The 60,041-nt window shown below is 43.4% G+C and overlaps 1 protein-coding gene across 1 annotated transcript; it reads right to left on the reverse strand.

Annotated features, from left to right (window-relative positions):
• Positions 1 to 19,738: 19,738 nt before the first annotated feature.
• LOC110086192 (acyl-CoA (8-3)-desaturase) lies at positions 19,739 to 52,605 on the reverse strand. The gene is made up of 12 exons (XM_020806984.3): positions 52,258 to 52,605; positions 41,709 to 41,819; positions 40,622 to 40,819; positions 39,976 to 40,077; positions 39,507 to 39,635; positions 33,210 to 33,270; positions 30,954 to 31,030; positions 29,155 to 29,252; positions 26,519 to 26,615; positions 25,223 to 25,302; positions 24,040 to 24,165; positions 19,739 to 23,221 (listed from the first exon to the last, which is right to left on the reverse strand). Exons 1-12 carry the CDS (start codon positions 52,459 to 52,461, stop codon positions 23,170 to 23,172), a joined length of 1,335 nt encoding a protein of 444 aa, XP_020662643.3. The 5' UTR covers positions 52,462 to 52,605; the 3' UTR covers positions 19,739 to 23,169.
• Positions 52,606 to 60,041: the final 7,436 nt, after the last annotated feature.

Here is a 60,041-nt window from a genome sequence, read left to right on the forward strand (position 1 = left end):
CCACTAAATGCTCTCAGACAGCCGATCCCACTGATGAAATGGGGAAAATAGCGGCTTACTTCATAGGGATATTTGGACAGTGAATGTAATAGTAACAGGGGAACAATCACTTATTTTTAATTGTTCTTACCAGGAGAGGATTGCATGCAAATATTATTTCTGGGATTTGCCTCAGAGGGCAAATCATAGTATGGTAGCAGGTCATCCTCTGACATTAACATTTGAACCCTACTACCCATGTATAAATGTATATAATTTGAATATGGCATCATCAACCCCGCATTGATCAGAGAAAGTGGGGTGGACATGGCCAAGACTGAAGTTGCTAAGAAAGAACATGTGAGAGGCCCCTTTCCTGGAGCTCCTGATTGTCTTTGACAAGGTCATCTCAGAGGGAAAGGAAGTGGCAGCCCTTCCATTGTGTTTAGATCCACCTTCATAACCTGCTGAATCCCTGCTTGCAGATGTGATAAGCTTTGGAGGGCAGACTGATAAAAGCCATTTTACAGCCTAAATGTAAGACTCCATACTGTACGACTGACTAGGAAAACTGCAGAGGTGGGTGAGGTCTCCATATAGAGTTTACATGCATTGAACAGATGTGGAGAAGCAACTTGCTGGCAAATTATAGTCTGCTACTTCTGTTTTCATTACTACCATCATTTTGTTAATCATTGATGGGCAGCTTTATTAGCAATCATTACATGTTTGTTTGTTTTTTAAATGATATCATTGTTTTGTTTTGTTTTATGATATATTGTCACCAAGCATAGGAGTGTAGAAAATACAGAAAGTTAGAGCATACTGTTAATAAAAACAAATAAAGTGTTTTACAAGAAGTTCAAATTCATTTTTAAAAGGTCTTTTACACACACACGCACACACACAAAGTCATCAACACTGGAGAATATTCAATAAAGTTGTACTTAAATTTAGATCTCAAATTACTCTGGTACCAGCACTTCACAATCCCCTTTATAAGGGCCAGGAGCTTCTGCTACATGGGAAGTCTTGCCAGTATAAGGACACAGACTTGTGCCACATCTGCAAACTCAGCTGTTGTGTAAGTGGTGATCTCCATAGGAAAACCTGTTCTTCACATGCCAATGACCGTCCTTGTACAAGCTGCAGATTTCACATTAGTATACTCTCTGCTAGATCTAAAGCTTAGCAAATGTTCAGTGAGATATTGAGCACGCATGCAAATGAAGAGCTGAGTGGGCAAAGGGGGGTGGTGATCTGTTTCTGGGTTGCACCTACCTAGTCAGTGCTGCCCAAGCTGAAGGCTGATGTGTGGTGCAGTCCTACAACATGTGGTTGGCAACACATTCCCTACCCTTGCTTAACAGCCTTGCAAAGGCAGCAATTCTTTGCTCAGCATTCATATATGTATGTACACGTGGGTAACAGTACCCAGACCAAAGGCATCTCTAATATCGTGATGGGATTACTTTTTAAACAATTTGAATTGCAAAGAAGTCACATTTTCTTCTCCTGTGCTTGACTCAGAAAGCTTTAAAATCAGTTTCTTCTAAGTTCAGCATCCCAGTTTCTCCTGTGCTTCATGAATGCAAGATTTTGAAAACAAATCTTTACTTGCAGCTGAATGTTAATTATTGTTAGTTTATATCACAAAGTGGCCAAATCAGCATCTTCTGATTTATATTTACTTAACAATTGTGGGAAAAGATTGTGTTGCTTTAGAGTTGTTGCTTTGCCCCATTGCACAATTTCTTAATACTGTATGTCCAAACATGGGGAACTGAAGGCTGAAATTACTTTCTTTTCAGAGGTATTTCTTCCAAACTTCACAAAAATCAAAACTCTGACACCCCTATTTTAATTAATGCCTTTATATGTTTACAACATGTTCAGCCTTCCTTTCTTGGTGTACTGCCTACACAGTTGGTATACAAAATGGAAAAAACTGTGACCATAAAATTATAATTAAATAGGCACAACAGTAGCATCAGAAGATTTTTATGCATTAAATACAGACTGGAATAAATACAGTGGTGCCTCGCTAGACAATGATAATCCGTTCCACTGAAATGGCTGTTTAGCGAAATCATTGTCTAGCAAAAAGCATTTCTCCATTGGAATGCATTGAAACCTGTTTGATGCGTTCCAGTGGGGAAGAATCGTCGTTGTCTAGCGAAGATGGGCCATAGGAAAGCCACTTTGCGAACCGCCGATCAGCTGTTTAAATAGCTGTCTTGCGAAACTTAGGTCCCGAAAACACCTGTTTTGGGAGCGCGGAGGAAGCTGTCAAAATCATCATCTAGCAAAAATCAGTTTGCAAAGCAGGGACCAAACATTGTCCAGCGAAATTCCCCCATAGGTATCACTGTTTTGCGAATCACTATAGCAATCGCAAAAAGCCAATGTCTAGCGAAAAAACTGTCATGGAGGGTAACTGTCTAGCGTGGCACCACTGTATGTCTCGAATACTTTTTTGAAAACAACATGGTAACACCATAGAGGTCTCCTGAAGGAGGGGGTTCAGAAGATGTGGGACCACCATCAAGAAAGCCTATGCCCTGAATTTCAACCCATAACCTGCCACCTGGCTTTTGCCTCTTTCAACAGTTCTTAGTTGTGTATTCAATATTTGCAGCTGCTGTTGTTTGTTTCCAACTCTGTGATTAGGATCAACACCTCCGAGGCTGGGATGGAAAAGCTCAGTTTGTGGCTGGTCTGATGTAGGATTTTCATAGGTCAGCAATCCCATAACAAAGAATTTCTATTTTAAAAAAGGCAGCTCAGCAGTGACAATGTTAAGTGCATGGCTGCAGAATCACTGCGTTAACTTCAGGGTTTCCTAGGTAGAGAATACTCAGAAGCGGTTTACCCTCCCCTTCTTCTGGGAGCATCCTGGGACTGTGCAGCTTGCCCGAGGCCATAGAGTCATAGAGTGAAATTGATATGTGGAAATTGAAGTGTGAAATCGATATGTAGAAATTCATTCACAGATTTATAGGCACTGGGAGTGGCTAGATCATGAGTGAGATTCATTACTTCATTGCTTCTTGTATTATGAAATTATGAAACTGTTCCAACATGATCCCACACTAATCACTGAGTACAGAGTGCCAATTGTGCTCAGGTTCCTTCTTGGCTTTGCTAGTTGAAAGGGCATTTGGTCACCTCCATTCCAACTCTTATGTCTGATGAAGCCGACTCGCCCACGAAAGCTCAAATTAGAATATAGCAGTTAGTCTTTTTTTATTATTTTCCTTTGGGTTTTGCCTGATACGCCCATGGCAACTAGATCTCTTCCTGCTTTGGCTTTACCTCCTTTTCATTTGTGGTCTCCCTTGCATTGGGTTGCAACTGTTTTGCTTGCTTTGGCTTTCCCTTCTCACCATTAATTCCTCTCTTGTATAAATCTTTACTCGGTAAGATTATCACAACATGCCTCTGACGGAGATGTCTTTGTCCCGTGAATGGTTGCTGGCCACAGTATACTGTAAGGGTGTTGTCTACCTGAGGTGCCTCTCTAGACAGCAGAAGCTGGTCTGTTTGGACATGTGTGTTACTGCCTCCCTCCCCAGAGTTAGAAAAGGAGAGCAGGAGTCACACTTAATTTTTGTTACTAACAGAAAATTAAATATGATAGCATGGAGGCCTATTGAACCAACCAGGCTTCAGTTCAGTTAGACATTACACCTTAAGGCATTGAACTGTAGAGCCCTGCCCTTCATCACATTATTGCATAATGCAAAAAATGCATTAAAAAAACTCACTATGTAAAAACCTTTAGAGTGATGCACCACTTAAGTCTGTAACCAGCAAGAAATAATTGGGGAGTTCCAAAGCCCCAAAGTAATTTTTGTGTATGTGACATGCCCTGTATTTTATGCGAAACAACCATGAAAGTACCCTCCAAACTGGGTGAAATTAAATAAGCCAGTTAGAACAAAATAATCAGACTCCTCCAAGGGCCTTCAAAGTGATTTTTCACCTATGGCTCTGTGGTGGAACCCTTATCTGTTTTGCCCAGACTTAGGGCTGGCAGAAGGAGAATCAATCCAGAGAAGAAATATAAAAGAGAAAGCTGGAGAGGACGGAGAGGAGAAGCTGTGCCAAAGAAAAGGAGTTTGGGTTTCAAGCAGGCTGTACAGTATAACACCTTGTAACAGGGAGAGCTGGGTCTGGTGTAGAAAATTTGACGCTTATAGTTCATGTAACCTCAAGCTTAAGAATGTGCAGTTTACAAGTTGCTATGCTTCAATAAAAAAAGTTATTTTTATATTTCACTTTAAAAACCACTTGGACTCTTATGATTTGGGCTTAAGGTAAGCCCAGGGAAAATAAAGGATAATTTAAAGGTGATTAGCAGGTTAGGGACGTGGTGGCGCTGTGGGCTAAACCGCAGAAGCCTGTGCTGCAGGGTCAGAAGACCAAGCAGTCGTAAGATCGAATCCACGCGACAGAGTGAGCGCCCGTCGCTTGTCCCAGTTCCCGCCAACCTAGCAGTTCGAAAGCATGCAAATGCAAGTAGAATAAATAGGGACCACCTCGGTGGGAAGGTAACAGCGTTCCGTGTCTAAGTCACACTGGCCATGTGACCACGGAAGATTGTCTTCAGACAAACGCTGGTTCTATGGCTTGGAAACGGGGATGAGCACCGCCCCCCAGAGTCGAACACGACTGGACAAAAATTGTCAAGGGGAACCTTTACCTTTACCTTTATCTTAGCAGGTTAGGGCTGGTCACAGGCTCACAGGCTCCATTTCATGTTATCTGAAACCTATACTCTGAATTTGATGAAAGTCCTGCCAGCCCTTTTCTCACAATCTTGTAGTAAATGGGCAGACAGAGACCTAAGGTCATTAGGAAAGTGCTTCCTGTCCCATGGTGGTAGTGGGAGGGGGGCCGAGAAAGGGGGAAGAGATTGGGTTTTGTTTTAAAAGTGTACCAAAGTAGGAGAGGACTAGCATTTCCAGGTGTCATGGTGCTGGCCAAAGTCCCCAGGACGAATTGTCATGATTCTCTGGGTCTCCAGGTGGGGACACAAAAAATTAGGAATGAACAGCAGTGCTGGAGGAGGAGAAGATTTGTCCAGACACACGTGGAATTGCTCCCTGATGTTGAACGAGCCAAGGAAAGACAGAACTCATTGCCTGCTTCACAAGCTCTTCAAGCTAATTTCACAACTTGATGCTTGTTTGAAAATGCTTCTTTTATTATTCTATTATTTTATACTTCTGATTGTTTATATGTACTGTACTTGGATGCCAAATACTATTTAATCTATCTATCTATCTATCTATCTATCTATCTATCTATCTATCTATCTATCTATCTATCTATCTATCTATCTATCTATCTATCTATCTATCTATCTATCTATCTATCTATCTAATATATATGCTGCCCACTCTACCCAGAGGTCTCTGGGCGGCTTACAATAATTAAAATTCAATACAATAAAAATAAAATGATTAAAATACAATTAAAATACAGTTAAAATACAATTAAAATTGCCATCATCAGGACCCACAGTTGATGTGTTTAATTTCTGTTTAATTTCTGCTTATGCATACAGTCCTATTAGCTATGAAGCAATAAAATATTCATATTCATATTTCTATCTCTATGTACATCATCTATTTTTATTGCTCCTGGCTTTGGGTTCCATCTTCCCCACATTAGCTGGGTTTCACTCAGATTTAGGACCCATTTACTTGGATTTGCTTCATGCCTCTCACCCCAATCAACTGGCCCCAGATGTCTTTTCATCCCTGCAACCCTTCCTTGCTCCTCCTCAGTGGCATTACAAGGTCCTGTCTCCTTGTCTCCATTTTAGGCCCTGAAGTTCAAGAAGACTGATGCTACTGACCTGCCAACCCTTGTGGGAACTATAAAACCTGTAGCTTCTAATTCAGCACTTGGGAACGACATAGTAGCCACCAATGAAAACACTTTACAAATAACCTTCTACTCAATTTACTAGCGTTACAAGCTAGTAAATCCAGTCTTTCAAATAAGATAATTATAGCTTCTGCCAGTGTCACTAATTTAGGCATAATCCTCCACAGAGTAGGCCCCATTTCACCAGGTGTGTGCGTGCCTATACGCATACCTGAGTGCCTATCTTCAAAATCTATCCATGTCTTCAGGATAGCTAGGAAGCACTCGTAGGTAGGCCGACAAATCGGTTTACATAACTCCCATTTTCCAACCAGTAAAATGCAACGGTCCAGTAATAAAGATAGTGTAAATATGAAATAATACCACACACACAATTATTTATGCAAGAAGTAATGATAAACCTGTCACATAAACTGGCAAAACAGATTAGGTTGCTCAAAACTGTCTTTCTTGCTAGGTAATTCAACATCTAAATGTACAGCTCATTGCATAACTTCCATGTAGGCCTATTTAGCAAGTTGATGTTACTGTATTTTTCCGTATATAGGACAATACTTTTTCCTAAAATAGAGTAAAAATTGAGGGTTTTTTATACATGGAAATAAGGGGGAAGGGATCAAAGGGCTGCAGGATCACAGCCCATTGATCGTGCAGCCCTTTCATGGCTGCTTTACCCGAAGTAGGAACAAAGTAGATGACCCCCACTTTTCTTATTTGGAGTTGGGAAAGTGGGGGTCTTATACATCGGGGGTCATCTTATACACGGAAAAATACGACAATTGATTAAGTTTGCCACAGGCTTTTTAAAATGTTAGAATGGATCCTGGCAGGAAAACAATTACTGTTTTAATAGTACAATGATTCTTAACTTAAGATTGTTACTCTTAAAAGTTTCCAAAAATATGCCATACATTTCTCTCCCTCCCTCCCTCTCTCCCTCCCTCCCTCCCTCTCTCTCTCTCTCTCTCTCTCTCACACACACACACACAGACACACAGACACACAGACACACACACACACACACACACATTTATATTTGTAAAAGTTTTGTCTCATCTTGCTCCAACTTTAAAAACATCCTCAGGAGAACTGTGTTTAAAAAGTGTGGTGGTTGTTCTGAAGGTTGTTCTTTACCCAGCATGTTGTTAGTCTGTGGAACTCTTTGCCACAGGGTGTGATAATGGCATTTGGCCTAGATGCCTTTAGAAGGGGATTGGACAGATTATTGGAGGAAAAAGTCTATTGCAGGTTACAAGCCATGGTGGGGACGTATAATCTCCAGTCTTAGAAGGAAGGTACCTTCAAATGCCAGATGCATGGGAGGGGTACCAGCATCCTGAATCATGACAGCAAATGCCTCCACCAACATCTAAACATATGAAAATTCACAGCTGAGAATGCCCATGGAGCAGATAAAACTAAGAATTCTGGCCAGCATGGCTCTTTTTCTCCATGAACGGCTAGATTCTAAAGATCCAATTTCTTTGTAAAGCAGTTTGGAAGCATCATTAGGTCACTGTACAGTTTACAAGGTCTTGGTCTTGCATATAATAATAGAATAATTAAGTTAGAAGGGGCCTATAAGGCCATCAAGTCCAGCCCCCTGTTCAATGTAGGACTCCAAATCAAAGCAATTCTGACAAAGGTGGTTATCCAATTTTCTCTCAAATGCCTCCAGTGCTGGAATGCTCACAACCGTTTGAGGTAATTGGTTCTATTGTTGTACTGCTCTAACAGTTAAGAAGTTTTCCCTGATATTCAGCCTAAATATGGCTTCCTGTAGTTTGAGCCCATTATTGTGTGTCCTGCACTCTGGGATAATTGAAAACACAATCAGATTATTACCTTTGAGTAGTTGAAAAGTGCTATCACACCTTGCCTCAGTCTTCTTTTCTGGGGGGGGAGTTTGAGGAGTCTGATGGAGGCATGTTTCTAACACAGGACAGAAGAGGCTTAGAAAAGAGGCAGATAGGTGGGAAGAAGACTGTGAGAAAAGACATCCTTAATATCCAGACTAAAGAAGCAACCCATGGTGAATGACAAATTTTGTGCTGCAATTTAGCTTCTGGTGGCAGGGGCAACACTCCAAGGCCAGATGTTTTTAAGTGCTGGCTCTGAGGGGGGTCAGCCTCTGGTGAAAGGCATGCAATGTGATGTTGCCTCTTCTTCCTCTTGCATTTGGGGTGCTTCTGATGCCTCTACACCGCAGCCCATGTGCCCCGTCCCCATTCTCCCCTTCCCCCCAGGCAAGTGGGGGCTGTAGCACCAGTGCCATGCCTTTCCCTTTCCCATTTTCTTCTCCTCTTTCAGCAGAAGGTGTGTGGGAGTGGATAGCTAGCTGGTTGGAGTGCCTGCACGGAAAAACTCCCCTGTGTGATGAGGTCAGCCCTTGCTTCTTGCTTCAGGCGGCGGGAGAGCTTTGGCCACCCCTGAGTGCCCAAATGCAAGTCTCAGTCATGTCTTGAGTTCAACTAGCTTAGGAGTTCTCCCAGCTGAGGTCAACTGGGACGGCAGAATCATAAGCAGCATCATGACGGTCAAATTTGGAAAAGTGACCTTTTGAGACAACATCTCTCCCTTTCCCCAACTGCAGTCAACAGTACAAAAAGAGTAACTTTTCCAGGTATTCCATAACCACAAGGAGCCACCTTGTTATCTAAAACAGTTACTCTCAAATGTCCAATCAGCATGTCATCAAAGTGTCTACATGCCTTCCCTATCAGGAGAAGAAATCAAAAGGCCAAACTGTGAACTGTTTCATTCACAGCTAGGGGAATTAAGTGAATGATATGCTTCCTCTTCCATTACTTGCTTAGAAATATACTTATGACTGGTGGGCTTCCATATAGCAAAAATCTTCATCCTAGAGCTAAATCCAGTTGTGGTCCCAACTCGATTAGATCTATTGATATCAAGGAATCTTAACATTAGTGTTGATGAATAGGTCCCATTCATCTCAATGGTTTTTCCCAAGTTGAAATTAAAACTAGGTTCAGCTCATGGTCTTGCATTACTGGTCTCTAAGAAAATTATTTGGAAAAGTTCTTGCAGAAACGTTCCTGTGTAAATAGGTGTACAACTGTTGTATCAGCTGCAACTGCAAGCGAATAAGACAAGTCTCCCGTAAATGAAAATTTGGGAGCATTTCCATGTTAGTAATGGAACACAGCACCCTCCAGCCTCTGGAGAACTGATTCGGTTTTGAGCTGCACCTCATTATGATTTTGCACACCAATTCAAATTATGATGCAACACAAACTCTGAAAAATGAAAAAGCAAGACATGAGTAGGCGTGGGAAACTATGGCTGTTGGCATGGTTTCTTTGGATGCTGGCTATCAGGGTGTAGCTTGGACTACGTGCTTTTTGCAAGGATTTATTCTGTGTGGGGAGTCTGGTGTTGACATGTTCAGAATAGATGCCACTTAGCAGAGCGGTTTAGGTCTGGGGAGGAGATCCTGAGCCCTTTCTGCTCTTGTTGAGTGCAACTCCCATTAACCCCAAGCTAATGCAAACACTATACGGACTTCTATGTGTCAATATGAATGTGCTGGATGAGGGGGCAGGATCCTAGCAGTAGATCCTACTCCTTGCCTTTACAATGTTCACGTTACATTGGCTACAGAATGTAATGTACAGTAAATTGTTTGGGTTTTTCTTTTTAGAAGGGAGTTGTAGCCATCCAGGTGTTAGTGAGTTGGCTCTTCTCTACCATTCCTGACCACTAGCCAACTTTGGTGGGGTGGTAAGAATCTAACACTGACTGGACTTCAGCCAAATTCAAGTCTGTTGCTTCCCTCAGGGAGTCAACCCATCTCTTTTCCTGCTACCTTCCACTTTTCCCAGCATTATTGTCTTTACCAGAGAATCCTGCCTTCTCATGGTGTGCCCAAAGTAGGACAACCTCAGCTTCAACATTTTTGCCTCCAGAGATAGTTCAGGCTTGATTTGCTCTAGGAACTGCTTGCATGTCTTTCTGGCAGTCCAGATTATCCACAAAGCTCTCTTCCTGCACCACAGTTCACATGAATCAATTTTTCCCCGTCAGCTTTCTTCACTCTCCAGATTTCACACCCATACATGGTGAAGTATGATTGTTGTCCTGCTTAGTGTTGTCCTGCTTAGTGTTTGGCCTGCTTAGTGTTGTCCTGCGTAGTGGGTTAACTAGAGAGAGTGAATGGCCAGGGTGACCTAGCAAACCATTTATGGGTGGTGGTTGAGAAATGAGTCTGTGTCCGCTTAGTGTGAATGAAGTATCCCAGTAGAAAGAGGGCTAAGCAGAGATAAAGCAGTGTTTCTGTTTATTGACGTGAATTGTTGCCAGAAAATTGCTTGACTCGTTGGGAATAAATTTGAACTGCTTCTCTTATACAAACTGTTTTCATATGTTGACATTGGCACTGGTTTATCAGTGAAATTAGAACTGCAGAGTACGTACATGGATTTGTGATATGCTGACTGTCCCTCCTACTTGCTTTTGATAAGGAGGAAGCAAATGCCCAATCAGAGCTGTGTAGGGATGCCTCAAGAGGAGGAGGCAAGCCTGAAGATACCATTTCTTATCCAGCCACCATTAAAAAAAATTAGAGACAGAATAGGAAAACTCAGAACCCAGAAAGGGAGAAACTTGAATGTTGGGGGGGGGGGGGCAGCTGGAGATGCTGAGCAGTCAGAGAGGTCAAATTGTGTTCAGTCCCATTGGACAGCAATGTTATCTCCGTGCAAAGAGAAAGGGGTGTAGGTATGCCCTGCTCTGTCAAGCGGGACCTGGATCTTGTGTTGTTTGTTCTTACTATGAAGTGCTTGCCCATGAGCAGGAGGGAGAAGTGGTGTAAGGTAAGAGGAATTGCCCAAAGCTCCAACCTAAGAATGCTGTCTAAGGCCTGTGACGGGGACCACGTTTTCTGCCCTGTGTGATCCAGGTGGATGGCCCCTCCGCCAAGCCTGTGAAGCTGCATCTGAAGTGACCCATATTTCCTCTCAGATTACAAAAGGAAAACCTTTGTTGAGAAAAAAGCCTTGTCCACAATGCTGTAAGTGGCTCTAGCCCTCAACATTAGTGAAAGTAAGGGGGGGGGGGAGAACCTTGTTTTTTAGGACAAGATGTATTAAAAATATTCCCAAAGAACCATCTAATGTAAAAATATTGAAATATTAATTTATATATGAACAAGTAACCACAGACTTTACCCTTTTTTCTTGTGATACAAGGTAGAAAAGACAATATGGGTACCCTGTTGTTTGCAGTTTTTGTTGTGCTACTTGCTAACCTCTTAACATAGACCTCAACAACATCCATATGACAAACGAGAAAACACAGACACTGTAACAAAGGACAGAGTCAGACACAGGAGCTAATGATTTGATAATCACTCCCAATGAAAGATGGGAGGAAGGATATATATTTGAAAAGAATGAAATATATCACTGTGGCTGTGGGAGAGTAACTGGGCATCTGATTTTCCATTTATACGATCAGATTTTGGCTCCACCTGTCATCCTCAACAGTTTTCAGGGACGTCCTCAGAAACAGCAGAAGCTTCTGTTACAGCATCATGATAAGAAACCAGACGGCAAGTTTCTGTATAATCATTGGCAACTGGACAGTCCAACACAGCAGCTTTGAAGGATTGTGTCTCTGATGGAGACTACAATTAAATCAGAATGAATCCACAACATTTGTAGGGGGAAAAGTTCAAGAACCTTTTCAGCCACAGGGGAATTAGAATAGTGGCCCCGATTGACTGTGGTCATAAGAGTACTGATGTATTTTGTTGCCAGGAAAGCATTCATTGAACTTCTGCATATCAAATTAAAGGTAACGCAAGTCCACAATTTACATAAATGAATTGTTCTTGGCAGATACGAGATCCCTGAAACCTGACAAATGCTAGTCTCATGTTCGAAATGGAGGTAAAAAGCACATGGCAACTGCCAACCAGTAAGATAACAGGAAAGGTATCAGAATAGATCACTCTTTTCTATTTCTATTATAATTCAGCTACAAATTCTCTATAAAGAGAACACTGCCCTTTAATAGCACAAACCAAAGAAATTAGTGACAATTCCCTGAGGAGCCAGGAGTCCTACTATGCCTTGTGGAAGAGTTAGGCTGTTTAGCCTTAGGCAAGCTACTATCTCATGATGCTTTACAGGTTCAGATGGAGCTTTAAAAGTTCCAATCATGGGGGTTACCTAACTATTAATGTCTACTGCTGCAGACCTTGTCAGCTTATTGAGGAGCAGATGTACTAAACTCCGTTTAGATTTTTTGACTAAAGCTTCCAGAATTCCAGCTGGCCTAGTTCCCAACATAGTGCTCTACAGAGGTTTGCATTAAGACTCCCATAGTTCCCCCAAACTGCCTCGGGCCTGTTCTAACTGTAGCCTCAAACATGAAAGAGGCATCAGGTTTCTTATCTGAGCCATAGGGCCTTATGGAGTATTACCAGCACTAGGCAACATATGGAAGATCAGATGCCCAGTTACACCGATGGGTCCCTTGAAAAGGTTTGTCCCCCAGTTTCTCATTAAAGCTGCAGCCCTATTGCCTCCCATGAACTGATGTGGCTTAGCAACCTTGGGAATGGCAAGCCCACACCGGGTAACAATACCTTGACCACACTCTGTGATGTCACTTTTTGTCAACTTTATAAAGTCTCCAGCAGAGACATTAGGTAGAGTCATCATGTCCTCAACAGAGGAAAGCAGCTTAGCAATAACTCCTGAAAACCAAAAAGTGGAAAAGACAGAAGACCTTTCCTCTAACAAAACAACTGGGGTGAGGAAGTCAAATCTATTTCACTGGACTGAGCAAGATGCTTCCGACATAGAGGTGGTTGAGGACGGTTTTCTTCCAGGTACTCCTTTTAAAAATCTGCTTGTAGGTTTCCTGAAACATCCTATTGGGCATCCTAAACTATACCTTTGTTTTTTGGGTCTTAAAGGGCTGCTTTAACAGCCTGATTTCATTGCAGAAGTACCAAAAACTTCTGCAATGAAGTGGTAACTTCTGAAAACCAAAAAGTGCAAAAAGCAGAAGAGCTTTTCTCTAACAAAACATCAGGTGAAGTATTCTAACAGTTTGGAGACTGAAATAGGTGGCGGGGAAGGATCACCAGTGACCACAAGTTACAATGACTCTGAAGAAGATATGAAATGGGAGGCACCATCATCAGAAATGGAAGATGAAAGGCAGCTTCATCCAGCACTTTGTCAGCGGCTTGTGCTTAGGAAAGGAAAACTCTGACTTCAAACCCCCACTGAGGCGCTGCCATCGTCCTCCATGCCATGAGGAAACAGGTGGGGTAGGTGGGACTCATTAGTCTGGGAAGGCAGCCCATCTAGGAGAAGGAAAACTCTGACTTCAAACCTCCACTGCCTTGTGGCTATATCCACTTATGGAAAAGGCTTCAGGAGTTAACCTCGAGGCAAAATCTAGAGCTGGAGTCCCGGAGGCAGTTTGTGTCATTCTGTCAACTCCTGTGACGTTGCTGAAACAAGTTGTGTTAGTTCTTGCCTTTCCATTGGACTATTTCGGTGACGTGGAGAGGGGGGAATTTGCTGCTTGGGTAACAGCCTATCCTCCATATTATTTTACACAGGCTTTGTGCCCTGGAGAGGACACTCCAGCTTTGCGTACAGCGTCAAAACACTAGATGCACTAGTACTCCATACAGAGCACGTTACCATAGTCTCTCGAGACTGAAGGATGCCTATGAATGACATGGTGATCATGAATATGACGATGTATAAGATCCTGGCTTGGTCTCCAGTGACACAGACTTACACTTGATGATCTTTTCCAGTTCCTTAATTTAGCATTGAAGGAGTCTCAATTCAAGTCTCAGTCCTCTTCTGATTTCTTGGTTATAGTCTCTATTTGGATTCATGAATGAACCAGGGTATACTATGACTATTCCATTTTTTTCATTGCCAAAGTTTTGTAGTTCTATGGTCATGATTTTGATCTTAGTGTTTTTCTGAAGTCCTGCTTTGGAACTTCCTTCCTTCACTTTCACTAAAAGTCATTTCAAGTCATTGTTGCTTTCTGCCAGTAAGATGGTGTTACCTGCATATCTTAAATTATTAATGGTTCTTCCACCAATTTGCACTCCTCCATCTGAAGCTAGTCTAGCTTTCCATATGATATGTTCTGCATACAGATTGAACAGATACAGGTAAGGGGATAAAATGCACCCTTGTCTGACACCTTGGCTTACAGGAAACCATTCTGGCTCTCCATATTCTGTCCTAATGGCAGCTTCTTTTCCACAATACAAATTACACACCATGACAATCAAATGCTAAGGCATATCCATTTCTTTCAGAACAACCTATAGTTTCTCATTATCTACACAGTCAAAAACTTTACTGTAGTCTATAAAGCATAAAGTAGCTGGCTGGATAAACCAGTGGTTTAGGTATTTGGCTGTGGAGCCAGATGTTTGGAGTTCAATTCCCCATTGTGCCTCCTGTGAAAAGAGCCAGCCTGTGTAGTCATGTGTAAGTTGCACAGTCCCAGGGTGCCCCCAGAAGGAGGGAATGGAAAATGACTTCTGAATAATGTTCTACCTAGAAAACCCTGAAAATAATCACCAAGTCAGAATTGACTTAACAGCACGCATGAACACGCATGCACACACAAACACAAAGAGCATAGATTGATAGATAGATCTTCTTCCAAAACTGGGTGGGGTTTCATCGTGGCGAGAACCGGTTGGATTACAGGCAGGTCCCTGAAACTGACCAGGTCCCCTTGGTTCCAGCCCCCCCCCCCTGACTGGGCAGCGGGGAGGACACCATTAGAAGTGGCATCTGAAGCAGCACAGATGACAAAAGGGGGGAATAGAATCAGCAATGGCTGGTTGCATCTGAGTGCACAGACTGAGGAGAAAGCCATGTTGGCAAAGAGCTGGGAAGACCCCAAGCAGAGAGTGAGAGAGCACAAAAGGATGTTGGAAATATCTCACTCAGAGACTCTTAAGTTAAAATATTTGTTCATGTAAGGAAAATCTCCATGGACCCAAATAACTACACAGAGATACATATAAAGAGTCAGGAAAATGGACTTTACCTTTTAAAAAATCTTACTGTCATGGTAGAAGTGAGCCCCCACCCACCCAGCTTGGATTGGGAGAACAATAGGAGGGAAGAGAAAAAGGAAGAGCTGGGGAAAACTACCTCATCACTAAAGGAGATCAACCTAAGACAAAAGTCTTGCTCCCATAGCTATCTGAAATATTCATATCAAATCCTATTTACTTCAAAACATTGTGGATCCTTTAAATTTTTATTGTTGTGAGCTGGTGACTGTGAGAACTTTCAACCCTGAGGGAAACACCACCACCCCTCTTGGATCTGATATGGAAATAAGACTGAGAAAGAAAAGTAAGGTTACAGTGACATCTGCTGACAGAAGACTTAAACAGCATGCCTTAAAGAAAAAAAAATCTGCTGACAGAAGGCTTGAATAGCACCTCTTATTCACTTAATTTAAGAAGGGAGGGAATCAATATGGCGACAAAAGGTGGAAAAGAGAGAACTCAAAGAGGCTCACCAGTACAAGAACATAATCTCAGTGGGTTATTGGGGCAAGAGTCATTTAAGGGCTGTCAACAGAGTATTCAAGAGATGATATCTACAGAGCTACAGCAATCACAAGGAGGGATGGCTTAGCTATGTGTACAAATGAAACATTTATGGATACAAATAACTGATATTAAAAATCAAATTACAGAAAATAAAAAAGAAATAGTCAGAATAACTGGAAATTTAAAAAAAGCAGAAGAAAGAATGCTGATCATGAATACAGAGATGGAAGAACTAAAATGGGAAAGAAAGCAAGAGAAAATCACTCTGTTAAATCTACAAATAGAAAGAGCCAACATCACATTTAGATTCCAGAATCTACCAGAACAAAAAGAAGAATATACAGAGCAAGTGATTACTACTGATTTAGCATCGCTCATGGAGATGTGACCAGAGAACGTTCAACAAAATATAAACACAGCATGAATAATTAATACAGCATCAACCAGGAATAAAAATCGCCCCAGAGAAATTCATGTTAAATTTATGAGAAAGATATTTTGAGATAAAGTTTTAAGAAATATACAAGGTATGGAGCCTAATAGAAAAGATAAAGAAGTTAAGATCTTGAAACATATTCGATGGCAAATAAGACAGAAAAGGAGACATTATGCGGAGTTGACATCCCCCTTGATAACAAACTCAATTATGTATAAATGCTTGGTGCCTGAAGGTGTCCTCCTTGAATTCCAGGAGCAGAGTTATTATATTAACTAAAAAATTAAGGCAGGTTTTATGAAAATGTAGATAAGATGTTTTATAGATGATATATTATTGACTGATGGTACACAATACCAACAAAGTTTTTTTAAAGGTACAAAAAAGTATTTAAATAGTGTGGAAAACATAAACACAGGTGGACTTTTATCATGGTTGATGGATATATAGGGAATTACTGTAGGTTTGAAAAATATTCTATTCTGCACGACAACATTTAAACCTAATTTGTTCTTTTTATTGAATATTAGATCTGAGAAGTTAGAGAAATGAAATATTTGATAATGCATGTAATTTCTACAGTTATTAGATGGAAAATACTAGAATAAAACAGATATCTTTGACTTAGAAGAGCTGACAGAAAAGATATAGAAAGTCATGGAGTTGGAAGAAACAGAAGTAATAAACAAAGACTACCTTTAAAAAGATGTAAAAATAGAGAATAATTTTATAATTAGATTTGAAAGATAGCTTGGAAAGCATAGATTAAAGAAGAATATGAAGGTCCAATTAGGGACTAAATAGATTAGTAACTATAGTAATATTGGGAAAATTGGCTGTGTTTCTTTTTATCTCTCTTTGTAGTATAATTGTACAAGTTGATGTAAATGTACTATCTCACTCTCTGGAACGTTACCCTTTATCTATCCATACCTACCCCCCCAACCCTACATTCCCTTCCCAATAATCCTACCTCCATTGAAAAGAATTAAAAAAAATTAGAACTGATCTTCTTCTGAATACCCAGCAGATATCTGCAATGTGATTTTCAGTGCTTCTTTCTTTTCAAAATCCAGCTTGACCATCAGGCATTTCTCACTCCATATAAGGTAAAAGCCTTTTTTTTTTTTTTGCAACACCTTGAGCATCATTGTGCTTGCATGGGAAATTAAAACAATGGTCCTGAAGTTACTGCATTCCTTGGCATCTCCTTACCTGGAATGTATAGTGAGTGTTCCCAGTCTGTTTCGTTTTCCATATTTATTGACATATTCTTCTTAGGATTTTGACAGATTCAATTTCTAGGGCTTGAGTTTTATTGGTATCCCATCTACCCCTTGTGATTTTTCTTTCTAGTACTTTCAGAACAGCTTTCACTTTCTAGAACTGCAGATTCTTCATCAAAGCTTTCTCTTCAACAGGAGTCCTATCACCCCTTTATCTCTTCTGTTTCCACCTTTGCTTCATTTTCTCCTCATCAGATAGTGTGCTTCCTTGTTGACCATTCAGCATCCCTAGTCCAGGCTTAAATTTCCCTTTGATTTATTGGACCTTTTGGAAGAGATCTCTTGGTTTTCTCCTTTTGTTGTTCTTTCTGTCTTTGCATTGGTTAGTTGTGGTTCTCTTTGTCTATATGTGATAGCTCCTTAAAAAAACTGCATTCAGGGTTCAAACCATATTTCTGTCACCTTTTACTTTTGCTTCTCATCTGTCCTTTGCAATTTTACATGTTTCTTCTGTTGTCCATCTAGTTTTTTCTTTTCTTTTTACTATAGGAATTCATAATATATCTGGTTTTGATCTACAGTTTCTCTGGCTCACAGTTGATTAAGTAATGCAAATCTGTTCCTTATGTTGACTTTGAATCCATCAGGAATGCTGTTTGAATTGCATTTAGCACTACAATTCTTTTAGTGTTCTTTTCCAGCTTTACTCTAATGTTGGATATTAACAGTTCATCAGTACCATAACCTGCTTTTGGTCATGTTTTGGCTGAGCGAATGCAGTTTCTCCATCTCCTCTTTTCAATTAATTTATTTGATTTCTGTTGGCCATTTGGTGATGTCCAAGTGTACAGTTATCTGTTTGGTTGCTCAAACCATGTATTTGCAATTTTTTTTTTTTTTTTGGCTTAGCAGAACTCTGGATCATTCTCTTGCTTTTTTCCCCCTGCCTCCTAGGTCAAATTTTCCAACTACATTTGGTTCTGCTTTGTTCCCTACTTTTGCATTCAAGTCAATCTTTATTGGAATATTTATTTAGGCAGTCCTTCAGAAATTAACATCCTCAGACCAGAAGATCTTAGTTAGTATGCTGATTTTCTCTTTTTGAAAGAGTATGAGTTTTTAGTGAAAAAATGTAAAAGTATTCTAATTTTAAATGTATTTCAATAATATAATGCATTTGTTTCACTCACTGGTACAGTGAAGCATAAGTATTCCTTCCTTCTTCAACAAATTTTTTTGCTGAGCAAATCTGAGTAATATTTCATAGTCCCTGAGTACGGGAACTGTGTGAGCTTCGCCTGCACAATATTTGATAGCACTGAGTTTTACCTTCCCATCCAAGACCAGAGTTCTTTATTTTCCCCATCTTTTTGTGTGTGCGTGTACGTGCGTACGTGTGTTTCAGCACCCAACCCATACCAATAACTACGGATACCATTGAATACATGAATATAAATTGAAGCAGCTGGGCTACAAATCAACTCAAAGCAATTCAGTTGCTGTTTGTAAGAAAAATGATTGACTCACAGTGGATGGTATTCACACTCCCCTACATGGAATACTGTGTAGAGTTCGTTACTACATCTGAAAACTGATATGGAAGAGGTGGGGAAATGGCCACAATGGAGAGTGAGATATTATTTTGCAAAGCCATCACCTAATATTTTGTAACATGAGTTCCAACTATTAAAGTTCCCAATATTCTTGATGCTACATCTATGTCCAAGTGCTTATAATTTGCTTATTGTGGTTTGCCTTGCAAATCAAGACATCAGCCTTGAGAAATAGATTACTCAATTCATTTGGCTTCCTACTCAAAGAAACCTTTGTCTCAGATTTGGACCTCAACAGGCAGGGCACCAAAGCTGAAGGATAAGTTATAGCCCACATTCATTTCTCAAGTTTCCAGAGTTTTGTGCTGCAAAGCATGGATGGGGAACATCTACCCAGCAAATACTTTGGCCTGGATCGGCCCCTCCCCATCAGAGCCTCTCCTTATGGCCAATAGCAAGCAGATGCAGAAGCTGGAATCCAAAATATCTGGAAGATGAAAGGCTTCTCATTCTGCTGTGAAGACCAACTTTGATGGTAGCAATGGATGATCTCGGGTTGAGAACCCACGCTACGATCCTGTTGTGGGAAACATTGCAAGTAATGGCTGTTTTCCCTTTTCACAGGCTATGCCTCACACACTGATACATGACCAATTGCACAGTCCAGGAAAGGGCACACACAAGGCAGACAACCCAGGAAAGAGGGGGCTTCCCTTGTGTTGTTGCCCTCTAGCGGAGTGTGTAGGATAATAAGATTTGGGTCCCAGGCTGTAACAGTCTGCTCAATTTGTAAGCACTGTCTTTTTCCATGACACTTCAGCATCAGAAAATGTCTCCAGCATTTTTAAGGTAGCCTCGCCAACTTTGTAGATCACAGAGTTCTTGGCATGGGTTAAGTGGCAACACCAAAGGGTTCCACTGCTTTTACTACCACAAGGGCAGGAGGAGAACAAGCAGGGCCTATCCATTCATACACTCATTCACTAAACACATGAATGTACCTGAAGGGAATGAAGAACATAAACAGAAAGACGGCAGGAATAAAATCCACCAGTGTGCTTCGACTACTTTTATTTATGACTCATTTCAGGAGTTAATTGCACCTTTATTATCTGCATCCAAGACCAAAAAAAAGCCCATAATCTTTATCCATAAGGGAGAGAAAAACTGTATCATCAGACTCCAAGTCCTCTTTCTCATTATAAGCACCAATGAGGGATAGATGGAGGTGGTGGCATCCTATACAAATTCCTTCTCATGTCCCAATCATCTCCATCTCCCAATGCCAGACTAGACAAGAGAAGTCTGTATGGCCATCTTTTGAGTCAGTGGAAAATAGCAACCAACTCCCAGTGGGTGGTGGTGATCCAGATAAACTGCATTGCTTGAGGATGGGGAGGAGCATAGCTCCCCCATGCTGTTTCCCCAGAGAATTTACTCTCCTCCCAATGACTTTCTCCTCTGTAAAAATGCTGCCTGCGTAGCTTGTACACAATGCTTTCTCTGGCAGAGCAAAAAGCAGCAAGACTGGGTGACAGAAAACAGCATGGCTCATTTACCTTCCCTGTCATCTGTGATAGCCGTTTTAGATTACAGTCGTGCCCCGCTTAATAATTACCCCATATAACGACAAATCCGCTTCATATGTTTTTGCAATCGCAAAATGACATTTTAAATGGGTTTTTTTCACTTTTCGCATTGCAATTATCAAAACAGCTGATTGTCGGGTTTTCAAAATGGCCACAGGGTGCTCAAAATGGCTCCCCGCTGTGCTTAGGGACGGATTCCTCGCTCTACAGGCACTGAAAATGGCTGCCCCTATGGAGAATCTTCACTGGACGGTGAGTTTTCAGCCCACTGGAACACATTAACCGGCTTTTAATGCGTTTCAATGGGCTTTTTTATTTTGCTTTACGTTTTCGCTCTACAGCGATTTCGCTGGAATGAATTAATTTCGTTAAGCGAGGCACCATTGTATATAACAGCTACATGTGTGGGGCAGGCCAAGAACCTAAACACCATCAAGTTTAAAGGGCACCGCAACATATTGCCAGGAAAAGTGTGTGTATTACTTTAGCAATGTTTAGTTTTTGTGTTTAGAGGCCTCTCATAATCTGACACCATCAGTGGCGGTTTATTTAGCATGAGCTTCCAGCACATTCTCCCCTAAACTCTCCCTTCATTCCTACTGACTACCAACCAACCACACATACATGACTGCTTTTGGCAAAACGTAAGATAGCAATCCAGTCATGGATCTATCATCTTGTCTAGTTTGGCATCATTTAGGAACTCCTGTCAGGCTTGCTAGCAAACCACTAACAGGTGAGATGAGGACAGGGATTATAAGAGAGAAGGAAATCTTCTTACCTTGGATGCTCGCTTACAAGATGAAAGCTAAAGAAAAGATGCAGGAATCAACAGCCAGAAGGGAAAGAAAAGACTCCCCCCCCCAAAAAAACCCAAGAGATGCCTTGGGGTTCATTTTTATGAAGCATCATCATGCCAGGAAGCCTCCCCCTCCCCCTCCTCCTAGTCACCCAATTCGGCAGTTGTGTTCTGTCATCCGGCACTCCTGTTGCCAGATGGCACAAGGCCCCGGTTGTGATCTCTTGCAGCGCAGCATTCTCCAAAACATTCCTCAGAGGCATGTTAATACAAGAGATCTGGAGAGGCAGGTGCACGGCTGCTTTCCCCAAGCTGGAGTTTTAAGGCTTGAAAAGTTGGCCAAGGGCGCCCTCTCACGTCCAGAGCAAGGCACCTCCCCTCATGTGAGGCAGGCTTCCCTAAAGACCAGTGACATCCCTGTCGGGAGGCTGGTGACCCCATTCTACTCACTTGTGGAACAACTGGAGTTCCCTTTTCTCTGACAGCTTAGCCAGCACCTTTCTCCCAATCACTGCTATGCAAACACCACACCCAAAGAATCCCCGTACAGACGGACGCCTATTTCTTGAACTGTAGGGCAGCTCAACTTGGGCATGACAGATATGGTTCCCTCCCCTTTGCTAACCCAAAGCCTCCTTGGCTCTACTGGATTTCTCTCTCTCAGGGGATACTGCTGATTTGTATGAGGGACAAAGATGACTATTTGATTTCCACAGCTAGCATGCCTTGAGACCAGAAACCTATTTCCATAAGATGGAAGGCATCTGCCTGAATAAGTAGCTAAGAAAGAATTACAGGTGGCCATCTCCCCATAAAAACTGATTCTGTAAAAACACCCTGAGCATATCCCTATAAAGATGCAAACAGCTGTGATCTTAAACTACTGCACAGCAAATTTCCTGCACATTATGCTCTTTAAATTTAAAATATTTCTAGAAATTATGGAGAGAACCAGAACAAGGCAAAGTTGTCCTTGAAATGGTCTACGGGCAAGCTTTGAAAACCCTAGTCAGGGGGATGGGGAATGGTGTCTTATTACCTTACATGAGGATATCCTCTCCTTTGGGAGCAGAGGGTCCCCAAGCTTGGTCCCATTGAGAGAGCAGAATTTGTATAATTCAGCTGACAGACAACGCAAGAAAGAGCCCTTAGTAACAGAGGAGGAATCCAGGAAGAATGCAGTTCTGGGTGCACAAGAACAGTTATTCAGCTCTTCTCTTAAACACCGGAAGGTGTTTGTAGGCACACAGGCAGTATGTACAGCATATAAATGCATTTTTCATTCTCAGTATGATCAACATTATCATCTTCTGAGCAAGTGATCCCACATTGGCACCCAGGTAAGTACCGGACATTTTAATTTTCCCGTGTGAGACCTACAGTCAGGAGCATCAATAACTCTTGAGCAAGAAAAGGTTATCAAAGCTGTGTTTGTTTTTTACCCCACAGTTAAGAACAACTGGCCCTACCCTAGGACTGCCCTTGAATTCACACCCATGTAGGAATTTGGCTCTTCTCGTGGTTGTTCACACAGCAATGCAGCTTGTGTCATCTCCTGCGGGCCTTCCTTTGTCTCATATCCCCAGAAGTCAAGCCATGGAGGCCCCAGTCCAATCACCTCGCCCGGGAGCACTAATTCTTAGCACCTGTGTTTCTTCTCTTCCATTTCATCTCTGCCTCAATTCAATCTCCACATCCTTAATTCTTCTCACTCTATGAAGGAGCAAGGAAAGCAGGAGGCCAAGGCCACAAAGTCTTAGAGGTTACTTTCACACAGAGTTACTTTCTACATTCAAAGTAAGTGAAATGGCAGCAGAGAAGTGGTTCGTGGCATCATTTTCTGGCTTTGGAGATTTTCACCCTAGTACACTTAAGGTTTTCAGAAACACATCAGTATCTTCCCCACAAGAAGAAAGGAAGAAGGGGAGTTGCATCAGCAAAGAGGGAGAAAATCAATACTTTGAAACAACACACCTAGAATTCAGTTCACACAGCTGCCCACCTCCCCCATTAAGCCGGGCCCAAGACTCTCTTGACTTGATGGAGGCTGCGAGGGTGGGGAGTCCTCTTCATGCCCTCCGCGGAAATGTTGCTTGCTTATTTATTCAGATATGCGTCAAGCCAGAGCTCCCCTGAATCCTTCAGAGAGCTGGAATGCAAGAACAAGCAAGTCAGTTTGACTCCGGAAATGTGCAAGAAATAAATCATAAAAAGATACTTGACATCAACTAAGGAAGTCTGAATAAGCATGCCCAGGTAAGAAGTATCAAGACAATTCTGGATGGAACAACAGGGGAAAGGGGCACAGGAAGCCCAAGGAAAGTATTAGCATCACTTCACCAAGATAAACACAGAGCCGGTTGATGTAACAACTTGCAGGTATGAACGAACCATCCCAGAACCAGGGCCAAGAAATGTTGATCTCTTGGAGTACAGAATCCCGCAGTGAGGATGCCCACACTGACTAGATTCAGGGGGGTGGGAGTCCCAAAAGAGAGAGATGTTTCTAAGCTCTCTGCTGATCTTTCAAATTGTCTTGGTGCTATCCTCCAAAAGATTCTGCACACGACTCATAACAGATCATATGAGCTCACCCATGGCCTTTTTAAAAATTTGTCTTTGTGCGATTGACCTTTAATTTTCATTCTCTATGCACATCAGAGTTTTTCACCCACTTTATGCTTCTTCAGTAAAAACGGGATAGTCTGCATTGATTTTTCTTGGTGCTCTCTTAAGATGTCCATGCATGCTCTGTCACACTGAGGGTTCAGTTCAATGCATATAGAGGACCAAAGATTCCCCCCCCCCACCCTTCAGCTGGTGAGATCAGGTCTCATGCTGCCCCACCTTCCCCGTTCTTTTGGCGTACAGCCCTTTCACAAGAGGTTGACCCGATGCATCTTCCCACACCGAGAAACCTCCCCTTTCTCTGCATTTCATAGCTTTGGCGCTTTCACCAATACTTACTGTACGATGTCAGCAAAGGCTGTCAGCAGAGGCTTTGACTGGTACTCGATGCCATATTTTGCACACAGGGACTTCACCAAGGGGGCAGCTTTCCAGTAGTTGTGCCGAGGCATGGTGGGGAAGAGGCTGTGAAGGAAGACCCAGCTGTGGGATTTCATGCCTTCCATGAAGTGGAACAGCAACTTCCACTTCTGTGAGGCTCATGCTATTATCGATTGTGAAGCTCACCGGGAAATGTATCCCATGCTTATCTTAACCTCTTTTCAGACAACTAAGTACAGTCGTGCCCCACTGGACGATTACCCCGCTCTACGATGAATCTGCTTAACGTTGAAGTTTTTGCAATCGCTTTTCCAATCGCAAAACAATGGTTTAAATGGTTTTTTTTTTCATTTAATGATGATTGGTTCCCTGCTTCGGGAACCAATTTTTGCTTTACAACGATCAGCAAACAGCTGATCGTCGGGTTTCAAAATGGCTGCCGGCTGAAGAAAATGGCCCCCCTGCTGTTTTCAGGACTGATTTTTCGCTTAACAGGCACCAGAAAATGGCCGCCGTATGGAGGATCTTCACTGGATGAGCAGGTATTCAGCCCATTGGAATGCATTGAACAGTTTTCAATGCATTTCAATTGACTTTTTTATTTCGTTTGACGTTTTCACTCTACAGCGATTTCGCTGGAACAAATTAACATCATCAAGCGAGGCACCACTGTAGTCAAGTATCTCAGAATACAAATCCAATTCTAGGGCAGGTCTCTCTTGATAACCTAAGCCAGACAAAGACTGGCCACCATACTGTTCATATTGAACAGTTTTCACATGTATTTTAATACCTCTCTTTCAGTTTTTCCCTTCAATCACACTCCCAGGCCAGCCACATTTGCTGGCGCAGAACTATGGAGAAAGCTACATAAAGGCCCTACAAGCTCACATGACCACATACAGATAACAAGCAATTCCAGGCACCTGAGTTGCCTTGGTATCTCAGAAAGTCCTCTGTTATCCCTTGGGATCCTACAAGATCATTTACTACACCATGATGTAAGCTTCTTAAGTTACCCAGTCAATCCACTCTTGAAGGAACAGATCTCATTCTTTGTCTGAGCTTCCTAACAGCTGATGTCTCAACATGGCAATATGCACAACAAGCCTTCCTTTCCCTCAAGACAGAATATACTCACTGGTGCTCTATTTGGAAATTGAGATGTCCACTGAACCAGTCATTGAAAAAGGACTGGTCTACATTGCATGTTGCCTGGAGCTGAAAAGACAGAAAGGAAGAACTATTCCATAAAAATATATTGCTTTCACTTCTAGCTGGTCATTCCCATTAATGATACCACTCCCACTATCGGGTTGCATTCCTAGCCTTTGGTCCCTGGAAGAGCAAAGGTGAAAAGGACAATATGGAACTGATATACAGATACTCTACCTCTATAGTGGGCATAGTCTTGAGAACAGGCCTCTATACATCCCTGAATTTCAATGCATGTCTTCAGTCGGGCAACCCTTAATTATAGACATGGATTTTTTTAAATGGAAACACAGCTGTATGATAGTATTTCCCCACCACCACCACCGATTTGACACTTTATTCTGAATAGAGAATGCTGCATCCGCCAGAGAAGGCCTGATGGTTTACATGGTTGGGTGGTGCCCCACGTGGCAAATGTGGACCACACCTGATCAGAAGAGAGAGCAACCCAGTGGGTGTCTGACGGACAAGGGTTGCATGCACAGCATTGGGCCATCCACCCGTGGACACTTCTAAATTGATCAGCGGTATTTCTGTTATCCCTAACCCATCCCCCTGAACACACAGGGACAGCAGCAGCGAAGCAAGTAGATTAGGGACCATGTGGAATTCAGGCCTCAGCCTGACAAGCCCTTCGAGCATCCCTGGCCCTGACAAATGTCCAACCCTGCCCAGTGCTCATACGGTAAATCATGAACAGACTTAAGGCAGGGATGGGGAAGCTAGGCTCCAGTTAGGTATGTATGGCTGGACTCCCATTCCCATCATCTGAAACCAGTCCAGGCAATGGTGACATAATAGGAGCAACAGCACATCAACTTTTGTAGGATGCAAAGTTCCTCTACCCCAGTCCAATGGATATATGAGCTCAGAGTCAGGCATTCCTGTTCTTATTAATCTAAATTTTCTCACTCCCTGCATTTTGCTCTCTTCTTCCCCCTCCATCACATCCTATTTGCAGTCATTAACTTTCCTTACACATCAGGAGTAGGAAAACTGTAGTCCTGCAGATGTTTCGGATGACGCTGTTGGGAGGGACTTCTTAGGAGTTAGAAAACGAAAACAACTGGAAGGCAAAATGTTTGCACAGGCCGTGACATCCTCCCCTTCCAGTTGCTCAGGATCATCCACCAGCACTTTCTCCAGCATGCTAGACATTTTCCTTCTTTCCATGAAGTCTCCTATTCACCATGATACTTAACAGAAAGGAAATGTAACTCACCTGAGTTGAAACCCAGTCGACATTCTGATCATAATCAATATTCATTGGGATGTGATTCATTTGAGTCACCCACACAAACCAGTGGCTCTCTATGATTCTGCACAAAACAAATATGTGAGGATCACTTTTCCATCCTCTCAAGACTTAACAAAAAGCACCCAGGCTTGATAATGACATGTTGTTCACCTTTGGTGTAACTCCGTTTCTTCAAGTGATTACCCACAGAGTCACACTATTGGATTTGCGCCAGTGCAGAACCACTATTTGGAACTTTCCAGACCTGAGCTCCCTCCCTCTACTGTTTTGCCAGGAGCCCCACCCACTCCCTCCACTGTGCACATGTGGTGTACCCCTAGTAAACCGCCTTCATTTCAAGTCCGCCAGAAAAGGGCAAGCCCTGTGGAGAGGTACCGCTCGAAGAACCACAGTTACACCAAAGGTAAGCAACCTGTCATTCTTCATCCTGGTCTCTGTGGATTGCACTATTGGGAGTCCAGTATTGGACTGCAAGCTGATTTACCAGAGGTGGGAGTGTCACTTCAATATGGAGGAAAGGACCACCTTGCCAAATTGGCATCTCAGGGAGAAGTCAGGTAGTGCTTGCGAAATGTGGATGGCTGCATTCAGGTGGCTGCTTTGCAGCTTGTCCTCTAGGGGAATTCCTCAAACATCAGCAAAATTTCTCAAAGAAACTTCTTTAGTGGATCAATGAAGATGGAGGAAAGACAATGATGCTGAAATGGAAGTTAGGCAAAACTTGCCAGAGGAACAGCAAAGACTCCTGCCTTTGAAGAAAACGAAAAACTTTAGAATTGGAAAAACTTCACAGGAACATGGGGAGAAAAAAATATTTCCTGGGCAAAATTAGAAAAGGTTTTTCATTTTCTTGCACAGGAATGACAGAGAGAGGGCTTTCTGGCAGCCTGCAACACCTCTAAAACTGGCTGGGGGAGTGAGTTGCAGGGACTGTACATCGGGGTGATGGACAGAGCTGTTGTCCTGGGAGATGACGTCTGGATGCTGTGGTAAAACGAGGAACCATCTGTCTGTGGACAACCACAGAAGAGGGGCGAGCCACGGCTGTCTGGACCACCAACACTGAGTGATCAGGGGAGTTGGCTGCGGTTTGCCTCCTAAGTGCCCCTTAGGTCAGGTAAAGGAGACGGAGAGGCCAGTTTTGAGCTGCCAACCTCTGCAGGGACCAAGCCTTCAGGCAAGGCAAAGAGTATCCCACTTATGTCACCCACAAGCAGTCTCCATCTTCCAAGACAGAATTAAATCAGCTGAATCTTCTGTGCCATTTAAGGTTTTGCCAGTCCATCACCACTGACTGATGGGTGCAATGCCATCACATTCAACACCCTTCCACCAGTGGGAAATTTTTGTTCAACTCCTGCTTCCTCCCAGTTGTCACAGGAAATAGACTCCATCCCGGCAAGGCCAAGAGGGCAAGGCCATGGATGTCTCTGCCACACAACACAATGGAAAATGCCACAGGCTCTGCAGCAGAGGGGGGACTAGCCCCAAATCACAGGGTGATGCCTTCATGATCCTGTGAACGATGGCATTTTTCCACGTGTTTCCTCTGATCCCCTTACTTCGCAGAGTAGTAGCTTGCCTACCGCAAGCAAAGACCTTTCTCAACCTGAGGATTGGCTCTGTGCAGGTACAAACCCAATAGTGTGATCCACACAGACCACAAAAAGAAGCTCCTTTTGAAAATAACTCCTTCGAAGCCAGGAGGAAGACAGAATGTGAATAACCAAAGTCTCATGGAGCAAGGAATATGAACTAGACATGAAGGAATACAGGAAGAACAGGGGCGTATAGGGGTACCATTCAGGTTTTCTTTATGCCCAGAATTCTCAAAAAAAATGAAAAAGAAAGGCACATCTTCAGTTAAGAACTCTCAGGGAAGACAAGCTAATCTTAAACATCTTTTAAGACTGTGGACATGCCGCTGCCATGTCGAGCTAGGAAATAAGGTGTTTGTTCCATGCTGTTGGTGCAGGTTTATGAGTGAAATGGAAAGTGGGGGGGGGAACTAATCTATATGACTAGTTTTGAGGATTCGAGGAGTGCTGACTCAGACTATTTTGCTCTCCATCAGCAAAATTCATATTATGAGAGATGGAGGATGTGGGCAGAAGAACCCAATATTACTGTGATTTGGAGGAAAGTACAATCCATCTGTGGATGCAAGAACAAAACGCTTAAGCAAATACTAGAGCTTGAAAACATGACAGTTTAGTAATACAGTTCCCCATATCCCCTCACAAGCAAGGTTATTATGTTGGTTGCAGGGTTCTGGGACTTGTAAAAGTCAAAAGTGACTTTTCCAAACTCTGGCTAAAATCTTAACTTGAGGTAATTGGACTCCACAAGTTACTCCATCTACATCACACCAGTGTAACTATGCAAGAGGATTTTGGCCTCTGAATAATTTACCACAAGGTTCCTTTTACTGATGGCTTAGCCAGCCAGTCTCCTAATGGCAAGAGAGACTTCAGTGTGACCAAAAGAGGATCCTGGGTTTTGTTGTACAGACTTTTTGGCCTATAAGCAATCTGGCCTAAGAAGCGTTATAGGACAGCCCACATAAACAAGAAAGTCACGGTCCAAATTATGACGCTTACCTGACTATCAGGAAAAGCCCGAGGAGGCTCTTCAGATCCAACAAAAATGAGAAAGTCAGAAAGAACCGGATATAGAAGCTCACCATCCAGGCCAGATCCTGCCACAAAGAAAAGGAGGCCTATTTTGCAAGAAGTCGTGTTATGGCACCACAGAGCCTCCCTACTGATTTGCAGAGGCAGTGCCCTCCCCTAGAGCTCAGCTGCGTAGACGTCACTCACTGCTTCGTTGCCCCGCCCCTCCATCCCCCATGTCTTGACTAAATGGCCCCACATGCATAAAGCTACCTACCTAACTGTGAAGGAAATCTGTGTAGTCAGCCTTCAGTTCCGAGTTCAATTTAAGCTTTTACACTCAAATGAAAAAAAAGAATTTTTTGCTGACTGGATAGCTCAGTAAGTTAAGTCCTCTGGCTCCTATTCTAATTGGTTACAATTGGCACCTGGTGTAACTTATCCTGGGTTTTTTATTATAAAGAAACCAACCAATGCTCCGGACCGAAGAAAACATAGAAAGCGCTCAGGCAAGGGCTACTTTCTGTGTACAGAAAAGAAAAGCAAGATTCACTGATGTATCTATTAGTTAGAAAGAGGGACACAAGGGCACTATATGTCAAAGACCAAACCTTGAGGTAGTTACCCTTGTAGCAATTTAATGTATTTCAACTCTGCAACAGTTCTTTAAGCTCTGCTCAACTAAAACTGAAACCTGGAAACCGAGACCACAGCCCGGAAAAGTTACGTTTTGAACTACAGCTCTCAAAATCCCAGAGGAATCATTTCTGAGTTTTGACTTAGACCAGTGACGATGAACCGTGTGCGCGTGTGCGTGTGTGCGCGCGCCTTGAACTGATAAGGGACTTCAGTGTCTGACACGGAACCCAGGGAGGGTGAGTTATGGCCCGTTGCCTAGGCACCTTGTGGCCTTCCTTTTTTCCCTCCTTCTCCACACTCCTTTGCCTCCCTCTTTTCAGGCTGAACTTATAAAAATGTATACTTTTGTATGTGAGGCACCTTCTCCCTCTCATGCTTTTCCTGTGAGTGGAGTTTGCGCCTTATTTGCTTACTTTCAGTTGAAAATAAACAAATATCTATTGGACTTCTCTATCTCTGGCAGATAGATTAATGTGTTAGAGACAGGTAAATACTTAGTCCTAGGATACACAGCTTTGAAACACAAAGGGTCTTCATATGCACTGTGTAACCGGAGGCGTTAATGTAAAAACTCAAGTCTTGCTTTTGAGTCCCCAGTTCTAGGTTTTTTTAAACTGCGTGTTTGGCATTGAAGCACCAGACATTAAAAACCTACCTATATTAATACATATATATATTAAAGTCTTAAAGATAATATATGAAGGGAGAGAGACCGCAGAGGTGTAGGAACTCCCCAATGTATTGCACAAAGCATCAGAGGGGGATTTATTTTATTGATTAGTTCAATTTCTATCCCGATTGTCTCTTTGTAGAAAGACAAAGCATAGCTTATAAACAGTTTGTAAGAACTCAAACATCAAAACAATTTTAAAATACAAAAATCACATTGCTGAAAACAATTAAACGTACTAATTATTAAAAAAACAGAATCTTAAACCTTGTTAAAATCAGTTAAAATAAACATGTTTAAAGGATTTTTTTAAAAAAAATCCCCCTTAAAATCTGCAGTCTACCAACTTCACCTATTAAAAGCCTGCCTGAAAAGGAAGGTCTTGGTCTGCTGGTGGAACGACAGAAGGGAAGGAGCCAGCCTGGTCTCCAGCAGAAGAATCTGACCCAAAGAAACACTGTTTTGCCGCAGTACTTACCGTCCACTGTTTGCGCTGGACAGCAAAATAGAAGACATACCACTGGAGGTAGAAAGGTACCAGAGCTGGTGGTCCAACTAGGGAAGAATGCAAACCCACATCAGTCCCCGATGCAGAGGAGCTGGGCTTCCCAGCTGGTTGCCTAATCATCTCCTGTTTTTCCCTCTCTTCTCTCTACAGTACGTGGTCAGGAAAAGGTGTGTATGTCAAGATTCAGCTCATGCCTGGACCAAATGTGGCCCTCCACCTGTTGCTGGTCTGCAGTTTTGATTAGTCCTAGCCCAGCACAGCCCATAATAAGGAAGGCAAGGAATGGGAGGCCAGCAACATTCAGAGGGCTACGAATGGCCCACCTCGGGCTTAGATGCGCTGATGTAGCCCATCCAGTTCCTAAGCCAAGGGTGAGGAATATCCAATATGTGTGTTGAACCTGATCTGACCCTATCAGATGACCAGAGACAAGGCCACTCCTCCCAAGGCATTCCCCATCTTTTGAAATGGGAGAGGCTATGGGACAGGGACCTCCTGCAACCTTGAGGTGCTCTCCTCTGTTGGGGACAATAAGGATGGAGCCACGGCAGGAGAGAGAGAGAGAGAGAGAGAGAGAGACAGAGAGATTACAAGGAGGGCATAAATGTCCCACCACTGCCAAGGTGGGAATGCTTTTCTCCTCCATAAAAAGTTGTGTAATTGCACTTGCACTGTAATGTTTCGACATCCTGGCAGTTTTGAAGTAATTGCCAAATTTATGGCCTAAAATATATTTACTCAGAAGTAAAGTGTTTGCTCTTCTGCACCGAACAAGAAACGTTTGAAGGAGATTTCTTCAAAACCTTGGGCAAACATCTTAATTCTGGTCAGCTGTTGTTGTGGCCTTTTGTTTCTGATCATGGGGTGTTCTTGGCAAAGATACTGGAGTGGCATCGCCATTTCCTACTCCAGGTGGATTGTGTTTAGTCGGAACAAGAGGAGGGGAAATGAGGCAGAAAACCTTGAACCATGTGGCTTTTCCAAGTGTTATTCTCTCATTTCTCAACTACAGGGGGCTAAAGTGTTAGATCTCCTGAGAACAGGAGGCTCCAGAGCAGACCACCGGTCTTTGCCCGTGCCTGTTTCACAGGCGACAGAGAACAGAACTACACCCAAAGTACTGTAACTCTGATGCCCCCTGGAAGTTGCCTCAATATCATTACTCTACCAAGCTCAGTATCATCTATACCGATCAGCAGCAGCTTGCCAGGATTTGAACCAAAGTCTTTCCTTTGGGCATTAATTCAAAGTTACCAAAGATTCAACAGAGCTGTCCAGAGTGGTAGAATATACCAGATGGGCAGGATATAAATCAAATAAACAAATAAATAAACAAACAAACATGGGGATTTCTGCATAGGTCTGTTCTACCCTTTACACATGGGGGGAAGGAGAATAAGAGAGCCTTGGGGATGAGGTTTCTCTCTCTCTCAGCTCTGCAGCTTTACGGCACACAGAACGGGAAGACAGCAAGCTGTTTCCCAGCCCAGTCCACCAACATGCCCTGATAACTAAGGAACTATCAGTCATGCTGAGACCTTGGCTACAGTTCTCCCGCTGGAACAAAACTGATGAGGGGCAAGCAGCCATAGGAGCTCCAGCAAGTTTTGTTGGGAAGATTCACAGAGCACGTTCTGTCTGATAAATCCCCAATTCTGCAGTATGTTTTTACTGTGGCATTAGTTTGGCCCAACGAGCGTAAGCACCTCCTCACCGGGTTCACCATGACAAGGGAAAATCACCTACTGGTGACCCAGCAAAGAAGTTCACTTTTCTCAAGACACAGGACCCCCTCAAAGCATTGACTGGCTTGTTCTTTTAAAAGACAGAGAGCGAGAGAGAAAGATCTTTGTTCTCTGACTAAACCTCAGTCAGAAACTGATTGTTAGAGATAACCTGCAATTAGAGTTGAAAGCACACAAATGTGGCAGGAAGTGACCAGGGCAGTTCTTCTATGTTTGTGAAATTTTACCTCATTCCTGAAATCCTGAAGACCAATAATCAAACAAAACAAGCCAAACTGCCCAAAGACTAGAGAGCTCATATTAATTAAGAATGTCCTTTATCCAGTCTTCGGCTACGTCTCATATCTGTTTCTGGCCCTGGATAATACAGAGGCAGGCAAACTGCTAAAAACCATGTTGTTAGAATCATTGTTAGAACCATGTTCTTTTGTGGCATTTTGATAAAGTCCTTCTCATATTCCAGAAAGGACAGGATACTCACGGATAAAGAAGTATTTGTGCTGGTGGTTGTAAGGCATGAACTTCTTCTTCTTTATACCAAGCTATGAGAGAATGAGAAAAAGTACAACAGCAGATCAGCAAAGATATCCTAAAGTGCAGACACTACCTTCAAAGAAATATCCACAGACTTCTTCCCTCTGTTTCATGAGGACTACTCTCCTGGTCTGTTCATGCTTTTGCTATATCTTTGCTATATCTGTGATTCAAGAGCATCAACTTATATTAAGTCTGCTTGGGTTTTTTTTTCTGTTAGTACAGCAGAGGGAATATGTGGCCACAGCACTCCCTCCTGCCACTTTGTGCTTTCACTTCCTCTGAGCTTCCACTTCCGTGTTGCACCCCAAACCACAAAAGGGTGACTTTCTGGACAACAACTCCCAGAATCCTTCCATCAGCGTGGCTACTGAGAGTTTTAGGCCCAACTTTTCAGCATTCAACTTGCAATGAACTGTCACCCAACTCAATCTTTTAGTAGGGATGTAAATTCTAGCTTATTTGTCCTTGTGTGGTAAATAAAACTTTATTTTTGTCTCCTAGGCAAGGACAGGATTTGTTTCTCTTGGCGAAAATGCACATATTTTCTAGAATGGGGTTGTCCCTTTTTTTTGTCCCTTAAAAAATTGCTGTTGGCTTGTTGCATGAATTAGTAAAAGGAGTAGCCCTGAACGAGTTGTTTGTATGCTTATGATCAATCAGGCATCCTTCTGTGATTTCACCTGCATAGGTTCACAAAGGAGAAGGTATCCATGTGCAGAGATATTTCATGAGAATCTCAAAAGCCATGTGGAAATAAAAAGAATCACTAGGCACTGAAGTTTTGTGATCTGTTCTAGATTTCTAGCAGAACTAGGAGAGATTCTTTGATGAGATGTCTCACCATCCCAACACAGCCTGTTTCAGGGTAACAAGGGTGATTTTTTATTTATATTCTTATGCATAGTTTCCATAGATGGATCTCTCTCCCTCCCTCACTCTCTCACACACAAGCATGAAAAACAAAATGCACTGAAGATTCTAAGCCCAGTAGGAATGCAGCACAGACTATACAGTAAAATCAGATTTTGCGGGTGAGCCACTGAGGAATAATCTTATCAGGACGGGTATACAGCCGACTAACTGTCTGCCAGCCATAACCAACACCCTAGCACTTGTAATGCCAGTGCAGAACTGCCAATTTCAGGTCAATCCCTTTGACAGTTTGTAGTATATCTCTATTTACAAAGGCGCTGCTATTTACACCTGGGAAGCATCCAGTTCTGTTATCTTTTTGGCATCCTCATCTCTACTCTTGACTTTGGCTCTGCAAGCCCTCCTCGTCCACCTGTCCCTATCATCCTCATTCTTTCCTCTATTTCCCTTTCTTCACCTGTTCAAGTTCACACTTTTTTCTTGTTCCTTCCTGCCATGAGGAGGAATTGTCAATGAAGGTGGTTGTGAGGAACAGCTGAGTTCAAGGTATGCACAAGGGTGTTGCATACAAAATGGTTACAAAAGCAAAGCAAAGTGAATCAAGGTATATCAAAAGTAGATTGACACACATGAATGCATTCAAGTATATCCCTGATGAAATGCCCATTTCTGTCCGGTCTATCCAGATTGCTAAGATTTCTGAGAAACACAGAAAGCCCAGAAAGGTAAACATCATGTCTACATTTTATACCACAGCATGATCAGAAGGGAGGAGGAAGAGAAGGGCCTGTTTTATTACACAAAAAACAGCTGATTATTACAGCATGAATAGATCTCTCTCAACAGAGCACCCTCCAGATCTGCTGGACTACAACACCCATCATTCTCTAGCCTGTTCTAGTTATGGTTAATAGTTACTGTAGTGTTAGAGTTTATGAATAAGTCTGTCCTTGAAGACCCAGAAGACTGCCATTTATTTTGAAAGAAAAATCAACCAACATTTGGAGGAGTTTGCAGGTATCTCTAACAAACGAAACCGGGAGTGGCGGGAAAACTGGGCAAGCATTAATTGACATCAAGTACAGTGGTTCATCTGTTTAGTTACGTTTGTGTCACCTCTTCCTTCCCAACAGTTCATACGGTGCTCTCTAATCCATTTTATCCTCTGAGTAACAACCCTGCCAAATAGGTGAGGCTGAGGCTGACTGGCCCAGCCATGAGTGCCATGGCCCATTGTGGAACTGAACCGGGAACCCTCAAATTCTGGTTCATCTCAGGCTTTCGTTTGCCTCCACTAACACTGTACTTGTGAACTGGTAAACTGAAGGAAGATTACAAGCATCACAGGAGACAAAGACCAAGGTCATCCATTTTGAATCACCATGTACGGGTATGAAAGCTAGACAGCAAAGAAAGCTGACAGGAGGGGGGGATGATTCACTTGAAATCTGGTGCTGGAGCAGAACTTTGGAGATATTCTGGACTGTTAAAAAGATGAATAAGTGGGTCCCAGATCAAATCAAGCCTGAACTACCTCTGGAGGCAAAAATGATGAAACAGAGGCGGTCCTACTTTGGGCACATCATATGAAGGCAGGATCCTTTGGAAAAGACAATAATGCTGGGAAAAGCTGAAGGCAGCAGGAAAAGAGGACAACCAAATACAAGATGGACTGACTCCCTAAAGGGAGCCACAGGGTTTACAATAGGTGAGTGGGGCTGTTGGGGCCAGGCCATTTTGGAGATCACTCATTCATAGGGTCACCCTAAGCCAGAGGTGACTTGACAACACATAGCAACAACAACAATTACAAGGACACAATAAAATCATCAGGATGCTTTCATCCAAAGAAAACTGACCCCAGCAGGACTGCACCTCTTCCCCACTTGGGAAAAAGGGGAAAGACATAATAGGTCAGCTGTTGTTTTGTCACTTGTCAGAGTAAGAGATGACGTTTATTGGGGGAAAGGTGGTTTACTTATTAAGTTTCTTTCCTTGGGATCCAGGCAGATTTAACGGATAAAAATAATGCCTTAGACCAAGCAAAGCCCAAGAAATCAGAGTAAACAAGCTTGAATGGAGCTGTTTCAAGTCATGCAAATTCTTTCCTGTGTAACTAGCCATTAAATGAACTGGATTCCCCCCTATATACGATTGGGGGGGGGGGGGAGAGAGAGAGAGTCAAGAAATAAATGAATAATTGTTTAAGAGAAAATTAGAGATTACAGCAATAATGCTCTTCCTACTTACTTGGAAATAACTAACTTTGGGTTCAAAACAGGATGTGTGAGGTTGGGGGAAAGGACTCGCATTAGACCAGACCCTGCAGTAGGAAACTAAGTGGCCAAACTTTCTCTGAATGTTGTCCAACCCACCCATAAAGTTCCTAGTTGTGCTACAAGGGGCTTGGGGAAAATTACAAACATGGTACAGGGACCTGAAACCAGAGCCCCATCCATGAATCCTTGAAAGGACAGTGTCCGGCATCCAACCATGATATTCTGCCACCTCAGCCAAAGGATCTCTAACACTGGGTGTGGGGCAGCATCTTCTACCCTTCCTGGAGGAACTGGCCTTGTTTATGGAGTGCAAGGAAAGTTCCATGACAGCTCACCTTCTCCTCCTGTGCTTCACTATCACTTCGTAGCATCAGTTGCCTAAAATGACTGCCTCAGCCTGCCCAATAGCAGGACTTGATCCAAGCATACTACCTGTTTTTTAAAACATATGAACTGTTTTAACAATTGTCCTACTTCCATAACAGGAATTTAACAGTTATTTAAAGCAGTGGTCCCCAACCTTGGGCCTCCAGATGTTCTTGGACTACAACTTCCAGAAGCTTTCACCACCACCTCTGCTGGCCAGGATTTCTGGAAGTTGAAGTCCAAGAACATCTGGAGGCCCAAGGTTGGGGACCACTGATTTGAAGGACATTTTTAAACCAAAATGAGCAACAATTTATTTCACATTTAATTCTACCACAGGCTTCCTACTGAGGAAGCAATAAAACCACAGAAAACTGAATTTGGTTTTCAGTCAGTTTTAAGCAGCAGATCACACTTATGTAACTCTACCTTGGAGTAATAGTCTAAGCGAATTTAAAGTCATTACAGATCATCTCACCTTTTATGGTTTTATTTCCAAGAAAAGTTACCATTCAAGTAAATTCTGGCAGGGATGTTCTTCCATCAAGATTGTGAATCATAAACGAAAGCTAAACAGAAGACAGCTAATCTCATGCACACTTTTAGGCCACAACAACGTAGTTTAGTCATGTCCGACTCTTCATGATCCCATGGACCAGCCAGGCCCTCCTGTCTTCCACTGCCTCCCGTAGTTGTGTCAATTTCATGTTGGTTGCTTCGCAGACACTGTCCAGCCATCTCATCCTCGGTCGTCCCCTTCTCCTCTTGTCGTCACACTTTCCTAACATCACGGTCTTTTCCAAGGAGTCTTCTCTTCTCATGAGATGGCCAAAGTACTGGAGCCTCAGCTTCAGGATCTGTCCTTCCAGTGAGCACTCGGGGTTGATTTCCTTTAGAATGGATACGTTTGTTCTCCTTGCAGTCCAGGGGACTCTCAAGAGCCTCCTCCAGCACCAAAGGCATCAATTCTTCGGCGGTCTGCTTTCTTTATGGTCCAGCTCTCACTTCCATACATCACTACAGGAAAAACCATAGCTTTGACTATGCGGACTTTTGTTGGCAAGGTGATGTCTCTGCTTTTTAAGATGCTGTCAAGGTTTTTCATCGCTTTCCTCCCAAGGAGCAGGCATCTTTTAATTTCGTGGCTGCTGTCTCCATCTGCAGTGATCACAGAGCCCAAGAAAGCAAAATCTGTCACTGCCTCCATATCTTCCCCTTCTATTTCCCAGGAGGTGATGGGACCAGTGGCCATGATCTTAGTTTTTTTGATGTTGAGTTTCAGGCCGTTTTTTTGCACTCTCCTCTTTCACCCTCATTACAAGGTTCTTTAATTCCTCCTCTTTCTGCCATCAGAGTGGTATCATCTGCATATCGGAGGCTGTTGATATTTCTTCCAGCAATCTTAATTCCAGTTTGGGATTCCTCCAGTCCAGCCTTCCGCATGATGTATTCTGCATATAAGTTAAATAAGCTGGGGGACAATATACAGCCTTGTCGTACTCCTTTCCCAATTTTGAACCAATCAGTTGTTCCGTATCCAGTTCTAACTATTGCTTCCTGTCCCACATATAGGTTTCTCGGTAGATAGATAAAGTGGTCAGGCACTCCCATTTCTTTAAGGATTTGCCATAGTTTGCTGTGGTTCACAGTCAAAGGCTTTTGCATAGTCAATGAAGCAGAAGTAGATATTTTTCTGGAACTCTCTGGCTTTCTCCATAATCCAGTGCATGTTAGCAATCTCTAGTTCCTCTGCCCCTTCGGAATCCAGCTTGTACTTCTGGGAGTTCTTGGTCCATTACTGCTGAAGCCTACCTTGGAGGATTTTGAGCATAACCTTGCTAGTGTTCGAAATGAATGCAATTGTACGGTAGTTGGAGCATTCTTTGGCACTGCCTTTCTTTGGGATTGGGATGTAGACTGATCTTTTCCAATCCTCTGGCCACTGTTGAGTTTCCCCCCCCCTTCATGGATTGCTGCCTTGTCAGGGGCTTGAGTAACTCAGAGAAACTATGGGCTATGCCGTGCAGGGACACCCAAGACGGACAGGACATAGTGGAGAGTTCTGAGTAAACACAATCCACCTGGAGTAGGAAATGGCGATGCCACTCCAGTATCTTTGCCAAGAACGCCCCATGATCAGAAACAAAAGGCCACAACAACAGCTGACCAGAATTAAGATGTTTACCCAAGGTTTTGAAGAAATCTCCTTCAAACGTTTCTTGTTCGGTGCAGAAGAGCAAACACTTTACTTCTGAGTAAATATATTTTAGGCCATAAATTTGGCAATTACTTCAAAACTGCCAGGATGTCAAAACATTACAGTGCAAGTGCAATTACACAACTTTTTATGGAGGAGAAAAGAATTCCCACCTTGGCAGTGGTGGGACATTTATGCCCTCCTTGTAATCTCTCTCTCTCTCTCTCTGCAAGCCTGTGGCCCCCTGTCCCTTCCTCCACTTTCAAGAAATCACCACTACTCAGTCCTTTCTCAAAATACCAAAAGGCGCACGCATACACACACCAGTCCAATTTAATTACTTACAACCAGAGAGGGGAATGTGTCGACTTCCAGACATTTGCACTGCATCTCCCATCATCCCTCCCCCCTTCCTATGTTGGCCAGGTCTCACTGGAGTTGCAGTCCAACAATACCTGGAGTCTATACATTCCTCTTACTTTGGAGCATTAGGTGCTTCCCATTCCCCAAGCGCTGTGAGACTGACCTCCACAGAGAGCTTCTTTCCCAAGGCGAAAAGCAATGGATGCATGTTGAGATCAGGGTCCTTGCGGAAGCAGTTGGGTTTAGCATGGTGCTGGAAGTGCCAGTGATTCCACCAGCTGGCTGGTGCTCCCTGCAAAGAGGAACAGAAAAAGGGCTCTAATTGATTGACTTGGTCCAAATTTTATCCTGCTGTTGTATTAACGAGCCCAAAGGACCATGCATGGTTTCTCCTGCTACCTGCTTCATTCACACAACCACCCTAGTTCAGACTGAGAGACAACGGCTAGCTCTGGTGACCCACTGTTCCTTGTCCAGAAGAGACTCAAACATAGAGCCCCCAAGTTATAATCCATCACCTTAACTGCTGCACCCTGCTGCCTCCGGTACCTTTATATTCTGTTTTAGACAGTGGGCACAGACAAACTTTATTCCAAGAAGCTCCAGGTTTATTGGCTGTGGTGCAATCTTACCTTCAGATGACCAATCACAAATTTGTGAACCCAGTGGTTCCATTTAGAGCTGCCAAAGACCGACAGGTGTCCAAAATCATGCTGCAGCCAACCTGCCTGGGCCTGGAAAACATCAGCATTAAATCCACACAATGTCACCTATGTGTATAGGATTTGCGGCATCATTAAAAAGGTACAAGTGGGGACAGGCGCCTCCACAAGGAAGCTTATCATCTGACGTCTAGCTAGTTGGGATGAAAAGAGAGTAACGACTGAAGTCCGGATTAAAAGAGTTCAGCAAATTTAGTTAATATGCACAACTCTCTTCACAGAGAGGTCTATGTGTCAGTTTAGCAAAAATCACAGGCCAGAAAAGCTTATGCCCAAGAAAACTTGTTAGTCTTTATGGTGCCACAAAACTCTAAAAGGGGTTTTCTTTTTTAACTGCAAAGGACTGCATCCAATAACCCTTTCCCCCCCCCCAACACACATCAAAATAAGGTCAAAACAAACACCTCTTTTCACTAGAGATCTATGGAGATGCCTTGTGCATTTTGGGGGCACCACAGATACAGAGGACGCCGAACACCCCGCATAACAGGCAAAAGAGACACTCATGTAATGACAGCCTCATAGGCCGTTCAATACCACCTGATCAGTAGCTTACCTGGACGGTGCCCAGCAGCAACCCAGAGAGGAGGAAAGGCACCAAAGAGCACCCGAAGTACCACATGTTGAGCCATGCAGCCACATCCAGCACCAAGATGTGTGCAAGATACAGGAAGAAGAAAATATAGTTGGGTTCCAGGAGTCCCATCTTCTCCACAGTTGCACGAAGCTCACGGAAATCCTCTGTGAGCTGCTTCTGCACGGAAGACACAAAGTTGAAAATTCCTCTGCTCTGCCCAGGACTGCTGGAGCATACATCCCCTATCCACTGTCCCCCAGTTGTCATGGACTACAACTCCCATCACTCCTGACTATTCACTGTATCATCTGAGGCTGATGGTAATTGCAGTTAAAAATATCTAGAGCACATCAGGCTGAATGCTGCAATCCTCGAGAGAGAAAAACATAGTTACTCAACACTTCTGCCTTAAGAGCATATTGCAAAATGGGGTCACCATATCAAACAAAGGAGATATTAAGAGGCAGAGAAGAAAAATCACACGGTTCTAGCACTGTCTTATGCTGCCACCTTTTGCTGTGTGGTGGATGTTGAAGAAATGATGAGTTGAACAGGAGAAGCATTGATATGCGTTTCTAAATCCAAATGAGTAGAAAGATAATTAACTTGCTTTTGGCAAGTTGGAGCTACTATATTTCTAAAGCACATAAACCAAATATACTAATACACAGAGAGACATACAGTATATACATAGGCACACCTACACGCTGCAGCTATCCAGTATGGTGTATGGACTCAAGTGACAGACAAGGACTCAGAAGATCTGGGTTCAAATTCCCACATGGTCATGGAAACTCATGGGGCAAGCTGGACCGGGTACAACCACTCCTTAAATATCTCACTTACCTTGAAAGCCCTATTAGGGTTGCTGTAAGTCAACTCAGCTTGACAAAACATAACAATATATTTTGAATAGCACTGCAATGATAATTCTCCCTATCTACTTTTTAAAAAGCAGCTTTCCAAGCTCTGGGCTTAGGCAACGTCCCTCCCAAGTTTTCATCTCAGACTTTCCCATCCATACATACATTTCTTCCCTCAAATCTGGCTTGTAAGGAAGGCTTACATTTTTCCAGGGTTCGAAACTGGGCTGGTCAGCAGCAAGTTCCCCAATCAGCAAGGGCTTCATGAATTTTCTCACCAAGGTCTTGTCAATATGGAATGCCGTGAACGGATCCTGGAGGAGAAAGACACAGACAAGAGTGAGAACAGTAAAAGGCGAAAGATGTATACGATTTGAAGAGAAACCCAGAGCAGGCAGGATGCTGTGCAACTTAGACCTACACCCATGAGAAAAATCCAGTGTAGGTAGCTGCCATCAATCTCCTGAAATTCTGTTTTCCACCCCAGAAAGAACACATTGCCATAAGAACATTTTTCCTTGGAGAATTAAGGCATTTAAATATACGAATCTCTCACTCTTTGCTCTAGATGGGAGACCTTTAGTCGTGTCTGACTATCTTTCCTTTGTCCACTCACTACCTGGAGAAAGGGGTCTCTTATTTAAAAGAAGTTTGGACCTCTACATAGGGACGTGGTAGCGCTGTGGGCTAAACCGCAGAAGTCTGTGCTTCAGGGTCAGAAGACCAAGCAGTCGTAAGATCGAATCCATGCGACGGAGTGAGTGCCTGTCGTTTGTCCCAGCTCCTCGCCAACCTAGCGGTTCGAAAGCATGCAGATGCAAGTAGATAAACAGGGACCACCTCAGTGGGAAGGTAACAGCGTTCCGTGTCTAAGTCGCACTGGCCATGTGACCACGGAAGATTGTCTTCGGACAAAATGCTGGCTCTATGGCTTGGAAACGGGGATGAGCACCACCCCCTAGAGTCGAGCACGACTGGACAAAAATTGTCAAGGGAAACCTTTACCTTTACCTTGGACCTCTACACATTCCATGTTGTCTACTGGAGATGACAACACTGCAGATCCAGAAACTGCTTTGCCTGCCAGGGGCTCTGGTTTCCTTGGCACCCTGCTCCTCCCCTCCCCAGTCTGATGGGAAATCTTTCTGCTTCGGAGCAGACAATACAGTTAAAGCTTGGGGAAAAAAGAGAGGAACTAAAAAAAGCAAAGGACAAAATGTTGTGGCGCCTTAGGACTAACAGATTTGTTCAAATGTAAACTTTCATGGAAGAGCTATATCCCCTTCCTCCCACATGTTTGAGGATTTTCATCCACAAAAACAATATATTATTCTTGAAGATGCCACAACATTTTGCACTTCTCCTTCTCTCCCTCCCTCCCTTTCTTCATAGTTTCCCCTTTAAATTCACCATTTGGAAGCGGCTAAATCTTGAATTGCACGTGCTTCTTCTGACCACTAGATGCTGCTGTGGACACATTTCTGGATTTTCCTCTGGCCCTTCTCTCACTGACTTTGCCTTATCCCCTGGAACAAAGAAACCTACCTTATTAAGGAGGAAACTGCTGGTCACAATGTATCTTAAAGGTCTTTGCCAGCTGCGAAATACTGCACTATCAACAACTTGTGCGGGGGGGGGGGGGATCTCTTTCTTAAAAATACTGTACAGTCTTTTCCAGCAAAGGTCCCATATATAAATATTTGCCATGTAGTCCCACTCTTACGCCTGAAGAAGTGGACTTGTCCACGAAAGCTCACATTAAAATTTTATCACGCGGTTCAATCCCATCACTTGAATCAGGATAACAGAGTTTCTGTCCTTTTGTGGCTGAAATCTAGTAGTCAGTTGTAATTAGAAGAGGCCCAACATAGAATCAATGGAATTGAAGGACTGATTCACCAAATCCTCACTGATTCCATGGGCCTACGCTAACTGCAACTTGCTACTAGATTTTAGCCTACTTATGTTAGTTATTAGCTCAACAACACTAGGGCATTTATATTACCACCACAGCGGTTTTATGAATACTTGGTCTTACTTTCTGTCATGGTCTGTAATGTTGCATTTCACCCAACTACAATTCCACCTACTACCTACAGCATGGATAAGAATCCCTGCACCTGTTGACCTGAATTCTAGCCTAAGAAAGCACAGGCTGTAATACGTTAGTACTCAAGAGTCACAGGTTTCCCTGTTGGGTTGGTATTTAGGTCTTCTAACAACTTGAAATTTGCGCCATACTGAGAAGCCAGCAGGTCCAAACAATTACATTCTGAAAGAGCAAGGAAGCAGGATTGTGCCCATAATGCACATTCTGCATTAAAGATCTTCCCCTCTGGCTGCCATTTTATGGAGAGTGCTAATGACTAGCTACTGTGTGATCTGAATGGACTCAGCAGGACTGATTGGATTATCCTATTCACTAGCCAAATACTTCTCTTAAATTAAACTGACCAAGTAACTTCCTCACTGAGTAGCCACCATTTTAATTCTTTATCTTACTGTTGTGTATAGAGATCAACTCCCCCGTTGTCCTGTCCAGGTTTCAGTAGGAGCCTTAGGACAGCGGTGGTAGAGGCTAACTTTCCTTCCCCCAATTAGTATAGATGCTGGGCAATTAGCCAATAGAGTAGGGAGGGTTGGAAACCTCCAAATGAGGGGTGGGGTTTTTTATACATGTGTGTGTGTGTGTGTGTGTGTGTGTGTGTGTGTGTGTGTGTGTTTGTGTGTGTGTGTGTGTTTTCTGTCTTCAGTAAATCGAGTTGAATTACTACTGTGTCGCAGCTCTTATTCAGCATCGAACCCCACTATCTAACACTTTCTCTTCTTCATCATTGTTGAAGTGCACGCATGCACTCCTTTTAAGAAAGATGTGTCCATTTTCTTTTTTAAAAAATACAGCAACAAAACAGACTGTTGAAATTCACAGGCTCTTCCACCAGTCATGACCATTCCACAGGAAAGGACGATTGAGGAATGAGGAATATCAGAGGGAAAAGCTCCATCGCCATCTAGACTGTTATAGTCACAGAAACAGAGCCGGTCTGGCCATTAGGTGCAGTGAAGTACTTGCCTTCAGCAGCAGATTTCAGGGTGGGGAACGAGCAGCAACAGTGGGAGAGAATTGTGTAGGCTACATAAAGAGCCCGCCCTGTGCCCTTTAATGAAGACAGCCTGCTCAGCCCCACCAGTGTGGATGGTGCCCCACTGCCCATCTAGCTGGTTTATGTACATGATAAAAGGCAGGAGGGTTCATTTGGGGGGCCCAATGTCTTGGGAGGGCACTATACAGAAAAGCAGGACCAATGAGTCCCAGTGCCTCCCCTTGCCTGCTAACAGTGACTCAGAACAGATCTCCATTCAGCCGAAGTTAAAATATGAATAAGCCATCTCAAATAAATACAAACCCACAAGGAAAATGCTGCAGGTGAGACTAAAAGTGCCATCCAGGTACAGTAACAGCAGAAGAGGGTGGCTCCACAGCTCCTTAATGGCAAAATACTTTTAGGTCAGACATTTTAGGCAAGAGATGTTAAGTCATGTCCTTTTTACAAAAAAAAAAAATCTTCCTCTTCCATCCCTGCTTCACTGTTCAGAATAAATCAGCTTTTCCTTTGTCTGACAGCACCATGCTTCTAACAGAAAAAAGTTCTTTTTCTTTAAAAAACAATTTAAATAAAACCAATAAAACTGTGTCCCTCGGTGCTTCCACTTTCATTTCCAAAAACCTCATGGGTCAGGCTAACCCACACATGCTTGCTTTTGGATGGCGTCAGTCACTTAACTGGTCTGCAGCCAAGAAAGGATACAAAAATGCCATTCCTCCCACTGCCTCCAGTTCTACCCATCAGAGAGAGAGCTGATGCTTATCTGAATACGGGAAGTTGATTGGGGGGGAAAGAAGAGTGGCATTTTCCCCCATCAGTCTTCTTATTGGAAGGGGAAAAGGGGTGGATCGTAGGCAGAGCTTTAGATGGTGGTACCACAAGTTTCAACCAATCATGACAATGGTGGTTGTAAAACCTGGCTGCGATGCAGAAAAAAGGAACAGAGGGAAGATTGCAAAGCAACTTTTGGAATCATAGTACTTAACCAGGCAGTTTAGACGCAGATCGGAAACCCACAGGCTGCTTTTTTTAGGTCTGGAGGGGGGGGAGCAGAGGTGGGATTCAGCAGGTTCTCACCTATTCTATAGAACCGCTTCCTAAATGTACTATTGGTTCTTAGAACCGTTTGTTGGCCTGAGATGAATGAAGGAGGAGGGGCCAGGTGACCAGCGATGAGCAAGGGGGAGGGGGCACAATTAACTGCCTCCCTTCCCACTCCACACTGAGCCGTCTGAGGTGGGATATGGGTGAGAGAGATAAAGCCCTGGAAAGAGCAGAGGTGTCACTGGGGGAAAAGGGGGGAGGATGAGTCCTTGATGTCACTGGAGGAAAGCCCATGGCCTCAAGGCAGAGGGGTGTGTGTGATTGACAAGGCATGAGGGCAGGACACAGAGGGAAAAAGTTTTGGGGTGAGACCGCTTCAATCAAACAAACAACCATCCTCGTTTTACTATGATTTTTTTCAAGTTAAAGGTACCACATAAGACTGTTGCTCTGCCTAGAAACAGTTTTTTTTAAATCCCAGAGAATATCCAATGCATGAACCAGTGACAGTCTCACTGATCCACGCAAGCAAGGTATGCAATAGAAAAGTCACTCACACCACAAAGAGATGAAACCTCCAAGCCTCATTTAGAGTAACAAAGAACTCTTCCTCCTGCCCCAAAACTGACAATTTCGGGAGACAAATGGCACACAGAGATAGCCCATTCTGTTAGAACGAGGAAGACAGCTATCAGTATTTTAACACTAGTAAGACTTACTATTCTTGAAGGCCATATATCCAGGGCCAAGAAAGGAAAACACATAAACATATCAATAGATAAGGGGAATTGAAACTCTTCTCTCCAGACATTCAGACGCATCTTGACCACAGGTCAACATGGGGGGTGGGTGGGGGCCGGAGGGACTCCGAGGGGGAGGGACCATCATGAGAAGGCAGCATTCTCCAGAAAAGACATACATGAGAGCATACTAATCAAGCATTTGTTGATATTGGCTGTTGTGGGTTTTTCGGGCTCTTTGGCAGTGTTCTGGACCGATTGAGGTGGTGGGGTTGAGGTGGAGTGGCAACAAATTGAAAAGAGACCATACCTTCCAAGCTAGAAGGAAGCGGGGGGGGAGAAGAACTCCTCAACAGGTGTGCAAAGGCAGCCTCCAGGTAACAACAAGCAGGGCTATCAGTCATTTCAGGAGCAGGAAAGGGGATGGAAGCAATTTTTACTGGTGAGCTATAGGGTGAAATAGGAGGTAAAGGGAAGGAGAGATGTCAGTTCTCTGTCAAACCTGGTCATAAGCACCCACTGTGAGGTGTGTGTTTGTGTGTGTGTGTTTGGCACATGCCCATGGTGAGGTTAACAGCAGCGGCATGCCCAAACAGATACACTTATCCAGATATCTTAATCATGTGAGAAGTAGTTGTGATGATAGGCAGTAGGGAGACCACCGTAGAAGAAGCTCTCATCAGATCCCACTGTCCTGGGCATTTATTTATTTATTTATTTATTTATTTATTTATTTATTTATTTATTTATTTATTTATTTATTTATTTATTTATTTATTTATTTATTTATTTGCCATTCGGGCATAGAACCTGTTGTTAATTTATTTGAATCCCACCACTGGGGGGGAGCACTTAAAAAGAGAGGGGAAAAGAAGACCAGAATAAAAAATCCAGTTCTTTTTCTCAGATGAGCAGAATTTCAGCTTTATTCAGCTTCATTTTAGATTGCAAAAGCAAATGCTTTCAGTGCACCCTCAAAGCTCCCAAAACAGATTTTTAAAAACATTTCGCTCCATCAGAAACTGAGCCAGTTCACCCAGCCATGATGCCTAGGTGCCACTGATTTTTTTTTTGTCTGAATAGTGCCACATACATCTGTGGCACTATTACATATTGCTGTTTTGTATACCAGACCACAAGTCTTTCTAATAATAATAATGATAATAAGTGCACACCATCAAGTCCAGTCTGATTTATGGCAGCCCTTTCCAGGGTTTTCTAGGTAGAGAATACACCAAAATAGTTTACTATTCCCTTCTTGGATGCTCTGGCACTGTATAACTTGCCCAAGACTACACAGGGTGTCTCTTCTCCCAGGAGGCACTGCGGGGAATCAAATGTTCAACCTCTGGCTCTTCAGCCAGATATCTAAACCAGTGAGCTATCCAGCTGGCTCCCAGTCTTTTAAAGAGACCAAATACATGTTTATGAGGAATGGCTCAGACCACTTGCCAGCATACAGGCATCTGGCCACCATACAACGTTCCAAACATTGAAGTGGTCAGCAAATTGGTTCTCCAGACAAATGCTTTAAGATTGGGGTGAGGAAACTGGCCATCCAGATGTTGTTGGACTACGGCTCCCATCCTCTTATTACATGTCATGCTGTTTGTGGAGACCAGTGTCATTCAGAGAGCTGCACCCTATACGTATCCCCACATAAACCCACATAAAGATGGTGAATATATCTATTCTTAAGAAAATTGAGAAAACTCAACATTTTGACCTAATATTCCACACTACTGTTATTATGTGCCATCAAATTACTTATGATTTCTGGAAACCCTATGAATTAAGACCTTCCAAAATGTCCTTTCATTACCAGTTTTGCTTAGTTCTTGCTAACTAGAGAGCACAATTTAACTTACTAAGTCATCCCATGTTCCACATTCCCTAAGATTACTGTCTCTTTTAGTGAGTCTTGTCTCACTGGGAGAGTCATGATATGACCAAAGGAGGATAGTCTAGCTTAGTCATTTTAATGTCCAGTGAGTTCAAACTTGATTTTTTTTTTTAAAAAAAAAATTTATTTATCCTTCTTTCATAGCATCCACAAGGCTATCCTCCAACATTACATTTGAAACAAATCAATTTTTTTCCTATAAGCTTTCTTCCCTGTGCAGATTTCACATCTTACATAATGCTTAAGGATACCATAGATCTTGGCCTTGGTCTCCAGTGACACTTCCTTTCACTAAAGGGTCCTTTTAGTTCCTTCATAGCTGCCCTTCCAAGTCTCAGTCTTCTGATTTCTTGACTGCCATCAACATTCTGACTGACAATTGAACCACAGGGTAGAAACTCCTTAATAATTATGAACTCATCATCAACAACACTAAAGTTACATAATTCTTTGCAGCCATTTTCTTTTGTCTTCTTAACGTTCCACCGTAATGCTACTTTTATTTTAACATTAATACTGGTGTCAAGACATTGGCTGCTTTCTGCCAGTAATATGATGTCATCTGCATAGCATCAATTATTTATCTTCCACCAATTTTCACTCCAATTTTCACAGAGACAGTAATACTGTCTCTGGAGGTCATGCGTACTTCTAATAATGAGCTCAGTACCTCATTTAGAAAAACACCCTCAGCTGAAACATGAATGTATAATGGAGAGATGAGTGAGCAGAGCGCTAAGGGATGCATGCAGCCACACAGCTGTACACGTGTCGGCCTCAGCCTTGACATTCAGAATGCCCACCAGGCATTCTGAATGTCAAGAAGTCTCAGGATCCCCGGCCACTAGCCACAGCAGCTGGTGCTTCTGGAATGAGAGTGAAAATACCTCGAGCACCAACAGTTGAGAACCATCAGCCTAGACCTCTTCTTGATATCTGAGATACCAGAACACCAATGCCAGTCTGGTGAGTGGCCATTCTGCCTGTCATCCTCTGGGAGCTATAGCCAAAAAAAGGTAACATTTCCCACTTCTGTTTTCAACATTTTTTTTTTGAATTAATGAAAAGGTCATTCCCTGACTCCAAACATCTCAAAGAATTCTTTATTATTTTGTTTAAAAAGGGAAAAGAAATAGAACAACCTTGTTATTCATATTGCTATGCATAAACAAGGCGTAAGATGTATCTTCTTCCCATGGAAACCTGGGATTTGCAGAAATGGGGGTGTAGATCTCTTCTCAGCACTTGTCAAAATAGTAAACTTTCCAGGAGAAGGCAAGGTAGCAGGCATAAAATCATCCCTTTTCTACTGGAGATGTGCCCACACTTTCCAGCCCTTTTTGGTTCACTGTTATGATCATTAATCTCCTACTGTGTTCACTGTGCATAGCCCTTACAACGGGGGTCTCAAACATGCGGCCCGGGGGCCACTTGTGGCCCCCCATGATAGTTTGTGGCCCTCGCCTTGCCTGCCCCCCCAAAGCACCCAACATCCTCTGCTGTCAAGAGTAAAAAAAAAGCCTTGCCTCGCTCGCCAACTCTCTCCCAAGACAGCACCTCTTGCACCCTCCATCCAGAACTGCAGCCTGCCAGCCAGCCCACCTGTCTGTGGCTAAGGAAACTCCTGGGCGGCTTCCTTGGGCTCTTGCTCCACTTGGCAGAAAATCTGATGCGGCCCAGCCTCACCCAGACTCTGCCTCTAGCGGCCCCCAGGTAAATTGAGTTTGAGACCCCTGCCTTACAAAGTTAACAGTGCTGGTTCCAAGGTGGAATTGGGACTTAAAGATGCTCTGAACCCATCCCACAACTTGGAAGAAGTAAGACATAGATACAACCTGAAAACTCTTTTAGGGAAGAGCCAAGCAGAACTTTAAGCTTGTGGGATCTATTCTGTTTTTTTCAACAGAGCTCTCAGGTCCTCCTGGCAGAACCTGGGTCAGATGCTGTGCATTTCATATGGGAGATCTCATGAGCCCGGTGATTGTTTCAAGCACCAGAAACTGAATGGAGGTCACAGACTTTCAGCACAAAATATCTTGTCTGTTTAACTTGAGTTTTCTTCATCTCAGCAGGATGACTGAAAGCACAAGGCAATTCCTTTTGTTATTCACTATTAAAGAACTACAGTATTACAGGACATAAATCTTTGCAGATCTACTGTAAATCATCCAGAGATCTATCAGCAGGTCCCAATCTACCTTCTGCCCTCCTCTCTTAGGATGTATCTCATACGGCACACAAACGGTCATACTAATAAAGCAGACAGCCCTTTGCAGTTTGGATCCCTGGCAAAATGCTTAGTCTACCCTCTGGAGCCAGCCCTGGAAAGCAGGGAGAAAAAAAGGACAGGTCCCTGCCCCTGGAGGCTTACAAATGCAACTCAACACAGTGGAGATAGGAAAAAGCTAGAGAAATGCAAATGGAGTAAAACAGAAAAGAACGCACAATTATTTTAGTTACACATAATTACATTTTGTTGCATGTTTTTGTAAAACTAAGGAACTGATTAATTTACTGAACTAGGGAGCAACATCTGCCTCCTGGAAGAGCACATGCAATTCTGTGGAAAGAAACAAGGCCTGAAGCAACCAAATCCCTGTTTCCTATCCTAGCCAAGACCTGTTGCATGCCCTTTAGCATGCAACAGAATGTATAGAGCTGGTGGCTCCCCAATTCCCCCCAATTATAAAATGTTTGCAAAAGGGGCACTGCTGTGTTCTGATGGTGCTCCTTTCTTTCTATGTGGCTTTAGGAACAATGAGAGAGGGAGGGAGGGATGCTTCATTACTCTAATCCCCTTCCCAAAGCCAGTGAGAGTACTGGAATGAAAACGCTGCAGCAAGTCTGAAGGCTTCTACATGCTGGGGCCTCCTGCACAATAGAGGGTTCCAGGCCTGGAGTAAAAAGCATGAGAAAGTCTCCAAAATATCTAGGCCTTCTGGGCCATCTCTAACTTACAGTGGCATTCAGCCATCGATGAACCAGGTTCTGGAAACTTCATCTCTGAGCAAAAAAACCAGCTTTCCACTCTGCTCTCCAACACCAGAAGGCAGTTTTACACTATATAAGTCTAGATGTTCATAACACCCTTTTTGTTTTTGGCCATCACCTCTGTCTAGAAAAACTGAACGTTCTAGAGCAAGAATAGTCTGGCATACACCTTCGTGGACTAGAATACCTTCTGACAGCAGGTATTCTAGTCCATGAAAGCTCATCCCATCTTTTAAGATATCATAGGACTATTGGTGCTGTCAGAGTCTAAAACCAGTCTTCAGAAATTATTCCTCCAGAAAAATTTCTAGGATTTCTACATGTTTTAATGCTAGGAAAGTAGGCAGCCTGAGACTCTGATTTGAGGCAATGCTCACCAGAACTGAGCTAGTGTTCCTAAGCATGCAAAGAGTCCTTTTCCCTTTCACCTCTCATTTAACTCCAGGCAGTCCTTGCGCATCTCCAAGACCGGGTGTAGGCTCAGTCTCCATCTCCTCTCTGTTTCACATATGATTCCCTAATTTACGGTAATCCAGTACTGTAGATCTAAGTCTACCCTTTCCACAAGGAAACCCGCGGGCATTTACGCCACTCCAGGGATCTCCGGTGCAGCTGAACAAACGGGGCAACCACACGAAGCTCCCTCCGTTCAGTTCCTTCCGGAAGCGAACGTGTTTAAGACGGGGAGGCACAAGCTTAACCACTCATCCAGAGCGACGAGGGGCCTCTCTTCATTCAGCAAGGGGCCTTTCCCCCCCGTCATCTTATCCCACAGGCATCCCCGTTTTCTGCAACATCGCGCCGTCTAGACCCCACCGCCAACTCAGCCCCCGGCAAAGGCTCTCTGGCGGCGCCAGCACCCCCTCGCCCGACCCCTTTTTATGCCCGCCCCCGCTTCCACCGCCAGCCATGGCCACACCAAAGGGGGTGGGGGGGGTTAAGGGGCTCTCCTTTCGTCCGCTCTCACCGTGGCGTCCTGCCCGGCATAGTGGCTGATCACGCGGGATCCCCCCGGGTGCCTCTTGTGGAACTGGCTGATATCGTAGACCTTCCGATCGATCACCAGCCACCGCTCCGGGGCTCGGCCTGAACGGGGCTGGATCTCGTCCCAAGTGAAGCAGCGCGGAGGAGGGGGCGCCCCCGTCGCCGGGAGTTCCTCCGCCTCGGCCATCTCCAGCAACAGCAGCGGCGGCGGCGGCGATTCTCAGGGGACGACCGCGACCTTCGACCGCACAGCCGCCACGATCCCACCCCGTGTCTCGCCACCGCTCGCGAACCGGATTAAGCGCCCCTCCGGCCACACCATCAGCCTTGGCGCCACGCCCCTCTCAGCCCCTCATTGCCCCGTTCCTGCGGCGGGCTCCGCCCCTCCGAAAGCCGATTGGACAGTCGCTTTTTCGGCTCCGGGGGGGGGAATCTCCGGTTTTTTAAGAATAAACTTCCCCCTCCCGCCGCCGCCGCCGCTCGGCCCTTATTGGATACGCCGGCAGGGACCCGGCAACTCTCATAGGGCGCGATCTGATTGGCTGTTGCGCTCAATTGTTCTAAGCTTGGCGGCCTCTGGGGAGCCCCTGCCTTCGCCCAAGTGTTGCATAAGGAGTCGGTCGCGTGGGCGTGGGCGCTTGCAGAGACCTCTCTGGTCCCGCGTTCCCGCTTTTTCTTTTTAGCCATTTTCGAAGAGGTCGCCATAGTAACCTGCCTCGGCATGCGAGACGATCCCGACACCACGACACAAAAACGCACACAAATAAGACAACAAAAATAGCGACGCACGAGGTGTCAGAACAATGCACCGTCTCGGTGCGCGCTGATACCAGTCCGAGAGCGGGCTACTGTATGGGAAAGAACGGAATCACCAAGGCTGACTGGGGAAGGAAGGTGGACCCAGCTCGTGTGCATCTGGAGGCTTATATAGAGACCAGAAATTTGGGTGGTTTGTTTTACAGCTCACGACGCATGCTAGAAAACAGGTTTCCTCTATAGCCAGAAAGCTGATTTCTTTGGGTAAACTCGGATTTCAGCAAAACCAACTCTTTCTTGAACTCACCTCACCATGTAAAGGCAACAGTCACACTCTAAGGTGTACAGTGGGGTCTTGACTTAAGAACGGCTTGAGTTAAGAACATTTTGACTTAAGAACCGCTCTCATAGGAAAATATTGACTTGACTTACATACTTAGATTTGAGTTAAGAACTGAAAAAAAACCCACTGGGAGCAGGGAAAGTGCAAAATGTGAACTTCCAGTTAACTGTTGGCCAGTGAAAAGGGTGCCTGCCTGCTTCCTCACTCCTCCCAGCGTTTAGAGAGTGGATTGGGAGACAGTTTTCGGACTGCCTGGTACTGTACTGCCTGGACTGTATTTTCCCTGCCTTCCCTGAACCTTTCTTGACCTAAGAAAAAAAAGAAACAAAATATCCCCCTCTAGTGGTCGAAGGCGGAATAGCAGCTTCCCATTAGTTTCTATGGACGGAAAAGAGCAGATACGGATCAAATGGTTTTCAATGCATTCCTATGGGAAATGCAGATTTGACCTGAGAACTTTTTGACTTGAGAACCGCCTTCCAATACGGATTAAGTTCTCAAGTCAAGACCCCACTGTACCAGACAAGTGACTACCTGTTGTAAGCGTATTTATGTTATCAACGTTTTGGAAGTCCACTACTTGTCTTAGGATTGTTATTGCCACCATGAAAGCAAGGACAAAAGGTAAAGATATGGACTGTCCTAAACTTCTTGCAAGCTGAAAGAATTCAGCCCAGGATGCATGGCAATCTGCCTGGTGTTTGTGCTTATTCTACTTTCCCACTATGGCAAGATCCAAAAAAGAAGTTGCCATGAAAGCTATTACAGCACTGTACTATTTTTTAAGCAACTCTGTGCTTTCTAATAATTGGAAGGTGAAATTATAACCAATATCAGGACTTTAAACAAAATATGGTTTCTTACAGGCAACAGATTAAAGTACAAGTAATCATACATATGTAGAAGAATTGTACAGTGTTGCACAAATATAAAAATGTTTATACTCACACACCCCCTGGAAACATTTTACTGGCATCAACGGCTTGTCTTCTAGATAGATCTTAACTACTGTACTACTGAAATTCAGCCCCAGCTAGCACTACTGCTGGACTGTAGAGACTGATGAACTCCAGCATTAAACATGCAAATTAGAACATGTTCTATCAGTTCTATCTCCTGGTTGATGCATAACCAAACCTGTGCAGAAACACCACATCAGTCAGAAGAAAAGAAAACATTAAAATGGGCCAAATATTTTATTAATAATAACAAACACAGGCCGTCAAGTCAATTCTTATGTATGGTAACCCTTTCCAGAGTTTTCTGGGAGAGAGTACAGAGAAGTGGTTTAGCATTCCCTCCATCTGGGGGTGCTCTCTGAGACTGTAGTTTGCCCAAGGCCACACAGGCTGACTGTTTTCACAGGAGGCACAGTGGGGAATCAAACTCTCAAACTCCGGCTCCACAGACAGATACCTAAACCACTCAGCCAGCCAGCCAGCTGCAAAATGTAAAAAATCATTTACATACAGATTATTCAATGGGAGTGGCTGGGATAAATCGCTGTTGTTTTGTAACTGTTATCCGGCAGCTATTGTAGCAAGCGAGTGGCCAAGAGAAAACTCTAAATTCTAATCCAAAATTTTAAGGTAGCTAGCCGAACCCCCACTAGTAAGCAACACAGAGTGTTGGATTTTATATAAGAGCAGATTATTTTTTTCACATTTAATACACATAGAATGCTCAAAGTTCTTGCAAAACTAAGAATGAGTTCATTGTTTGGAAAACTACAGAAGAAGAGGAAGAAAGCAGCTATTCTTATATACTCACTAGAAGTCCATATCTAGTGCTGGCTGGCTCTCTAAATTGAATGGGGGTTCATCTCCGGTGAAAAGCAATTAATAAAAACAAACCAGAACAAGCCACTCACTAAACTACTGTTCTAGCAAAACATCTGGATCCCTGTTGTCTGACTGGCTTCTTCACAGCCTTTCTTTGCCAAGCTTCTCTCAGCTTCCTTGTCAAGAACTTCATAGATACGTAAAAACATATAAACTGTTGCATGCCATTGGAAAGCGCACATTCAGAGCAATGTTGCAGTGTATAGATGTTACAGAGCATATACATTGTGAAATCTGTTATATTCCTGTTAAGAACAGTACAAATATCCCATCCAATGAAATTTACAACCAACTCTCCAAAAGACTGGACTCATCATTACCATAATTTTCAGCTTTAAAACTTAGAAACCTTATAGATGTGGTTCCCAACCTTAGACCCCCAGATGTTCTTACATGAAAACTCCCAGAAGCCTTCCCTACCAGCCGTGTGGGCCAGGATTTCTGGGAATTGTAGTCCAAAAATATCTGGGGACCTGAGGTTGGGAAGCATGGCCTTATACAAATATAGGAGATAAGAGTCTGACAGGTTTGGGCTAAACCTGATAGAATTGTTACATCAAGTTTTGTACATGACAATAAGTAATTGTCAGGATCAGGATTGTAAAGAGAAGCAAAAGCTTGAATGTATACAGCTGAGGTGATTAGAACAGCTGTGAATGTAAACCTAGGATTTGTCATACATAGGATAAAACTAGCAGACCAAGCATACACAGTCTGTGCTTTGTTGTGGGTTGTTGGTGGTGATGCTGGTTGGTGAGTTCGTGGAGAAGAGTCGTCTTGTTTCTGTGCTGGAGAATTCTGGAGGAAGCCGTGTCTGTGTGCTTGGTATTGAAGAGGAACTCTGGCTATTTGGACGGAACGTATGGTATACGACTATTGAACTTATTTACTGGACATTGACTTTGATATATGCACTAAACTCTGTGGAAACTGTTGTGCATTACTTTGGGACTGAGAACAAAGACCTAGCTGTAAATATACCTGTATATTCTGTAAATAATACAATATCTGCTATCAACACTGCTCTGGTGCTTGGCATCTTCATCATCTCAGGGAAGACCTTTAGGTTATTGCCCCCTGGTGTATACCTGTACTACTGCTACTCCGTCAGAGTCTAACATGTCTAGATTGCATAAGGTTATGGACAGTTGCATTAGATATTTTTGAAAGGTAAGCGCACATCCAAATTCTCATTTCACTGAGAAAGGTTTCAGTACATAGTTAAATATATTAAAACCAAAAGTACTTGTCTTTCTCCTGCTTTCAATAAGGACAGAAAAGCCTGTCCTTTTCCATTTCTCCCACATTCAGGTTTTTTTTTTTCATATCTCAAGTGCCCTGATAAATGCTTCAAAAACAGCTAAATATAAATTCTCCCCTACTTGCGTTGGTTGAATTCCATAGTTTTAGTTATTCCTCACATCAAGAGAACCACATTGTACTTGGTTGCCATACAGATGTTTAGAGATGAAGAACTTCCCATAAAAGAGAGCTGACAAGCCAAATTCAGCACCTCAGACATCTGTGATTTCATAGAGATTCAACATATTCAGGGGTCAGGAACTAAATACTGTGTAAATCAATTTGCTCCTGCCCTTTGGCAGGAGCTGGGACACGCAATGGGAGCTCACCCCATCGCACAGATTGGAACTGCCAACCTTTCAATAGACAGATCAGTATTTTGTTTGTTTTTAAATAAACAATATTTTGGGGTGACAGGGGAGAAAGGTTGTGGAGGTGGGTGTTCCTGCGGTTCCAAAAATCATGGACAGCTGAACATATCACTAGAATACCACCCACAGTCATGCCCCCTCATCCTTTTGGAGAACAAAACTGATCACACAGAGAAAAGTCCATTCAAATTGTTCCAGTTTGAGAAAGTAGAAGCCCCCCCCCCCATTGACAGAGAGAAAAACTCTGTGTTGGGAGCGAAAAGGGCTGGACTAATTCAAACTGGACTTTGTGTCATGTGATCAGTTTATAAAAACCTGAGTTCATCTGTTTTACACTTGTACCAATTTTTGAATAATTACCTTAGCCTTACTTCTGAATAAATTAGGATTTTGCATGCTTTCTCTTTTCCAAGCTATGGATATGTATTTGGTGAACATGTTCCACCCTATGCACCTTATTTCTTCATGATAGAATTTCCCATTTTCTAAGACCTGGAAATGACCTTACTGATACAAGTGATCTAAACCAGTGGTCCCCAACCTTGGGCCTCCAGATGTTCTTGGACTTCCAACTCCCAGAAATCCTGGCCAGCAGAGGTGGTGGTGAAGGTTTCAGGAGTTGTAGTCCAAGAACATCTGGAGGCCCAAGGTTGGAGACCACTGATCTAAACTACTGGTGTTCCACCGATTAGCTCTGCCAGCAGATGCACCTAGAACAGTGGTTCCCACTCTTGAGCAGCCTAGGTGTTCTTGGACTGCAGCTCCCAGAAAACTTGGCCAGCACAGCTAGTGGTGTAGCCTTCTGGGAATTGCAGTCCAAGAACACCTGAGTTGCCCAAGAGTGGGAACTATTGATCTAGAACAAAGGAATGGAAGAGCCTTTGGCCTTCAGGTGTTGTTGGATTGAGGCTGCTGGGTGTTAGATTCAAAGGGCATGTCTAGAGGGTTGTATGTTTCCCCTACCCCTGGTGGGGGGCAGCCCTCTCTAAAGCAGTGCACTCTACCAGGCCCTTGGATGCCACAGTATCCTGCATTCTGCTGGCTGCATTGAAGAAGCTCTGATACATTATTCTGCTGGAAACCATGGATGGCTCTCAATTTCAAATCAGTCAGGATATATACAGCCTGCCACTCCCAGTCTGTTTACTGAATCCCTTATATGTGCTGTTGGCTCGCTTTAGCTGCAGGCTTGGGTTTCACAGAAAAGTGAGCAGTGCTGCTATCTCATGCTGTGGAAGCTACAGAGTTCCTCATTGTACCTGCTGGATTCTATTATATGCATTACTGTAGTTACTTTTAGAATCTTCCTTTTCCCTAAAAAGGTGAAGGTAGCTTCACATTAATTTCACAACGGTCCTGTGAAGCAGGTGAGTCTGAAACACACACAGAGACAGAGAGCAAGGAGCCCAAGACCACCCCTTGCTTGTCACTTGAATTGAGGTCTCCCAAACCCCAGTCAAGTGCTATGATCATGAGCCTCTGCCACACAGGCCTGTAGTCATTTTCTTGTTGTTGTTGTTTAGTCGTGTCCGACTCTTCATCACCCCATGGACCAGAGCACGGCAGACCCTCCTTCCACTGCCTCCCAAAGTTGGGTCAGATTCATGTTGGTTGCTCCGATGACACTGTCCAACCATCTCATCCTCTGTCGTCCCCTTCTCCTCTTGCCTTCACACTTTCCCAACATCAGGGTCTCTTCCAGGGACTCTTCTCATGAGATGGCCAAAGTATTAGAGCCTCAGCTTCAGGATCTGTCTTTCCAGTGAACACTCAGGGTTGATTTCCTTCAAAATGGATAGGTCTGTTCTCCTTGCAGTCCAGGGGACTCTCAAAAGCCTCCTCCAGCACCACAATTCAAAAGCATCAATTCTTCGGCGGTCAGCTTTCTTTATGGTCTAGCTCTCACTTCCATACATCACTACTGGAAAAACCATAGCTTTGACTATTCGGACTTTTGTTGGCAAGGTGATGTCTCTGCTTTTTAAAATGCTGTCGAGGTTTGTCATTACTTTCCTCCCAAGAAGCAGGCATCTTTTAATTTCGTGGCTGCTGTCACCATCTGCAGTGGTCATGGAACCCAAGAAAGTAAAATCTGTCAGTGCCTCCATATCTTCCCCTTCTATTTGCCAGGAGGTGATGGGACCAGTGGTCATGATCTTAGTTTTTGTTTTTTTTTTGATGTTGAGCTTCGGACCGTTTTTTGCACTCTCCTCTTTCACCCTCATTACGAGGTTCCTTAATTCCTCTTCACTTTCTGCCATCAGAGTGGTATCATCTGCATATCAGAGGGTGTTGATATTACTTCCGGCAATCTTAATTCCAGCTGGGATTTCTCCAGTCTGGCCTTTCACATGATGTACTGTATTCTGCATATAAGTTAAATAAGCCAGGGGACAATATACAGCCTTGTCATACTCCTTTCCCAATTCTGAACCAATCAGTTGCTCCATATCCAGTTCTAACTGTTGCTTCCTGTCCCACATATAGGTTTCTCAGGAGACGGATAAGGTGGCCAGGCACTCCCATTTCTTTAAGGACTTGCCATAGTTTGCTGTGGTCCACATACTTCAAAGACAATGAAGGAGTAACCTCTCTTTTTCTGGAGCTCTCTGGCTTTCTCCATAATCCAGCACATGTTACCAATTTGGTCTCTAGTTCCTTTGCCACTTCGGAATCCAGCTTGTACTTATGGGAGTTCTTGGTCCACATACTGCTGAAGCCTACCTTGTAGGATTTTGAGCATAACCTTGCTAGCATGTGAAATGAGTGCAATTGTACAGTAGCTGGAGCATTCTTTGGCACTGCCATTTGGGATTGTGATGTAGACTGATTTTTTCCAATCCTCTGGCCACTGCTTAGTTTCCCAAACTTGCTGGCATATTGACACCTTAACAGCATCATCTTTTAAGATTTTAAATAGTTCAACTGGAATGCCATCACCTCCACTGGCCCTGTTGTTAGCCAAGGTTTCTAAGGCCCAGTTGACGTCTCTCTCCAGGTTGTCTGGCTCAGGTCAGCAACCACATTATCTGGGTTGTCCGGGATATCCAAATCTTTCTGGTACAATTCCTCTGTGTATTCTTGCCACCTCTTCTTGAAAGGAAAGTCCAGTGCAGCAAAGAAAAATACTGCATAGGAAAGTAAGATCTATGAA

Source organism: Pogona vitticeps, chromosome 1 (assembly GCF_051106095.1).
Source record: "Pogona vitticeps strain Pit_001003342236 chromosome 1, PviZW2.1, whole genome shotgun sequence".
Taxonomy (NCBI): domain Eukaryota; kingdom Metazoa; phylum Chordata; class Lepidosauria; order Squamata; family Agamidae; genus Pogona; species Pogona vitticeps.

Coding starts and splice junctions, on each gene's coding strand:
- LOC110086192 (XM_020806984.3), bottom strand. CDS start 52,461: ATGGCCGAGGCGGAGGAACTCCCGGCGACGGGGGCGCCCCCTCCTCCG. Junction 39,636..39,975: donor TTGTGATTGGTCATCTGAAG/GTAAGATTGCAC, acceptor TCCTCTTTGCAG/GGAGCACCAGCCAGCTGGTG. Junction 29,253..30,953: donor TCCAGCGCAAACAGTGGACG/GTAAGTACTGCG, acceptor TCTTTGTGGCAG/GATCTGGCCTGGATGGTGAG.